The following is a 65,405-nucleotide window of genomic DNA, read 5'->3' on the forward strand; positions in this document are numbered from 1 at the left end:
TATTAGGTATGCATGATATAATTACTATATTAATATAATTACTACATAATTAAAACACATTGTCCTGAAGCCACAAATGATTTACATTTAATTCCACCACCTTATAGTATTTTATATGACAATGTTCCCATGAAGTAAATTTACCCTATAAAATGTGGTTGTTTATAAAAAGTCCTGTAAATAACATGAACCTGGTTTTATGGTATGTGCTTCATAGCCTATGTTTGTCTTGCTGAAGTTCTCATAATAATACTCTGTTTAGAAATTCTCAGCACACTAGAAACATTTGACCAAATCAAAAGAAAATATTAACAGTTATGAATAAAAAGAATTTATGAGATTATAAATTTTTCAGAAGACCTTGCAAAGTTTTTCATATCATGACAATCTGGAGGCAATCAATACAATCTCAAATGGAAGCTAATTTCACAGTTACTTTTTTCTCACTTTCTAGCTTAAAAACAACTCAAAGCACACTAAACCTGTTATCATTAAATTGAAATTGACTTTCTGTTGAATTGGCAGCATTCTTGACCATCTATCCAGATACTCACCATTTTCCCCAGTGTTTTTCACATCTACTATTTTGAGACCTTTATTATTTGGGAAGGAGGTAGGGGTGTTTTGTCTTGTCTTGTTCTGTTCTGTTTTGTTTGACTGTTTGGGGATGGATTTATGAAAGGCAAAGTAAATTAAATGGGGAAGGGGGAGGGGGAGAAGAGTCAATCAAACAATGTTCCCACAATTAAGTTTCTATTTCAATTGAATGAGCTATTTCCCAATGTTTTAATGTGACCTTTACTTAAATGATACCTTTTTCACTTATTTGATTAATGATAAAAAGCAAGCTCACTATTTTGATAGCAATAGCAATAATGGGACAACCACATTTAACATTTCCACTTTTCAATGATGATTTGCGTCTGTTTTTATTTTATTCAACTGACCCACTGCAAACTTTGTGCTAATAATATCATACATTGAGAAAACAGTTGCACCATAAGAAAAGGAATATATGTGGCAAACACTAACCCACTTTTTCTCTTGGTAGACAATGAGACAGTTGGGAAGTTTGCAGGGATTAAATATGCTTTCTCAGGTAACCTTATTTTCAAATATTTCTTATTGCAAGAATTAATGGTGGTGGTAGTAGAGACATTAATAGCAACACTGTAATTCATAAAATTGTTTGTGAATAGATATTCTCCTAAGTATGGAAAGAACAAATGAGTAATGGAGATAACCTAAAACAAAATAAGATCCTGAAATGGGATGGTAGCTAAAATAGTATTTAATTTTCTTGAGTAAGAAAAAAATCCTTTCTAGCACTTCAATTTTATTAAACAACCCAAAATATGAGGTTTTAAAAAGCTATATCACAAGTAAGTTTATGGAAATATTGTAATCTGTCTTAGGATAGAAAGTAAGTCTGTTGGAAGAGAGCATTTGCCTGTCCACATTAAATTCACTGATGTCACACTTACATTTGCTATCTCCACACATTCTATCAATTTTGTAGAAAATGAAAACCAAGTTTAAGCCACTACTGAAATATAAGCATGTTTTTTTTTCTCTCTCTCTCTCTTGCATGTCTTTAGTATTCAAGATATGGTTTTGGAAAGTCATTTAATTCTTTGTGGATGCATGGTCTCCTGCCACCACATTCTTCTTTCCCATGGATGAGACCAAGGGAACATGAAACTCAACAGGTAAGTTAATTGCATCAATGTGCTTGAAACTTCACTCTTAAAAATATTCCCCAATTTGCTTTCTCTAAGTTATCATATACTAGCTACAGACAGAAAATAATAATGAATAAAGTATTCATTCAAAGTATTAGCAAGTCAAAACCTATAATTGTTTTTAGTACTTAAGAAAAATTAAAATGAAGTGGTTCAAACTTTCAACTTATTTGTATATTTATTTCAAACAGGAAGATATGGCCTCCAAAATATAAGAGATCATAATGACATGAGCAATAACAAAAGATAAACTATCTTCAAGATGGAAGCAGGCTACATCTCATTTTAGTCAAGAGTCTCAAAATAATTATTCAAAGTCACATTTAAAATGATGCCAAAGTCCTGGTTAAAATATTATGAACCCTACAGTAATCAATAAATACATCAATCAGTTAACCATTATTTATTTGGTGCCTCATAAATGCATAAGCAAATTGTAGATTAGGAGTGAAAATGAAAACATTTAAGAATGGCTCTAAGGTACATGAAGTTTCAGATCTGATTGGGAGATAAGACAAGACAAAGTATTACAAGGTGCTAAATTATGAGGTACAAATAAAAACAGCCATAGGAGTTTTGAGATGGGCAGTAGCAGAAGAAGGATTGTGGTAAGACTTTCATGCCACTTTGAGGAGCTTGCAAATGATTCAAAAATAACAGGAGGCCATTCACCACAGTTAACTTCAAAAAGGAGCAAATGAACATAGTTGTTTTAATAGAAACCTTTGATTCCAGATGGTGTTCACAAGTAGCATTACTCACCAAGCCACACTTAGTAGACAATAAATAATGTTAATAATGACTGTTTCTCCACTTGATTGTTTCCAAAATGGACTCCATGATGCAGGAATTTGATTGGTATTTTACCTAATTATCACTACTCTCCTTTCATTAACTCAAAAAATATATCATTTATCAAGTGCACTTGTCAGGAACCATGTTAAATGTTAGGACTATAAAGGCAACGAAGACATATTACTGTCAGTTGACCATGGGCAAAGATATATAACAAATCATTGTAATCCAGTGAGAAAGCAGTACCTAGAGGCAGTTTTGGGAATTCAGAGGAGGAAACAACCATGCTACCAGGAAGTCCAATTGTTTTCCATATTCTTCAGCACAGATCGTCCCAAAGGAAGTAGAAGAGACAGTCACGCCCCAAATAACATTGACTTTACATAAATTGGTGTTTCCTACACAAACATAGCTTTAAGACAATCCCCCTGGACTCTCTTGCAAGTGGAAAGCTTCCCAAGCCCTTTTGTTTTAGAAATTCTAGGCACCACAGTTCAGTGAGCTATGGCTTCCTGACACTCCTTTCAAATTTCTCTGCAGTATGAATATTCTTTGCCTGTGCACCCCCCACCTCTCCCATCGCAGCCATCCCTGCAGCCTCAACAGCCAGGACACAAACCTTTCCTCCCGCCTACAATTGTAACCGCCATCCAGGACACAGCCCAGAAGGGAGGACCTCAGCCTCCAGTTTACCAGGGACAACCGCCCTTGCAGCAAGCAGAGGGGCCAATGCTCGAACAGAAGGTGGCACCATCAGACAAGCCACCGAAGGCAGAGGTAATTCCTTTCCCTTAAGTCAAATCAGAATTGCCCACTAATTCAATGAAAACTGATTTGCAGAGCACATTTAAATAATCAGAACTTTCTGGCATAATTTATGACAATACAAATATGTTTTTAAGCAGTTGACATAACTGTCCTTTACCATCAGAAACAAGGCATGGATTCTAAAAAGATCCTGTGCCTCTTCGTTTCTTAGTTGCAAAAGATGAAAGCCTTCAGGGGAAATGGGACAGCCCGGAGAAGTCCATGCTTCCTATCATCAGAATTTTTTTCAGTGTTAGAGGGACTGAGCAGAGTGATTGATCCCACAGCATTGCATGCAGTATTTTAGATTATTATTTCTCTAACTGGTGGAGAAAAAAAATCATGCAATAATGTAGAGACAAGAGCTGGAAAGAAAAGGAAGTTACCATGTAACTAGTATGTTGCATATTTAACATTCCCCCACGTCACCCTAATTAAAATACTGTAAAGATAGATATTATCATTCTTCTTTAAAAGAAGACAGACTTTGTGTCCTGCCCAACCATATGAAAGTGAAAATCAGGACATTCATTTTAGATTGTTTTTTTAATAGTTTATTGTAGATTGTTTATTATAGTCATAAATTGGATAAGAGTATGTCCAGTTCTATTTTCATAATTTAGTAATTTTAATATTTACCTATGATGCAGCTACCAGGAATGGATTTTGCTGATCCACAAGGTCCATCAGTAAGTACAGATCTCAATAAGATACTTTCCTAGGAAAAATATCTATACTTCAAGAAGGGAGAGGGGTACTTGGATGGCTTGGTTGGTTAAGTGTCTGACTTCGGCTCAAGTCATGATCTCGTGGTTTGTGAACTTGAGTCCCACGTCGGGCTCTGTGCTGACAGCTCAGAGCCTGGAGCCTGCTTTCAGTTTCTCTCTCTCTCTCTCTCTCTCTCTCTCTCTCTCTCTTTCTCTGCCTCTTCCCTTCTAGCACTCTGTCTCTCTCTCTCTTAAAACTAAACATTTAAAAAAAAATTATAAAGAAAGAAGAGTGAAAATGTTTAATTGCCCCATTCATCCATGAATATGAAGTATAATGAATTCCTTTGTTTTCTTAAATATTAAATACTTATTTGTTAGACTAATCCACCTGAATGTATTTCATATAACACTTAGAAATGGCTGTAATGGGAGGTTTGCCTGTGTTACAGCAAAAATGAATTACTAATTCTATTTTCTACCACTTAAAGGTGTTCCAAATAGCTCGTTTGATATCTCGGGGACCAATGCCACAAAATAAACCATCTCCAGTAAGCTTTTTAAAAAATTTGTCTCTGCTTATAATTTACTTGTAAGTTTTTCCTTGGAAAGTGCATTTTATGATGATTATTGTATTTATATTTAGCTTTACCCAGGAATATTTTACATGTCCTATGGAGCAAATCAATTGGTAAGTCTGTATCCTACAAAAAGTATTGTTTTAGATTAAGTATTATTTTAAAAGCTATAATTATAGAATATAGGCCTCACTCAAGATTTCATATTCTCTGAGTGCCTAATAACAACTGAAATGGCAAGGAGGCAGACTTTCTACTTGAATAACTCTAGCCACACACACACACACACACACACACACACACACACACCAGCATTAAGGAAAAATAAATTTTCTATCTGAATTATCCAAATTGGCTACATTTATTTAATAATGACTCACCTCTACACTTTGCCCTGCCTCTGGGCACAACATGAACATTAAGTAAACTTTTAACTTTGTCTTGAGTAGCTAATAAGATCATTGGAACCCACTGGCTAGTAATAAGATGCACCTTTTCTTTTTGAACAGAATGCTCCTGCCAGACTTGGCATCATGAGCTCAGAAGAAATGGCGGTGAGTAATGTCCTCAAACTGTTATTAAAATAGTGGTCAGGGGAGAACAGTCACACATGACTTGCCACAAGAGGCACTGGCCATAAATGTCACTGGATATACAGCACACAACCCAGATTGTTCCACTCAGAAACCAAAACCTTGATTCATAAGCAACATGCAAAGATTTCACCATGTTTCCATATAGTCATTTCTGAGTCACGACCATTCTTGAACATAAGATTTTGCCCTGTCTCCTGAATATGAGCAGACAAGAAACCTTTCTTGAAAGGCCATTATCATTGAACGGCATATGTTTCAAACCAAAAAAAGGCACACATGATTTGTACAGAGTTCCCATTGCTTCTCGGACCAAATTCAAAACAATAAATTCAACAGCTTTGCAAACAATTTAGACCTCAAAATTGAGAGATCAAACAGAAAAAGAAAACTAACAACTCTACGTCTTATGCTCACCACAAGTGTAGCCACCATCTGTCACCATACAACACGATTACAACTTTGTACACACGAACCTAATGTGACATGTGTGTCAACTATATTCAGATAAAAAAAGGAAACTACCCAAGTTTAAAAGGTGATTAGTATAAAATATAAAGTGCATAAATATGTTAATCTGAGCATATTCTTTTTCTACTATCCATGCATATGGCAAATTTAGAGGACCAGTAGACTTGCACAATTTCATATTTTCCCTCAGAAATTTCTACCTGCTACATCTGTTAGAGCACAAAACAAAAGAAAACAAATACCATACTAAATTAAATTGTTATCAGCTATAGATTCTATCAAATGAATAAATACTCTACGTTATCAATGAAAGAAAACTCATCCCAACATTCTTTCTTTTTTTCAATGTTTATTTATTTTTGAGAGACAGAGAGACAAAGAGAGAGAGAGTGAGAGCAAGGGAGGGGCAGAGAGAGGTAGACAGAATCCGAAGCAGGCTCCAGGCTCCAAGCTGTCTACACTGAGCCCAATGTGGGGCTCAAGTTCACAAACCGTGAGATCATGACCTGAGCCAAAGTTAGATGTTTAACTGACTGAGCCACCCACGTGCCACCTCATCCCAACATTCTTAGGTGTCTTCTGTGAACTAGATGCATAGAAAGACTACAGGCGCAAGATAAATTAGATAAGGTTTCTGTTCTCAAGGAGTTTACTGTCTAATCAATGGAAAAGTTAAATACAAGGGCAGATAGTGTCAAAATGATGTGATAAGGGGAACAGACCTATAAGAGAGGGAAAGGGAAGAGGTAGTTAGCCCAGCTCAGGAGTTCACAGCGCCATCTCTCAAGGAAATGATGTGAGAGCTGAGATGTAGAGAATGGAGAGCCAAGAAAAGGTAGAAGAAAAGAATGCGGTACCCACATACCACCAACACAACTGGCTGAAAATTCAAGTAAGGGTTAATTATCTTCTTATCATTTTGATTATTTATATTCTGCCTCATGCTTAAAAGATTTTGTTGTAGCTTATGAAAAACTCCTAATAAATGTCACCAAAAAATCGAAAATAGAATTTAAAATGAGTCAAAATTGTAAGCGATTAATTAATTAAATGAGATTACAAATATGCAAGTTACAAAGCCCTACACAATCATTGTACATAGCCCAAAACGGGAGGTTGGACATTTGGGGCAACAAAGGCAGAAAAAAAAAAGACAGGGTCAGTTCTATCATTCTAACTGTCCACAGGAAGAAAATATTCTAGTTCCTCCAGAGAAATCAAGCTTCTTTTTCAGACACATGTTCCAAAAATAAAAAGAAAGAAAGAGAAAAGGAAAATCTTATATGGGGCTTCACTCATTTGAGAAATGATGATGAAGCAGTTCTCTAAAACATCCATCAACAAACTCAACAATGGATCAGTGTTTGTTTGTTGTTCATTTGTTTTATGACAGGCACTACCTATTTTGGCTGCTTATTGTTTCCTTAACATTAAGTTCGACTGCAGTTTGCCTGTAGATTTGGTTCTGCCCTGCTTCCCCACCTCTCTCATTCCTGCTTTCATCCAGATATGGTAAAGGATCTCCACCTGTCTTTCACGCTTTCCAGAAAAGTCCAGAATTCTCTCCTTTATATTTCAAAGCCACTTTAGTGAGAAATGTGCTGACACAAAGCTATCGGCTCATTCCTTGTTCCCTATTTTTTTTTTCTGATTTCTAGGTGAATCTGACCAATTCTGATTGCATGGTGTACTTAATAGTGTGGGATAACGGTACCTTTGGTAAATGGTTTATTTCTAGGGAGGCAGAGGAGGCCCCATGGCCTACGGGGCCATGTTCCCAGGATTTGGTGGCATGAGACCTAACCTTGGAGGGATACCCCCCCATCCAGCCATGGGCGGGGACTTTACCCTGGAATTTGACACCCCCGGCGCTGGAACCAAAGGCCCAGAGAAGGGAGAAGGAGGTGCGCAAGGCTCCCCGGTGCCCGAAGGCAACCCGGCAGATCCGGAAAACCCAGCTCTCCTTCCAGAGGTAGCACATGGTGCCCTGGGAGGGCTTCTTGCTCACCCAAAGGGCAACGACCCCACCCTGGCAAGAGGCCCTGCAGGGCAGAGCGGGGGACCCCCTGGGGTCACCCCAGCGGACGCTGACCCACTGATGACCCCTGGATTAGCTGATATTTATGAGACCTACGGTGCCGATGTGACCACGCCCCTGGAAGAAACGCCCACGGATACCACAGTCATCCCAGACACTCAGCAAACTTCTATGCCAGAAATCAAGGCCCAGCAGCCCCAGATCATGCATGATGTGTGGCGTTTCCAAGAGCCCTGAGAGCTTTGAGATTATCAGCTACTTTCTGTATGCACAAGTTCCCCAACTCTGTCCCTATACGATATCTCTTTACTGAAACACTTACTACCCTGCGGCAGAAAAGGCATTAAAAATGCTGAGCATATATTAATAAATACAAGTGGCTAGAAATAGTGTAGGTCCCCTTCTTGCTTTCATTCTCTTCTTGAAATAAAATGTGTCGGCTTTCTCTGTGATTTAGAAATACTATTAACAACATCAGAGCAAGTTTAAGGGTCTCTGCAGTTGAAAATCACTGTTTCTTAGCTGTCTTGGGCACTATAGAATTTCTCTTTCCAGCATGACACCGTCATATCCAGGAAATGCGATGTTGCTTTGGAAACTTTTCTCCAAGCAAAGGCACATATTCTCAGAATTATGAGAGACATCATTCAAACATTATTAAACAGGGATGTGTGAACAGTCCCTGACTGGTATTACTGGGTTTGGTACTATTGGATTTAAAATTCTCATTGTAGAGTATTTTATTTAATCTAGTAAAAACACTTAGCCTATTTTAAATAAAGAATTGTTCTCGTTGAAAATTTCAGGAATTATATGTTTATTATTTACATATCTCCAAATGGTTAAGAAAGGCATGCTCATTCCCTACCTTTCCTATTCTTTAACCCCTTTTATTTAATTTGTTCATTCTTTCATGGAAAGTTTGTTGAGTATCTACCAATGTCCTAGGCACTGTGTAAGGCAACAGGGACACAGCCCCTTCCCTCACAGCTTCCACTGGGGATGACTGATAAGAAGGCAGACAGCCACAGTCTTTGTTCTTATGACAAAAACACCCACTCTGAACTAACTCAAGTACTTTACGTACGTTATCTCACAACAATACTGCAAAACCCACAACACGTGTGAAAAGTGCTACGAAAATGCCAAGCACGGGGTGCCCCTGAAGCCACAGAAGAGAAGGCCTTACCCAGCCAGAGAGGCATGGGAGGGGTGGGGAGGGATCCCACAAGTTTTCTCAGAGCCGTTTGCAGAACAAAGTCTCTGAGAGGAAGAAGCACAAGAAGAGTCACGCGGGTGCCATGTGAGAATTAGCTCACTCCTGTGAAATACACTGTGGTGAAAAAGGAAATCAGAAAATGATTGTTACTTGTCACCAAAGATAGGTATTCAGTCAGGGCTATTTGCCTAACCTGAGAGGTTCCGAGGCCAGGTCTTGTCACCCGTGAAAGCAGCCTCCTGTCCCATTCTGTCCACTCTTTCCCAAATGGCCCAGCCAGGTCTTAGACTCTATGGCGCTCAGACTCCCCTCCCACCCTTATGGAGATTCTGGGATGCAGCCCAGAAAAGGAGCTCTGATGCCTCCAGATACTTCAGGAGCCTCAGCAGGACCATGGAGCCACCCCTAATGTCTTTCCCTTTTCAGACAGAGCTCTGCTCACCTGCTCACCTCTACCCTGTAGCTAGAGCCAGAGGAGACCTATAGGAGATTAAAATCCAGTTTGTGTCCTGTAGCGGCTCTGTCAAAGGTGCCAGGGTAGGAAAATGAGCCCCACTGTAGGCGGCAGATGCCCACTGAGTCCCACCTTAGCAAGCCCACAGTCTCCTAAAAAGCAGGATGGTAAAAGACGTCCAGACAGACATCACATGTCATCATCTTTGAGACTTTGGAAATGAGACTCAATCTCTCTGATCCTGTTGTTTTCATGTCTATAATAGATGTACAAGCCAACTCGCCTCACATGGTTGTTGTGAGGACTGTGAGATAACACACAGATAAAATTGCTGAGTCATCAGTTTCCTCCGTTTCCTACTGATCCTTTCCATAAAGAGAATCCGCAAAACGTATGCAGTAAGAATAGAATGGAATTGTTCTCATTATCTGAATGTGTGCTTTTCCATTCACACTCCACACCTAGCCTTTCAACTTCTTTATGATTCAGAGCATGCACTTTCAACTTCTTTATAACTTAGAGCACGCATTTGGTTTTATTTTTTAATGTTTTAATTTTATTTTTGAAAGAGAGACAGAGAGAGACAGAGCATGAGTGGGGGAGGGGCAGAGAGAAAGAGGGAGACACAGAATCTGAAGGAGGATCCAGGCTCTGAGCTGTCAGCACAGAGCCTGACGCTGGGCTTGAACCCACGAACTGTGAGATCTTGACCTGAGCCGAAGTCAGGCCCTTAACCAACTGACTGAGCCACCCAGGTGTCCCCAGAGCATGCAGTTGTGACATCACTTATGCTGGCTTCCCTGGTGAATGTTATCATATCAAGGGCTCAAAGATGACCTCTTCATTAGTAGGCTGGGCAGTGAATAGCATTAATAGTTAGACCAATCTGACAAGGTTGGGGGGGTGGGTAGACACAGTGTTGTTGAGCCCTTGAATATCCTCTTTCCCTGCGACCATAGCCACTTGGAACACTGGTCCAGTGAGCAAACACCAAAGTGGCCAGGGAAAGAGTCTAAATGTCACAGGAAGAAACATCTTAATTATTGAGAATTTCCTCCACCGTGGCTTTTGCATTTACATGAGAAACAAGCATGTTCACATTATATCCCATCCTGAGGCTCCTATCCAAATAGCCAGCCATCCACCCTCCTATACTGTTGGTGGGAATATAAACTGGTACAGCCCCTCTGGAAAACAGTGTGGAGGTTTCTCAAANTAGCCAGCCATCTAGACCTCCTTAATACTAATTCTCCAATTTTATTCTCTTTAAGTACTTGATGACCTGACCAATCTGGTACTGAGTCGAGTCAGTGTAAATCTGTAACCCCTTCAGAACAAAATGACAATCAGACATACCTCTTAAAGGCCTGCCCACTGAGCTAGGTTGTGGTGCGCTTGACTGTGCACTTCCAGCTGATGCTAGAATATCGTACAGGAATGCACAAATTGGCACTATTCTTTCCTCTCCACTAATTGATCAAAGATGGTATGGTCAAAGAACTGCTTCTCCAAACTGGGACACTTTTGACAACAAAAAGTGGTGTCATGAATGATAAATGAATGTTCACAACAAGTATAAACCAGTACTATCTAGGGCAAACCTGGACATCTGGTTTTGGGTTGTTTTTTTTTATTTTGTTTTTGGCTTTTTTGGTCATATGGAACTCCCCATGAGGCTAACTGTGTGGAGTGAGGAAAGAAAGGCATCAAAGTCATAAAGAGAAAGTACATGAAGTCTGAACACTTGCTCATGCCATTTACTTGAGCCCTCCAGACCCACTGAAAGCTGGTGTCATAGATATCATTTCCACCTACAATGGAATGTTTCTGTTAATATTCAGTTTTATGGTTTCAATGGGTCCTTTACCACCTAGTTCAAGATAAGCAAACTCAGCATAACACTCGACATCCCATAACCAGGCACGCTGTCTCCACCAGGGTCCAGTAGCAAGGCAAGAACTTCTTTTCACAAAGAAAACCCTAAAGTTCTTGTTGTTGTTGTTCTACCAGGGCTTGCCAGAGGTTCCCAAAGCCACAGATACTTCCCGTACATTTGAGTCCCTGCATCTTAATGTGCAAGGGACAGGGAAGCTTCTGCTACTGCCTGGATGCCTTTCTTGCTCTAAGTTTCACTTAATGCTGGCAGCCATTCAAGTGATACAGTCTGTGCATATGTTATCTTCAAAACACAAAAAAGCCCGGCAAGCATTGTGTTTTTCTCTTCTTCTGGGGTGCTGGGAGCTGCCACAGTCTGCCTTTCACTGTGGCTATCCTGGCATGCCCTGGACTACCAGACGTCTAGAGATGTCTGCAGATCTGCAGTATTTATCTTCCCCCTTCCAGCTTGCTATTCCTGCTAATCAGAACCTGTTGCACTGTGTCTTCAGTGTAATGAACTGGCATGGTTTCCTATGAGGCATGAAGGTGACCCAGCAACCTTAGGACTGTACTATGACAGTAGGAAAAGTGACATAGCCCTGAGGTATGACAGTTGAAGTTTGCGTTGTCCCTGCCTTTTAAAAGCAAACTGCTTCTGGGGCGCCTGGGTGGCTTAGTCGGTTAAGCGTCTGACTTTCGCTTAGGTCATGATCTCGCGGTTCGTGGGTTCGAGCCCTGCGTCAGGCTGTGCTGACAGCCAGCTCAGAGCCTGGAGCCTGCTTCAGTCTGTGACTCCCTCTCTCTCTGACCCTCCCCTGCTCACGCTGTCTCTCTCTCTCTCTCTCTCCTAGAAATAAATGAAACATTAAAAAAAATTTAAAAAAAATAAAAGTAAACTGCTTCTGATTTCTCTTACTGATTAGAATAGGAAGAAAGCATCTGGTGGATCAATACATATGAGGTGCCAGGAGTTATGCTGAGTTGCTCCAGTAAAGGTGCCACATGTAGAACTATAGCTACAATTTGGCATCATCAGCTGATTGAGTTTGCAAAAATCTACCATGATTTCCCAGGACCCACGTAGCTTTTGCATCAGCCAAACAAGTGAGTTAAATGAGGACGTGGAAAGATACCTTCCCTGTATCCCTCAAGACTTCAGTGGTGGCACTAATCTCTGCAATTCCTCCTACAGGATTTACCGTCTTGTTGGGGGTGGGGAGGAGGTTGCGGGGGAAGAATTATAAAAAGAGTTACAGCTCCAGGAGCTTCCTTCCTACCATTACAGCTTGTATTCCCTTGGTGTAGGAGTCTATGTGGGATTCTGCCGGTTATTAGTTACATCTATTCTCACTACACACTCTGTGACTGGAAAACGAATTATAAGACCAATCCATTGGATCCATTGTCAGATGGCCATGGACCAAGATTCCATCTCTCATCTGACTTCTATAAACTCTAATTGGTCAACTGTGAAGCTTTGCATGTTCAGGACCACCACTAATAACCTGCTGGAAGTCTGGGTATTTCCCTTCCCCCACCCCCTCTCACATGCCCTAGAACACTGCTTCAGTTTCCTCTGGAGAAAGTTTAGGGAAACTTCCATGGCATACATAAGTAGTCTCTTCTCATGGGAACCTGATGTCCCCTCGGCTGGGGGGCTGTGGGTCTGGGAACTAGATAAGACACTGTGAATCCCACTAGGTGATTTGAGTTAGACTCAATGAACCTAGATTCTTTTTGTCTTTTCATATCAAGCTGCATCTTAACAGACTATCTATTTTTATCGAGAAACCCATGATCTAGTAGGCATCATCACAGATCCCTGCTGGTCGAAGCACTCTGATTACTATTCCCTCCTGTGACCTCTCGTGGTAATCACATTCGCTTTATCTGAGGGATAGACACCACCTTCTGGCCTCTCCTGTCACAGAATCCTATGTTTCCCACTGGGACCCAGAGCAGCATCCCCATCATCATATCTGCCTTACAGAGAATAAAACTACAGAGCTCTTCACTATGCCCTAGTGAAGAAAGTGTTTTCTAGGCCTTTCTGGAGAGAGAAGGTAGAGAGCTAAGCTGGAGCAGTAAACACAACAGAGCCATTATGCCCATATGTCTCAAGGGTGGCACACCTGCCACCAGTATAAAGACAATAATTTGAGGGCATCTGGATGGTTCAGTTGACTGAGCAGCTGAATCTTGATTTCAGCTTAAGTCGTGATCTCACAGTCCTGGAAGCGAGCCCCACATTGGACTCCACACTGGGCATGGAGCCTGCCTCAGATTCCTTCTCTCCCTTGGGGTACCTGGGTGGCTCAGCTGGTTGAGCATGTGACTTTGGTTCAGGTCATGAGCTCTTCGCTTGTGAGTTTGAGCCCTGCATCGGGCTGTCTGCTGTCAGTGAGAAGCCAGCTTTGGATCTTCTGTCCCCCCTCTCTCTCTACCCCTCCCCTGTTTGTGCTCCCTCTCTCTCTCAAAAATAAATAAAAACATTTATAAAAATTAAAAAAAAAGATTCTCTCCCTCTGCTTCTCACACACACACACACACACACACATGCACAATCACTCACTCTCTCTCAAAGAAATAAATAAATACAATAATGTATGTAGTACAGGAATAATTTTATTTTTACTTATATTGAGTGATTCTGGTTTCCCATTTACAGATACAAAAGTGAGGTTCCCTTTATTTATTTTTTTATCTTTTGATGTTTATTTTTGAGAGAAAGAGACACAGAGCATGAGTGGGGAAGGGACAGAGAAAGAGTTGGAGACACAGAATCTGAAGCGGGATCCAGGCTCTGAGCTACCAGCACAGAGCCTGTCACAGGGCTCAAACTCATGGGTCATGAGATCATGACCTGAGCCGAGGTTGAACACTTAACTGACTGAGCCACTCAAGCACCCCAGAGGTTCCTTTTATTTTTAAGTGTGTATTTGTTTTTGACACAGAGAGCGAGTCAGCACGAGCAGGGGAGAGACAGAGAGAGAGAGGGACAGAGGATCCAAAGTGGGCTCTGCACTGGCAGAGGCAGCTCCATGTGGAACTTGAACTCCTAAACCACAGGATCATGACCTGAGCCCAAGCTGGATGCTCAACAGACTGAACCACCCAGGTACCCCAAGGTTCCTTTTAAAATAAATATTTTTAGTGTTTAAATAAAAAATATCAAGTAAATAGTACAGGTTATAATAAGATTTAATAATAAATCATAAGATTTTATAATCACAGGGGGCAGGATATAAATGACTATGTATATGAATAAAGTTTGGAAAAACACTGATTTACTTCAATCTTCTCACTTATGGATGATTGTTCTTCAAGTTCTAGTTGCTGTTCGAAGCTGAAAAACCGAGGCCTTCAGATGCCCCACTCAGTGGTCCCTTCACAGAAGTTGAGCTTCCATTTGAGAATCTAACAAAAGCTTGAGTCATCTTTCCTTAAAAAAAAAAAAAAAAGGTAAATGGAGAAAATGCATAAAATTCTGCCAGAAGATTTCAGTGCTTACTCAGACAGCCTAAAGTCTAATCATTCAAATACCCACCAGTATATGGTAATGCATGAGCTGAAGCGAATATCCAAACTGACCCGAGTCACAGTCCGAATTTCATTAGGATGTGAATAGACTCTCTTCCGGAAAATAAGTCTAAGCACAGAAAGCTGTGACTCCCTCAGTGTGTTCCCGCTTCCATCCGATAGCTCTCAGCACTAAAGAGTTGACTCGATTAGACAGTATGTGGCGACCAGCCAAATGACATCAGCAGACAGACTGTGCTGCATTTTGCAGAGGAGACCAAACCAGAAGTTTAGACAATTCATTTCTTCCATAAACAGTAAGGACTGAAGGGAAAGGGGAGGCGCTGGCAAGCACACCGCACTGAAGGCAGACATTAGAAACAAAACCTCCAGCTCTGAGAAACTGTCATTATGAGGCTGTCGGTCATAACACCCTTGCTGATGCCTCCGGCGGCTTCTCCTGTACTTTCATCTTTCCGCAGGGGTCAGCAGCTTTCCACCCAGAGACCCGCCTAACAACCGGTTTGATAATGACTTAAAGATAAGCTGTGGTGAGCGCCGGGAAGGAAATGACTGTGGGTTTTCCAGAGTGGATGGGGATTTACATTCTAATTTATTCACAAACTAGAAGCGTGCAGGTGATATTTAAAGATGTGTTTGGAAAAACTGACATAAAAGAGGTCAACCCTAGAGTTAAGTGTCTAGCACACTTTGAACATCACTTCAATGTGACCATCTAGGACTATTCTATCTCTGCAAAGCAAGGAGAACTGAGTCTCAGATAGTAGAAGAGACAGCATTTCTACAGGCAACAACCTTGGCAGAAAAGAAAGAAAAGAAGAAAAAAAGAAGGAAGGAAGGAAGAGAGGGAGGGAGGGAGGAAGGAAGGAAGGAAGGAAGGAAGGAAGGAAGGAAGGAAGGAAGGAAGAAAGAAAGAAAGAAAGAAAGAAAGAAAAAGAAAGAGGGGTGCCTGGGTGGCTCAGTTGGTTAATCTTCAGACTTCAGCTCAGATCATGATCTCACGACCCATGAGTTCAAGCCCCATGTCAGACTCTGTGCTGACAGCTCACAGCCTGGAGCCTGCTTCAGATTCTTTGTCTCCCTCTCTCTTTGCCTCTCCACCACTCATGCTCTGTCTCTGAAGAAAGAGAGGGAGGGAGAAATAAAGAGGAAGGAAGGAAGGAAGGAAAGAAGGAAGGAAGGGTGAGAGAGAGAGAGAAAGAAAGAAAGAAAGAAAGAAAGAAAGAAAGAAAGAAAGAAAGAAAGAAAGGAAAGAAAGAAAGAAAGAAAGAAAGAAAGAAAGAAAGAAAGAAAAGAAAGAAAGAAAGAAAGAAAGAGAAAGAGAGAAAAGAAAAGAAAAGAAAAGAAAGAGGGGGGAAGGAAGGAAGGGAGGAAGGAAGGAATCCTGAGATCATCTCTCTGTCTTGGATTTCTAAGGCTTTCTTTCATATCCACCCAGTGCCCAAATATGCCAAGCAAGCTACTTTCAAGCCAAGTTTATGAAATGTAGTTTTTCCTTAAACAGCAGATTCTTAAAAACATATCATTTGTCTCTTTTTTTTTCTTTTTTTTCTTTTTTGCAGTTTTAGAAACGTTAGCACAATGCATACATTTTTGTGGAAAAGGCCATGCTGGTTCTCAGGACTGTCACCTAGCCCCGTCTCCTAGAAAACACATTTGTTCAACAAAGATTTGAGTGAACACCATGCATTAAGCCCTGTTCTGGGCATTAGGGAACCAGCAGTGAACAGAGCATCAAATCTGTGATACAAGGTCAAGTGATGATAAGCTCCGTGAAGAACACTAAAGAAGGGTGGGGGAAGAAAGAGAAAGAAGGAACTATGGGGTGGTCACGGAGGGCTCCCAGAGGAGGTGGCATTTGAATGTAATGATTTCAAAACTAAAAGGTCCTTAGAGATAAACTAGTCATACCCACACTTTTAAATTTTTTTAAAAAAGAACACTGAATGCTAAATAAGCATGAGTACATAACTTACTCAAGGTTACACAGAGACCCACAATTGGAAGCCAGCCTGGATGCAACATTTCTAGTCTGGTTTTCTCTGCCACCTTCTATCTATCACAGACTGAGGCATCTTCTTAGTTTTGGTGTTATATAGATGAAAGAAAACACATAAATTAACCCTGACTCCGTGCCTGGATTTCATTAGAACTTGAAAACATCATAATACATAAATACTGCACAGCAGGAGTGTCTGGGTGGCTCAATCGGTTGAGCATTAGACTTCATCTCAGGTTATGAACTCCCCGTTTGTGAGTTTGAGACCCACATCCGGCTCAGCTCGCTGCTATCAGCCTGTCAGTACAAAGCCCCCTTGGGATCCTCTATTCCCCCTCTTTCTGCCCCTCCCCCACTTGAACTCTCCCCTAAATACATACATACATACATACTACATGGCAGTATAACATAGTAATTTAAATCCCAGTTCTGCCCTTTCTGGCTGTGAGCCCATTACTTAACCCGTCTGTCCCACAACTTCCTTATCCAAAAATAAAATAAAACACTCAACATTAAGAGAAGTAATGACTTGCATATTAAGAACTCCATAAATGCTAGGTATTACTGTGCCTTTTAGAACTGCTAGTGTATATAATATCATCTATCATTACAACTATAGCAATTTTTTGTTTCCTATTTGTTTACGATCTGTCTCTCCCGCCAGCGCTCTGCTAGCTAAGCTCTCTGATGGCAGGAATATGTTTGTCTTGTTTACCTCAGTGCTCCCAGACCCTGGAACAGTTAACTGACTCAGAATGTGTGCTGTGTAATGTGTGCTTAGTAAGTATAAACCAAATAAATTCATGTATTTAAAATGCATAAGTACCTTAGTCGTTGGAAAGAAAGTAGAGCTGAGGAGATTTTTCCCAGTAAGTACTGCCCATGCCTACCTTGATTTAAGAAATCTTCAATCTAGAACTTGCTTTTTGTTGTCACAAGTGAGGGCTTTAAGTAAGCCAATACATGGCCTTACTTTATAGAAGCAGCTTCATCTATGTGGCCCCTACTTCATACTGCCTATAACCCCTTATCATAAGAGGCAAGATTAAGAGGACCTGAGTGGCTTAGTTGGTTAAGTGTCTGACTCTTGATTTTGGCTCAGGCCATGGTCTCATGATTCATGAGTTCAAGCCCCACACCGGGCTCAGTGCTGACAGCATAGAATCTGCCTGGGATTCTCTCTCTCTCTCTCTCTCTCTCTGTCAAAATAAATAAATAATCTTAAAAAAATAAAGCAAACTTAGTTAAGCTGCTGCAGTGCTCTTAATTCATTCAGCTAATGCATTTTGAGCACCTGCTAGGCTCTGGTACTGTGTTTAGCCCCTAGAACAGAACAGCACCAAGATGAACAGGTCACTCAGATGCTGTGGCAAATGCTCCTGTCTAGATAAGGACTCAAAGGACAGAAAAGCTGACTCTGCTGAGAAAGAAGAGGGAAGCTTCAGAGAGGAGGCGATTTTTTGAGCAGGCTTTGAAAAGGTAGAGTTTTCCAAGTGGAGGAAGCAAACGGAGAACTCTAGGCTCAGTAAGCCACACGTGCAGGTGGACAGACATGTGGGAAGATCTGGCAGATCCAGGGAGGGGAAATGGGACACTATGGCAAAAGTGTCATGATGTCAGGGGAAAAAAAAAAACACAGGAAAAGGCAGATGATGACCTGTATGCCAAGCTCAGGAGATCACATTTTGTTCTGCAGCTCCCGGAGAAGGGTGTTCTGTGACAAGAACGGCCTTGAGTGAAATTAACCCTGATAGCAGTGTGGTGGACTGGAGGGCATCCGTGGATGGGGAATGGCTGGAGGCATGAACCCAGTCAGGGCTGTCTCTGTCCTCTGAGTGTTTCTTCCTGTCTCTGTTCTGTCTTCCTAATGTGTGCACACATGTGTGTGTGCATGCATGTGTGTGCGTACAAACCCTGGGGTGTATACCTCTCTTCCTCTCTTTCTCTCTTTGGCTCTCTGTTTTCTCTCTATCTCTTTCCATCTCTCTCTTTGCCTTTCCCATTATCATTAATGTATTGAGTCTCAAACATGGAATGTAGTAACAGTTGCTAAGAATTGCTCAAAATGAAATATCATGTGGTGAAATGGACACTAAATTGAAAGTCAGTGCCCCCAACACTAAGCCTAATCAGCAAGGAAACCCTGGAAAAATCACCTAATCTCTCTAGGCCTTAGTTCCCTCATCGGGCCAATAAAGGGGATGAATTACTATATTTTGTTTAATTCCACAAGCATTTACTGAGTGCCCACTATGATCTAGGTACTAGGGATTTAGTAACAGAAAAACAGACAAAAGTCTCTGCCTTTACTATAAAGGAAAGATAGACAACAAAATTTAAGTTAGGAAAATATGCATAAATTGAGGAAAATATGCATAAATTGATAAGTACACTAGAAGAAAATAAAACAGAATGGGAATTAGAGAAGATGATGGGGTGACAATTTTCATCAGGTTAAGCATCACTGAGAAGGTAGCATTTGAGTAAAGACCTAAAGGAAGCAAAAGAGTGAGTTATGTCAACTCGGGGAAAAAGTATTCCAACCAAAGGGCACTGCCAGTGCAAAGGTCCTGAGGCCAAAGCACACGTGGTATCATGATAAAGTAAAAGACCAGTATGGCTGAAGCAGAGGAAGGATAGAAAGTAGGGAGAGATGAACATCAGAGAGGTGATATCAGATCACATAAGGTCTTGTGGCCACGTAAGGACTGTCTTTGATGCAAGCTGAGATGGAGCCATGATCAGACATATACATTTATATATATATATATATATATAAAATGTATTGCTCTGGCTGTTGATTTGAGAATAAACCGAAGAGGAGCAAGAAGCAGAAAGACCACTAAAGTGGTAAGATTGGACTACAGTGAATGGACTTGGTGCATAATGTCTGATTTTTTACCTGTTTTGAAGGTAGAACTGTCAGGATTTGTCCAGGAATTCTAGAAAGGTCCAGGGCGACCCCAAGAGTTTAGGTCTGTGGATCCAGGAGGACACAGACACATTCCTTTAAGTGCTTCTGAAGTACTTAGTGTAGTGAAGTGAAGTGAAGACACATCCCTTTAAGTGAAAATTATGATATCTCTTTTAAATTATTTTCTTTCCTCAGGAAGCTTTACAATAAAAAAAAAGAACTCGATGACAGAAACTTTCTTTAAAAAAATGAAAGAAAAATGTCCATTGTTTAAAACCCCAATCTTTTCCAGTTACTTACCTTTTGAACACAAAATTATCCTGAGTCCCTACATTTCTTGTAGATAAGGCAAGTATCAGATTGCTGCGGGGTCCAGAAAGATCTCCTCAAAAGAGGAAACCAAAAGAATCACGATGGGCTTAAGGCCAGAAACAGAAGGAAATTGCCTGCGGTCGACACTCTGACTTCCTAACTCTGATGGCCCCAGTCAAGCAGTGCCCCTCATACCACCGTCGGCCCAGCCCTGTGACGGCAGCATTGTGGCAAATGGAAAATGGACCTCTGTGCAAACCCGTGCTCTGTCTGTGTAGCCTCAGCCCATGTGTGTTGTTTAATCACTGCGAGTCTCAGCCCCCACGATCTGTCATTCAGAGTTTGAATACAATATATCTGAAACACATAACTGTATCCCTACATCCCATGCTAAACAAATGAGTAGCAACCCCTTGGAATCCAAGGAGTTGATCTAACATCTTGCAGATCTAACATCTAACTTCACAAACCCATCTTGCAGGTGGGCTTCTGAGATTCATTTACTATGAATAGATGGGTGGGTGTGGGTGGTGATGGCTGGGAAAGGGAACCCAGGTTATTACAAAAGCCATAAGCAGAAGGCTGCACCCCATGTATGTGAGCCTGTTTAGGGAGAGGAGTTTGAAATGTGTGCACCTTTTCAATGTAGTTGTGTCAGTGTAGATGCTAGCATTTCTGGAGAAAGTGATTAGATGATGTCTGGTAAGAAATGATGCGATAGACTCAACAAGCTTCAATGTACTCAATTACCTCGTCTGCTCTAACTGTTCATTTAAGAGCTGATTCATCTTGCCCAGCAGGCAATACACTCCAGTACCAACAGGAAGCCCTTGCTTTTAAGAGAAGGAAGATTTTTTTTTACTTTCCATGCAATTGAACTTTAAAAAACCATAATTTGTGTTTGTATTTGAAACTGAAACTTCACAAACCCATTTCATGTCAGTTCACATGCCACTTCATTTTTACAGAGAGGTCCTTTATAAAATCTTGGTCCTGGTATCTTGACACCACTGGTGAAAACATGCATACTATGTAAGTCTACACTACTTAGAGTGACATGGTTAACCACACACAGACCTAGGTTCAAATCCCCACTTAGCCTTGGGCAAGTTATTTAACTTCATTAAGATTTCATTTTTTCAGGGGCGGCTGGGTGGTTCTGTCGATTAAGCATCCAGCTTTTGGTTTCAGCTCAGGTCATGATCTATCTCAGTTCGTGGGTTAGAGCCCCATGTTGGGCTCTGCGCTGACAGTGCGGGGCCTGCTTGAAATTGTCTCTCTCTCTCTCTCTCTGCTCCTCCCTCATTCGCATGCTCTCTCTCTCTCTCTCTAAGTAAATAAATAAACTTTAAAAAGAAAAATTCCATTTTTTTTCAATGGTAAAATATTGGTGGGGGAGAACCCTAGTACCTACTTCATAGGGTTTTTGTGAATAATAGATAAATCATCAAAAACACTTAGGACAGTGCTCGGTATGTAGTAAGTAATGTTATTATTGTTATATATATTTCAAAGTGCTATTACTGCTATTACTATAAAACAACAGTAATAAGGCAGGATTTATGGTCACAATTTTATTTCATTAATTAAATTTTTATAGCTATCTCTTTTCAAAAGGTGATTTAGACAGCAGCAAGAAATAGTAGTAAGGTTAGTAAAATAAGAAGGTAGGCACAAACAGAAAAGAAAGTACAAACAGGCTCGATATAGGGTCAGAGATGATTCACCATCAAATTTATGAAGCACCAGGCTCTTCCACGCCTTAGAGGGAACCAGGTAATGTATTCACATGACCATCTGTTTTTATAAGATGTGTCCACAATTAGCTAAAAATGCTGTTTCTTTCAGCTCCAGTGGTTCCTCAATTATGTTTTGCCTAAAATCAATGGCACTGGAATAGCATGGACATTGGGGGAAGTTGCAATGGGGAGACATTTAGTTTGGGGTTAGTGCGACATATGTCTGTGACCCACAGTTAACTCTTGTACCTAGTTAAAATATTGCTAACCATCCCCATGTAGAGATGGCCTCTTGAAACGTTCCTGCTTCCGAGGCCCCTACCTGCCTACTCATCCTTCGTGTCATCCAAAGGTTCAGGACCAGAGAACATATTGTGGTAAGAATATGTCCCTGACAGCTGACATCAGAAATATGCAAGTAGAGAAGGAGAAGCAAGGCTTGAACTGTACAGATGCTATGACAGAGGTAGAAGTTAGGCAGTTAGTAAAAATATTGATTTTTTCCAGGGGCACATGGGTGGCTCAGTCAGTTCAGTGTCCAACTTCGGCTCAGGTCATGATCTCACTGCTTGTGGGTTCAAGCCCTGCGTCGGGCTCTGTGCTGACAGCCAACTCAGAGCCTGGAGGCTGCTTCAGATGCTGTGTTTCCCTCTCTCTCTGACCCTCCCCTGTTCACACTGTGTCTCTCTCTCTCAGAAATAAATAAAAGACATTTAAAAAATTTTTTTTAAATATTGATTTTTCCAGATTTTGTGATGTTTGTTCTATTTGTCACCTTTTTAAAATCTGAAATTTGTGGGCACCTGGGTGGCTCAGTCAGTTAAGCGTCCAACTTCAGTTCAGGTCATCATCTCACGATTTGTGGGTTCGAGCTCTGTGTCGGGCTCTGTGCTGACAGCTCAGACCCTGGTGCCTGCTTCAGATTCTGTCTCCCTCTCTCTCTGCCCCTCCCCAAGTCATGCTGTCTCTCTCTCTCTCAAAAATAAATAAAACACTTTTAAAAATCTGAAATTCATTGCAATTTCATTTCTTATCTAAACAAATGTTTACTTTCTTCCCTAAATTTTGTGGTCTTTTTCCTTAAAGAAATTTACTAGCTTAGGTCTCACAGAATCTGGGTCCTCCATTAACTAAGCACCAAATTCAGCTCCGATTTCCTAGTGACCAGAATGTTACATGCTTAGAATTATGGCAGGAGAGGAAATAAATTATCTTATCATTGCAAGAAAAGAGACCAATATTTCTCAAACAAGATACAGAATGGAAGCTTACCGGTCTGGATTCCCCCAGTAGCCAGGTGATTCCAGAAAAATAACATGTATCAAGGAAAGCAAGGTTTTTCATGAAATACGATTCTAGAAGGAATTTCCTCTGTAAAATTGTAGGGGATACATAAATGCATATTAAGTGAGGTGGTGCAGCTTTCAGCACTATCTTACCAAAAAGTCGTCTGCTAGGCTTGAGGTGTGTTTGACTAGCCCTGCTCACGTCTTGAGGCCTCATGTCCCACCACTCTCAGTCCTGGAGTTCTTTTCCAGCCATTCCAGACGTCTCTACATTCCTCAGATTCATCTTTCTCATTCTTCCTCCAGAGTTTACCAATGCTGTTCTCTGCCTTGTCTGCTTCACTATGCTTTTCCGGCTACCTCCAAATCAAGCATCAGGTTACAGCTTAGTTCCCACATCCTCTGAAATGCTTTCCGTAAAATTGCTCTTCTGTGCCCTGAACTTCTCCAGTTTTATTCCTTGTTACACAGGATTACAACCAGTATCGCAATGTCTGCATCTATTATTGTATAAATAGCTCCCTGAAGCCATGGACTCTATCTATGGTGTTCACCATTATAACACCACTCACGTGCACCATGCCCAGCACATATTGGATACTTAATAATGGCAAGTGTCCTATGTCTACCTTTCATTTGTGAACTTTAGTAAATGTAACTTAATGAGGGTGTCTTTTTTTAAATTTACTTATGTTGGGGGGGGGGGGGGGTTGGTTACAGCATGAACAGTGGAGGTGCTGAGAGATGNAATGAGGGTGTTTTTTTTTAAATTTACTTATGTTGGGGGGGGGTTGGTTACAGCATGAACAGTGGAGGTGCTGAGAGATGTAGAGAGAGAATCCCAAACAGGCTCCACATTGTCCGTATAGAGCCCCATGTGGGGTTCAAACTCACAAACCGTGGGATCATGACCTCAGACAAAATCAGGAGTTGGAGGCTTAACTGACTGAGGCGTCCAGGTACCCCGAAGGTGATTTTTTAAAGGAATTAAGCTAATCTAAAAGTATGGGCTACCGATAGTATGATTGGTACTAGGCACAGACCTCAGAGTTTCCAGGAGTGTGGTTCAATAGCTCTTTTTCCAAAACCACTTTTCTCAATCAGGCATTTCATCAGAACTGAACTGCAAATAGTTTAGGATTCTCTTAGACTGAAAGTCCGGTCCGCTAATATTCCACTCTACTGAGGAAAGACAATATCACACGCTTGGGAAAACAAATAGACAGGTTCTTGTTAAAGAAACACTGTGAAGTCTAATGACATTCCTGAAGTCATGAGGTTGATGAGTGATCAATCAAGAACCAGAAAGTAAATAGTCTGACTGCCTGTGATTTTTCTCCATGGTTAACATTGAGACACCTAAATAGGGACAATAGCAACCATTGCTATGAAAGGAAAAGCTCGATAAGCCTTGTCTTCACACCATTACTTCAATTTAGACAAAGGCAGCAAGGAGTAGGGGCCGAAATAGGGACTCTCACTTTAGCCACCTACTGGCCGCATAACCATGAACACACACGCTATTGAATCCTGCTCAATCGACTGAGCCACCCAGGCGCCCCTTTATAAAAAAATTTTTTTTTATAGTTTATTTATTTTTGAGACAGAGAGAGACAGAGCATGAGCAGGGGAGGGGCAGAGAGAGAGGGAGACACAGAATCTGAAGCAGGCTCCAGGCTCTGAGCTGCCAGCACAGAACCCGATGTGGGGCTTGAACCCACAAACTGTGAGATCATGACCTGAGCCGAAGTCAAGCTATTGAATCCTTCTTAATGTTTGTTTCCTTAGAGTAAAATGTGCATAATAACAAAACCTATCTCTTAAGGTTGTGGTGAGGAATAAATGAGTTAATCCATGAAAGGTGCTTAGAACAGCCCTCAATACACAGTAAATGGTGAATAAATACACTACTTCTACAATGAGACAAAAATCACAACCAATCTATATGAAGCATAGCAGTCAGAAAAACATCTAATCTGGGGCATCTGGATGGCTCAGTCGGCTAAGGGTCCAACTTCAGCTCATGTCATGGTCTTATGGTTCATGGGTTTGAGCCCCGTGTCGGGCTCTGTGCTGACAGCTAGCTCAGAACCTGGAGCCTGTCTTTGGATTCTGTGTCTCCCTTTCTTTCTGACCCTCCTCTGCTCATGCTGTCTCTATCTCTCTCTCAAAAATAAATAACAACATTTTTAAAAGTTTTAAAATAAAAAAAAGAAAAGAAAAGCATCGAATCCATATGAAGGACTTAATAGGAGTCAGGTATTATACTAAGCACAGTGTACACACTAGTCAGTGTTTTGAACCCCAAGGCCTGTGTTCTTAGCCACTAGGTTACATTTTCTTCTCAGTGTGAAGAGGGAAGAGGGAGAAGAAGATAGTCTTCCCTAGATTCTGTATCATTTTAAAAGTGATCTTGAGTACATACAAGAGAGTTATTGCTCAGAACTCCAAGAAATAAACACTACCTCTGAGGGTGGTCCAAATAAATAACCACCCACCAGCAGAAACTCACTGACATCACGGAATAACTTTTGTATTTGAAGACTAAAAGCTGGACTTAAACTGGATAAATCTGATAAAATGTATGACCCTCGGGGCACCTGGGTGGCTCATTCGGTTAAGCGTCCGACTTCGGCTCAGGTCATGATCTCAGTTTGTGGGTTCGAGCCCCGCATCAGGCTTTGTGCTGATGGCTCAGCCTGTTTCAGATTCTGTGTCTCCCTCTCTATCTGGCCCTTCCCCACTCATTCTCTGTCTCTCAAAACTGAATAAATGCTAAAAAAATTAAAAAAAATATATGACCCTCTTTCTTTTTTTCTATATTCTATTTACATATGTTTGGTTGCTCTTTGAGGTGGGTGGATGGAGGGTTTGTTTTCCTTTATTTATTTTTTGAAGTTTATTTATTTTGAGAGACAGAGAGAGCAAGTGGGGGAGGAGCACAGAGAGAGGGAGAGAGAGAACTTATATGAAGTATAAGAGATAATTATACTCTTAGAGTCCTGATCCGGGGCTCAAACTCATGAACCATGAGAGCATGACCAGAGCCAAAACCAAGAGTTGGGCACTTAACCAACTGAGCCACCCAGGCACCCTGTTTTCTGTATTTATTTTGTTTTGTTTTTTAATGAATAAGCACAATGATGTGAAATATTCCTTAAAAAGTATTTAGGGAATATGATAGCGGTCAGTATTAAAGCAGCTATTAAGCAAGCTCTAATCATAATCATGGATAACATTTATATATCTATTTTCTCATAAGATTTATTGAGCCATGTGCTATGAACTGTAAATGAATTATCTCATTAAATTCTCAACAAACCAACAAAGGAAATACTATTATTATCCTCCACTTTACAAATGAAGAAACTGAGGCTTAATCGCTAAAAGTGATTAATTCACTTGCCCAAGATTTTAAAATAAGTAAGTCATAGAAGTTGGAGTTCAAACCCCATGCTGAGTTCTGACTCAGAAAACTTCCTTCTCTAATATCTGGTGCAGGATGAGCAGGCACCTAAGCTGGGTCTTGGCATGAAGAGGCCACTCAGGAAATGTTTTTAGAATAAAACACTGTTAACCATTTAATCTGTGAGAGTTCAACACCACCTCCTCTTCTTCTATGAGAGAAGAGTGTCTCACATTTAGAGCTGCAGTTATGCTACGTGAACAGTTCCAAAGAGAAGTCAAGGTTATGAGTACTTAGAAACTATGTGGTCACCAGTGAGGAATTTCTAAGACACTAATTATCTCAAGTATTTCACTTATGAATCCTGCAGTATTAGAGTATTATACCAATAATAATCCATAGAACTTCAGCTCCACACTTGTGCTTAGATGAGGATCTATTTGCTCTGAGAGCTAGGACTGCCTTGATTCCATTTACAATTAGTAAATCATTACAAGGTGTAATGTTAACTCTAGTAGAAATAAAATAAATAAAAACAAAACAAATCATTACAAGGTGTAATGTGGAACCATTAGAGTACTTCATGTACTGATCAGTCACTGATCATCACTCAGTGCCTACTACATGCCAGGCCCTTTGCGTGCATTATTTAATCTACTTCTTATAAGAAACATACTACCCCCATTTTACTAAACAGAAAAGCAGTTGGATATTTGTGAAAGGTTTAAACTCAGGTCTGGCTACTCCAAAACCTGGCCTCTATCTACCATAGCTACAGTAAGAATCCAAAAACCTTTGCTGTTCCTAGCAGCTTCAAAACTAGGACAATGAGGGGTGCCTGAGTGGCTCAGTTGGGTAAGCGTCCAACTTTGGCTCAGGTCATGATCTCACGGTTGGTGGGTTTGAGCCCCGTGTCGCGCTCTGTGCTGACAGCTAGCTCAGGGCCTGGAGCCTGCTTCAGATTCTGTGTCTCCCTCTCTCTCTGACCATCCCCTGCTCATGCTGTCTCTCTCTCTCAGAAATAAATAAAACATTAAAAGAATTTTTTAAATAAAAAAACCTAGGACAATGAGAAAATCTTATTAAAATCAATTAAAATCTTATTTTATTAATCTTATTAAAATCTATTAAATCAATTATTTAATAATTGGAGAAAAAAGTGGGACCTTCAGGGGAAAAAAATGCATTTATACAAAAACACAGAAATTCATTTATACAAATTCTTATATTTATAGATCCCAGTTAAGAGATTAAGAAGACTTGCTCTATAAACAAGAAGAGAACACCGAGGAAAAAGTAAGGAGATACACTTAAAAATTTTTTTAAACCAAATCATTAACATGTTCACTAGTAATTGTAATTCTTTGGAGGGAAAAAGAATTTATAAAATCAGCAGAGATGATCACAGTAAAAGGAGAAGATCACAAAGGACTGGTTTCAAAGTATTTTGTCAAGTTAAGCACTTCTTCAGTGTTTTGAAAGAAAAAAGAAACTTGATTGTTTCCTAAACCCTATCCAACACTACTAAGAATTCACCCATTCAATAGCTCAGCTTGCTATTTAAGACATGAATTATTTCATGACCACTAACCAGCCTTGTGGCAGAGGTGAACAGGGGTAAATAAAGGAAGCGATCAAAAGAAGGGGCGCCCTGCTGGCTCAGTCAGTGGAGCATGTGACTCTTGATCTCTCATGCGTTCAAGCCCCATGTTGGGCTTAGAGCTTACTTTAGAAAAAAAAAAAAAAGCGGGGGGTGGGGGGAGGCTTAGTGGCAACTCAAACTAATCAGGTCAAAATCAGAACTCCAGCATCTACGTGAAGGGCACAGTCAGAGGCCAGTGTCACCCAACATCACGATTCTCATTTCACCTACAAGAAAACACTATCTCCTAGGTGTCACACCACTTGCATTTTCATCTCAAAGTGCACACAGCACCAGCAGTATTACAGCCGCCACCCAGTTTCTACAAAATCAAAGACAGGCAGGTACTTGCAGCAGAGCTCCCTGTGTGCATCCTGGATTCAGACAGTCTTAAAAGGTACTTAGAACTTAACAAGTCAAACATTCTGGTGCAGCGTTATTCTTTGTGGTTCTAAATTCAGGGAGACGGCAGTGGGGTGGAGGGGGAGGCTAAGAAACGCAGGATTATTTCGCCCGAGAGGAAGGAGGCTCTGGTATCTTGGAAGGACAGCACCCTTCAGAACCACTGCATGAACCGACCTGCACCATCCTACCAGCTAGGAACCAGTTTTTTGTCATTACGTTAAAATATTCTTAATTCTTAAATGCCAACACGAGACTAAGTAAGCGAAGATCACCGCTACGAATGTTTTCTCTTGTGGAGCCATAAGAGAACCAGAGAATCTCAGCTACAGCAAAGAGAGCTAACTTGCTCTTGTTAATGAAAAGCATAAATTTTCCATTTATTTGGTAGTGAAATTTTTATTATAAAAAGCCAGATATCAAAAAAAACCATTCATAACATAACCCCTTCAGTGAATTTCTGAACTCATATTTTCATGAGATTGTATTATCATGAATAGCTGAGAGTGCATTTATCATTTTGCCTATCTGATCTAAAACTGAAGCCCCAATGACTCAATTATATTTTACCTCGGCGAGAACACTATATCCTGGCAGCCTTATGTAATATAAATCAAATGACATCACTGAGCTGTCCATGGATATAACATCTCAGCTAATTTTAATGGTATGTTAAATAAATCCTAATTAACTATATTAAATTTTAAGTTTATATTTCTATAGCTATATCTATATATCTATATCTATATCTATAGAATTAGAGTTAGAGATACAGTGATAGAATGATAGAGATAGAAACACAGAGAAAAAGAGAGAAAGAGATGTATGTAGGCCTGCATTTTGATGATGGTCAATGATTTATCACAGTAGAATATAGTTAATATTCACTTTTGTTCTCTAAATATCTTTGCACAAACAAAGTTTCTAAACTTGAAAACCCCTAAATTCATCAAGGAAAGCATCTCCCAAATCTTACAGCTGTAAGCTCATTTTCCTGGACTGTTATTATACATAATAAGAGACTTGATTTGACAGCTCCTATAATGACACACTATAAATTTACACTGGATGTGTTTTTTTTACCTTAAACTCTTGTGATGGCAAAACAATTTTTCTCAAAGCTGATTGGTTGTACAGATCTACAACAGAGCTTAAATGTGACCTTGCAATCCCAAGCTTTCTTACAGGAGGAATCTTTTTATTTTAAGCCTTTTTGTTATACAACGTGACATCTTCATGAAGAATTTTTGTTTTATTACCAAGAAATAAATGTGTCTTGCTCCTTGAGATCTCCCTGGCTTCAGCAACTTGTAGTCATTTCCACTGTAGACCAGTAAGAATATATTTCAAAGACAGGCTAACAAAGTTCAAGTAAAAGTTATTGGTTATAGATTGGAGCTACTAACTGGCATTGGGTGAGTATTAGAGATTGTCAACATGAATGTTATAGTGCCAAAAAATGAACTTAATTCATAGATATTGGTTGACTTCCTTATTGCATTCTTTGATCTTGGTTGTATAGTCATTTTTGCATACTGATCTCCTGATAAAACTTTAAACTCTTTGGTTTATTTGGTAGATTTATTTTTCTTCTAACTTTCCTTCCGACCTACTTAGATCTCATTTAACACTATGCTTTCGTACATCTGCATATAGAGCAGTCAAATTTTGTCAGCATTGCATTAGAAGTACCTCAAAATATTGTTCCTGGCTCATTTTCTCTCTGATTTACCTTTCAGCCTTCCCTTAAAGCAATAGAAGACTCAGCTTGATTTTTAAATCCCTCTAATAGGGCTCTGATTGGATAAAATAACTAATACGACATGTGCTGCCATAGAGCTGAGGTCTTGCTATTCATTTCATTTATTTGTTTCATTTCTATATTTGAGTTTCCTCTTATACCAAACCTATATTTTTCAAATTTTGGGTGAAAAAATGTTGCTGCTCCAGCATGGCCATGGAGCCTCTATTCCTAAGCTAGATAACTTGGTGAGTATTTATATTCATTTTTTAGAACACGTACAGGTCACATATCAAACTAAAAGTTGTCAGAAGTACACTTGAGCGAGTAACACACTATTTAAATGTGTCAGAAGAAACAAAGAGCATCTGAATTCACAGATGGGACAAAGAAGTAAGAACTCGCATAGTCTTTGTACTCCGTAGCAACCATTATGAGTGTTATTTTCAATTAAAAATAAACCAATCATAGACTTTCGTTCAATCATGAACTTCTAGAGAGACAGGAAGCTATAAGTTGTCCAGCATAATATATTAATTTTACAAAAGAGAAAGTGAGTGGCATTTTGTATTGGCAAAATAGAAGGCCACATCTTCCTACTTAAGTGTGTAACATTATCAGGAGTCTCAGTGACAGCTACTATAGAGATTAAATGGATGATTAAGTAAGAGAGAAATTAAACAACCAACAACTTCCTCCAAATCTTGGGCCATGATCTTAGAAAGTAGATTTATAAAGGAAAGCATTTACCAATATCCTCTTTATTAGCTTCTTCATGTTTTTAGCCTGTACTGAAGACAATAGTTTCAGTTGTTATTTTTAATTTTCTACAATGTCATGATTCTGAAAATCTTTAATTAGCAGGAAGGGCATTTACATATTCCTGCTTCCTTTATTTAATTGAACTCTCTTGATTTCTCTGATATGTTAAAGGTAATTGATTGCACCTATAATTTAGGAAAATGCTGAAGTGTCCTTAAATTATATTGCTCCTATGGGAAGCAAACAGAAGGGTGAGCATTGGCTCAGAATACTTCCACATGCATTTCATGTCCAGGAAAAGGAAAGAGTAACAAAAAGACTGAGCAACTACTGGTGCCTACGTGCTGGTTACTATGCTGGGAATTGTGTTGTATCTTATGTATCATGAAATCAATCATTCTGATTAAAACCTTTATTTTCCTCTATTATACATGCAAACAGAGCAAAGTTTTCTTAAGAAATTACACAAGTAAATATTTCAGGAAAAAAAACTTTGTTCAGAGTTGTAACTACAAGTCTTAATTATACAAGGCTTGCATAATTAACTGGAGTGGGATAAATGAAACCCATGAAAACATTCTCAAACTTCACACATAAGTCCATAAATTCAATCTTTTCCTCTATATGTTTAATCAGTGTCTAACAAAGAGAAAAATATAGCTTTGCCTATATTTTTCTATTTCTCTGACCAGCTCTTGAGCAGAAGTGATGTTTTTAAAGATAAAATAATAAAAGAAACACCAGGAGAAAGAAGAAAAGAGTGAGATTCTGGAATATTCCAGCTTATTTAATTTGCCTTTATATCATGGAATGTTGTCTATGGCATCTTAGAAAGTAGGTAAAAGTACTGATTTGGGATTGCACCTTTGCTGAAACTGAGATTATTCTGAATGGTGATTATAATTAGACGTTACTATGCCATTCTAAGCCAGCATAGCAACAAGAACTCAAAATCAGCAATATTTATGTATTTCAGGTAAACTCTTAATTTCTAATCTCCATATTCCAGTGCTATAAACCATCTCCCATCTTCCCATCTTGAGGGATCAACCTCTCCCTCCCTCTCTCTATCATTTTTATCTTTCCTTTTTAATCAGACTCTTTTCACAGCCTAGAGTAGTACCAAGTAATAACTAGTAGTTTCTCAACATAAACTAAAAATGGCGGCAGAGGCCCCCATTATGGTCTGTTTCTACACTCTCCTTAACAGACAGCTAGGCAGAATGCCGCCAGTGAAATTATTTCACATTCCAAAAATAAAATCCAGTTTTGTATTTCAGGTACCAAGTGGAAAAATGAAGATTCTCCTGGTCTTTCTAGGTCTGCTTGGTAATTCTATTGCTATGCCAGTGAGTATTGAAATTTTTTTAGGACTTCCCTTTTTGTGTTCTATTGTTAAATAGCTTGGGGATAATTACAGGGTTTATTTCAACTTATGTTCTGAATTTGTCACCAATATTCTTTCATTTCCAGATGCAAATGCCCCGAATGCCTGGATTTAGCAGTAAAAGTGAGGAGGTATGTATACTCAGTCTCTGGGGAGAATATTTGTAAGCCCTGTCTTGAGAGTCCGTTAAAATAGGGAAAACCTTTTGAAATATAAAATTTCTTAAGAAAGAGATGGAGGGAGGGAAATTTGAAAGACTTAAACTCTCAAATCAAGGCAAAGTAGTAATTTCTTCAGCACCATACTACCTATGTACTTCAATATTCCTTTCCAAGGTAAATGTAAATTTGTGTTCAAGTATAGGTCGTGTTGGCTTCTCTGTTAAGTTTTCAAGCTAACAAAGGTAGATATTTGTACCAAGGTAGACACATAGGCATATAATATCTTCGACATGACTCATAGCCAAAATCATTAGCCAAATTCAACACACATCAGAAAGGAGAATCATCTTTTTCTTCTCTCTTTTTTAAAATTTTTAATGTTTTAGTTATTTTTGAGAGAGAGATAGAGACAGCATGAGCAGGGGAGGGTCAGAGAGAGAGGGAGACACAGAATTGGAAGACAGGCTCCAGGCTCTGAGCTACCTGTCAGCACAGAGCGCAACGCGGGGCTCGAACCCACGAACTGTGAGATCACGACCTGAGCCGAAGTCGGACGCTCAACCGACTGAGCCACCCAGGTGGCATCTTTTTCATAGAATTATCACATTTTCAATACTCGAATTTCCAAAGTTAATTAGAACATTCAAAAACTTCAAAGTAGACAAGATTTTTATTCTCTATTACTCTACATTGGTTCTTCTCAAAATAACATTCTGGCTTAAAAATTAAAGTGACATAGTTTTTTTAAATTGCATACTTATTTTAAATTCATGCATAACTAGTAAAAGATGTGACTGTTTTATGTTAAAATCAGACATTCAGTTTATTTCTGGTGATTTGTAGATTGATTAGATAATATGTTTTCACTTTATACCACATTAATGGATTCCTTTGGTCACAGATGATGCGATATGGTCAATTCAACTTTATGAACTCCCCACATGTAAGTTCTGCTTTGTATTATTTCTGATAATTTCTTGTTTATATATAGATAATTACATTATAAGGTTTTTCATAGCTAATAAAGATACCAACAGCTATCCACATGTTTTAATTACAATGTAGTCATTATAAGAGTTTCAAGGGGGACAAAATCATTTCACCTGTCTCATTACCCCGGATTTTCTTCTTATTTATTACTGTTATTCTCTCATGTAAATAAAATCACTTATTAATTACCAACATTCTTTACATCCAAGAGAAATTTGTTCTGGGAAAAGATCACACAACATATATTCACAAATAATAAGGACAAAAAATAGCGTAGTAAATACTCCAGGTGTGTGGGGAGGTCAATTTTATTTGGATTATCTTGAAAAATAACACTAAAATTATGAAATAAATTTTTATCTTATTTAAATAAATTTAGATTATACTTACCACTAGTGCTAATTGTTAGAACCAACTAATAATAAATCATGTATCAATTGTATCTTTTGGCATAAGTTTTCTGACAAAGTTGTATGAAAGTACTACCATACTGTATGTCACTCTTGACTTTTGTGATGATCATGAGAACCACTGGGAGGAAAAAGCAAGGACTTGATCAACTTTTCTTAATCCTTTATTCAAGTCATTCTCTTTGAAAGCTTCTCACCTATAATCATCATCGTTGTCAATTTTCTCTTCAACTATTGATTGGCACAACTCTTTTAAACTCTCACTCTTGGTTTTACTGTGTTTAACACTGGTGTTAAAACAAAGCAATGATGTTTGAATGAGAACTGACATTGTAGGAGGTCAATTCATAAATTAGTTTCTTCAGATTATGACTATGTTTGTTTCCCTTCCAACCTTGAAATTGTGGAGATTCTGATAATGAAAATGGAATTAATGAAAATTCACCAATAACCAAAAACCAGAGGCACCACATAAGGATGCTTACACCCAGAGAATTTTTATTCTCTCTCTCTCTCTCTCTTTCGTTGGTTTTTTTTCCTGCTTCTCATTTTTACTTCCTTTATCTCCTTTTTGCTTTTTCTCCTTTCCCAGCCAATAACAAGTCACAGTTTCAAATGTGACACCAAGTCCTCTGTAACCTGACTTTTTATGGGAGTCAGCGCTTCGGAGTTAGAAAATTATCAGCCAAATTCTTAAGCTGAAATTTCTCACCTAATTCTGTCTGTTGTTTTGTTTCTTTGGTTAGTTTTCTAGAAGACTGAAATTCATTTCTATAAGACAACATTTAAAGAACTACTAAAGATCTTGAGGCTTCCATTGTTGAATTAAGTTTCATAGAATTTTTAAGATTTTGGCTGTTTTAGAGACAGACATTACAGGCTGAGAAAAGCTGGAATGTCAGCTGTCCTACGGTTTGACTGTTATTTGCTACCCTCACAGATGGCGCAGCTGGGCCCCTTGTATGGAAATGGTATGCCTCAGCTCGTACCACAGTATCAGATGCCTATGTGGCCTCAACCACCACCAAACATGGGACGCCCACAGAAACCCTCCTCTCCCTCAGCACCCAAACGCCAAAAGAGCAAAACTGATCAAGTCCCAGAGACCCAGAAAACCAACCAGCCTCAACCGAAAAAGCCACCACCAAAGCGGCCTTTAAAGCAGCCATCACCTACCCCAGCACAGCCAGAAGAGGAAGGCCAGCCACCTCAGGTGAGGCTTGCCTAGCAAAACTCCAAGCCAGTGTCAATAAATGGGCTCGGAGGGATCTGGAAAGCCATACCACCCCCGCATACACACATTCTCCAATGTTCCTCAATACACATGCCGCTGTGTATGAAATAGAATCTTCAGTTTTGCCACTTTCTTCTAACACGATGCTGTACTGCCTATCCAAAGTTGCCTGGCAAGTTACCTCCAGCGTTTGTTTGATTACAAATTATCAGGAAAAAAACTACCAACAAGTGTTTTACATGTTTTTTTAAATTACCAAAACATCATTTCCTTAAAGAAGCTTTTTTTACAATGCAGAGACAGCATGAAATTGTGACATAAGCACTAACAGAAGAATCAAGGAACAGAGATCGAGTTCTAGCCCCAGCCCTTATTACTTGTATGATCTTGAGCAGTCACTTTACCTTTCTGAGCTTCAGGCTCCCCATGAGTAAAGAAATGATCTCTATGTCTCTTCCAGACCTATGTTTTGATGATCTAAAATAGTGCCTTGAAAGGTAATACTGCTTCCGGTACTTCTGGGTGGCATAAATAATTCCGACTTCAAGAAGATGTACAAATGGTTTCTCTAGATAACATCCAATGTGGAGCTTTCAAAATGCTGTCTCTTAGTCAATCAACAGACACTATTTATTTATTATCAGACACTATTACAGATGAGATAACACAAAATTAAATGAAAAGACACTCCTGGACCATTTACCAACTGAGAGATTTTGGGCAAATGACCTACCTTCTCTGAACCTCAAAATCTTCAGTGAAAAGGAAATAATGTCTTTAGCACACATCTTCTAGGTTTATGTGAGGATTAAATAAGTTTACCACTATAAAATTCTCAGTATAGTACCTAGAACATAAGTGTTCAATAATATTAATTGCTATTATTTATTACTATTATTATTATGATCTCAGCCCTAAAAATAGAAAATTGCAGTTTAATGCAAAGGGAGATGCAGACTCCCAAGTTTCAAACAATTGTGGGTTTTTTTTTTTAATATTTTTTTATTTATTTCTAGGAGAGAGAGAGAGAGTGAGCAGGGGAGAGTCAGAGAGAGAGGGGGTTACAGACTCTGAAATAGGCTCCAGGCTCTGAGCTGGCAGTCAGCACAGAGTCTGACGTGGGGCTCGAACCCATGAACCATGAGATCATGACCCAAGCGAAAGTCGGACGCCTAACCGACTAAGCTACCCAGGCGCCCCTCAAACAATTGTGTTTAACAGATTTGTTTCCTTTTCCATTTATCCTTCTCAGTTTCACATCACTATGGTTCTTTCTTTCCTTTTAGGCATTCCCACCATTTGGCAATGGGATGTTTCTCTATCAACAGCCACCATGGCAACTTCCACATGTGAGTTTTTTTCTTTATACTAGAAATGAAAAATAATATTAGCAGGTCATATCTCTAACTAATATGAGTTCATACTCTCTAAATGGAATGCTATGTGCCAGTTGGTACAGAGTATGGAAAAAAGTCATCATATCATTAATCATTCAGGAAAAAAATTTTTTAATGAATATTTTACTCAGACAAATTGGAGACATGAACAATCACCAAACAACTACTAATAATTTAATTAATGAATTAATTTTAAAAGATTGCGCTACTTTGCTACTATTCCCCCACTTCCCTAAGAGATTAGAAAACACAAAGATTATCTTCACTAAATGAGTAGGGAAATTGAGACAAAAGGGAGTTTGACAATCATAAGATAAGCTATGATTAGACTAAGGTCTTTTCACCATTTATTATTTCTAGCCACAGATATTTCAGTGTAAAGAATCTTGCAAAATAATATTTGCAAGAATCCTTTAAAGTTTAAAATCATTAAAATAAAACAATATTGAATCACAGGCATTAAAAATATAAATCACAAAATAAACTATTTGAACTAAAGAAAAGTTTAAAGGCCAGTTGCTGTTAAACTAACAGAAACAACAAACATTTGGTGGCTTTTTTTTCCAGCTATGGCATTGTTTTTTCTTCTCTATAATTCTATAACCAAGACACCTTCTTATCAATTAGGAACAATTCATTTCAAGGAATAAGAAATGTTCCTTACCTTTTTTTTTCCCTTACAAGAGTGTCTTCCTTTCACTGGCCATACTGAACTAAGAAAACTAAGGCAGTAGTAGTACCAGGTGAAGATTTAAAAAACAGAGAAGCATGATCCTCATGCTGAACTATTATGTCATCCACATGGGATTTCCTGAAGGTCTGTGGGAGTTGGACTGATTTCCAAGCATTCAGCCTCCAAGTTAGATTAGGAAAATAAACATTGATCAAATTAAAAAGTTAGCATAATAATCCAGGAGAATTGGCAGTTTGTCATCCTTAATGTGATATAGACTCTGAAGATAGCATCATTATTTAATCTCCATTGTTACATGTTCTAACATGGATGTTTAGATCCTAACAGCACTCAAGTCTCTCTCTCTCACTCTCTCTCTCTCTCTCATCCTCTCTCTCCGTGTGTGTATGTGTGTGTGTGTGTGTGTGTGTGTGTGTGTGTGTGTTGGAGGTAATGGGATGGGGTGACTGCTAGGAAATGCATCCATACATGGTATTTTGAGTAGGATAATTTAGAATTCAGCTGAAACCTTTATATTTACCAATATTCACTGGTGGATTATAATTATAATTAGTTATAATTATAATTTATAGTGGATTGTGAGAGCTAATGATTCAAAAGCTAAAAACTAATAATGCTAACACCCAGTCACTGACTTGAAATCTTTTAAGACACCTGAGTCTCACAAACAAATGGTAGCGTAGAATGTGGTTTTCTCTTGCATTCATTATGGTGTTCACCTTTCAGAGAGTACCACCAGGTTTTGGACGTCCACCAGTCAGCAATGAAGAAGGAGGGGTGAGTACAAGTAAAGCTGCCTTCCCCACATGAGTCTCTGATTTTTTATTCCAATCTATTAAAAAGGTTAAATTTCAACACATGCATTTGTAGCTCAAGTGCCCATGATATAAGAAAAACATCCAGTAACAAATATAAATGTGATACATTATTCCTCCTCTATGGGTACCAACCTCTGTCTCTCCCTCTCTTTGTCCCTTCCTCTTCCTCTCTCTTCTCCCTATTTCTCTCTTTTTATTTCTCTAAGAAGTCTGACCTAATAACCTTTGCTCCAGGTTGGTACTGGACTCTAGAACAGTGATGGGGCAACTAAGAGAAGGAAGTGAACACATCCTAGAAAGTTATCCCCAGAAGGGAATTAAGTAATCATCTAACTCCTTCATTATACAAATAAGTTGAAGCCTAAAGAGGATACATCACTATTCAATTTCACCCACTGAGTGGGTGGATACAGTGGCCCTATAGTAAGTCTTCTGACGTCCTATCCAATGGTTTCTTTACCACAGCACAGTAGAAGAGCCAAATGCATGTCACAGAGTGATGTACTATTAAAATAGTCTAGCTCAATGTCATCAAAAAAAAGTCATTATAGTGATTATGGCATGGAATTCTTCTCCAGGAGCTTACTTCGTATTTTCCTCTAAACAGTGATATGTTCTCAGTGAAATAGGGAGAACCTGACAGCTCTGAGAGATGAGGGGGTAAGGAAAGGAGCAAGGAGTTAAAATCATGACACTGAAAATTACTACATCAGCCAGGGCATAAGGTGTTTTTAAAAATATCCTTTTGAGGGGTGCCTGGCTGGCTCAGTTGGAAGAGCATGTGACTCTTGATCTTGAGGTCATGAGTTTGAGCCCCATGTTGGGTGTAAAGATTGCATACATATATACACTTTTTTAATCAAAAAGCTAAAAAATAAAATAAAAATATCCTTTTGAAATTGGAATTACCAGATAAAGTGATTCAGATCATTGTATGCAACCCAGAAACTGGCATTTCAAATTTTCAAAAAGATAGTATGAGAAAATAAGTCCGAATGGCCCAGGCAGTTAGCATATGCATTAAGAAGTTTATTTCCCTCCTCCCATGACTGGCTTATTTCACTTAGCATATTGTCCTCAAAGTTTATCCATGGTGTCATATATTGAAGTTTTCTTCTTTTTTAAGGCTGAATAGCTTTCCATTGTGTGGCTTTACCACATTTGCCTTTTCCATTCATCTGTAGAGAGACATTTAGATTCCATTGTGAATAGTGCTGCAGTAGTAGTTGTGATTTGCAACTGCACAAAGTATAAGGGGGAGGAAATGAAGCTGGATATAATTATGGGCCAGATGATTATAAAAAATTATTGGTGGTGGTGGTGTTATATAATGTATAACATTTGTTAGGTGCTTCCTAAGTGCCAGGCACTGAGCTGTACAATATGGTATCTCTTTTGACCCTCATGACAACTTATAAGATAGATATTATTTTATTATCTTGAGTTTACAAGTAACCAAAGTTATAATAAACTGAGGGTAGCCTAGGAGCATACTATTAATACTGATGGAACAGGGATTTTAACCCATATCTGTTTAGAGCTCCACTCTTTAGACCATGCTATGCTGTTTTAGATGTTATGCTATGGGATTTAGAGTTTATCCTGTAAGGTAGGGGCAACTTTAAATAATATTTAAAGAGAAAAGTGACATAGGGAGCCTGGGTGGCTCAGTCAGTTAAACATCTTACTTCAGCTCAAGTCCTGATCTCACAGTTTGCGAGTTCAAGCCCTGCCTGGGGGTCTGTGCTGACAGCACAGAGCTTGGAGCCTGCTTCAAGTTCTGTGTCTCTCTCTCTGCCCCTCCCCTGTTCTCTCTCTCTCTCACAAAAATAAACATTAAACTTTTTTTAAAAAAGGAAAGTGACAGGAGTTCCCCCCAGCCTCTACTGTTCTTGTTCTGATGGCCATGGACAGGAAAGATTAGAGGAAAGTACAATTATACTCAGAGTAACCAGTAAGAAACTATTGCAGTAGTTCAAGAATACTGGGGATAAAGGAAGAGGGGACAGGATGAGAGTTTAGATTTTATAGGACTTGGTTATTAATCAGCTGGGGGAAATACAAAGCAGAAACCTGGGAAACTGGGTCCATAGTGGTGAGTGTTGCTTAGATACAGAAAGTTGGAGAAGGAAGTTTGGGGACAGATAGGTCCGATTCTGGGTACATTCATTTGGAGGTGCCCATGAGATCTTTAGTGACCCAGTCTTCCTGCCTTAGCCTCAGGAGAGAGTGTCAAGGACCAGACTTATGGCTTTAGGAGTCACTGGTATATGTCTACATTGAAAAAAATTGGCCTGCAATAGATTGCTCAAGGCAGATGTATAAAATGAGAACAGCAGAATGAGAGGGACAGAAAATGGAATCTTTTAAAAACAAACAAACACCCCTCAGATTTAGGATCCAGGCCTAGGAAGAGAAAACTGAAAAGTGACAGTCAGAAAGTTAGAGTACCAGAAGAGAGAACTGGAAGGGAATTGGGTCATGGAAACCAAGGAGGAATTGACTTTCAAGAAAGGAAGTATAGCTAATAGTTTTAAAAGAAGCATGTGGCTGATTTCCCTATCACATTAAAAAAATTCCAAGCAACACCATGGTGGGAAACAAATAATAATTACCGATTTCCATCTTCTTCCTTACAGAATCCTTACTTTGGATATTTTGGATATCAGGGATTTGGGGGTCGTCCTCCTTATTATTCAGAAGAGATGTTTGAACAAGATTTTGAAAAACCCAAAGAAAAAGACCCTCCCAAAACAGAGAGTCCACCCACTGAACCCTCGGGTAATTCAACAGGTCCTGAGACTAATTCTACTCAACCAAATGCACCTGGAGGAAATCAGGGCAGAAATGACACCAGCCCAACAGGTAACAGTGGCCATGGCCCAAACACTGTGAGTAATCCTATGGCTCAAAATGGGGTTATCTCACCCCCTACAGTTAATGTTTCAGGCCAGGGAGTACAGAGAACTCAAATCTCGTGGGGACCAAGTCAGCCAAATATTTATGAAAACTATCCAAATCCTAACATCCGAAGTTTTCCTGCAGGAAGACAATGGCGTCCCACTGGTACTATCATGGGACGTAGACAAAATGGGCCTTTTTACAGAAATCAACAGGTTCAAAGGGGTCCTCGGTGGAACTCCTTTGCTTTGGAAGGCAAACAAGCAGTTCGTTCAGGAAATCCGATTTATCGCAAAGCTTATGCTTCTACTGCAAGAGGCAATTCCCCCACTCATACAGGAAATCCAGGAAACATCAGAAGAAAGCCTCAGGGACCAAATAAACATCCTATGGGAACAAATGTTGCTCCTCTGGGTCCCAAACATGATACTGTTGTCCGCAGTGAAAAAATCCAAAATCCAGCAGAGAAACCAGTAGGTCCAAAAGAAAGAATAGTCATTCCTACAAGGGATCCATCTGGCCCCTGGAGAAACTCTCAAGATTATGGAGTTAATAAATCAAACTATAAACTGCTTCATCCTGAGAGTAACATGCTAGTCCCAAATTTTAATTCTGTTAATCAACATGAAAACTCTTATTACCCAAGAGGAGAGTCCAAAAGAGCCCCAAATTCTGATGGACAAACCCAAAGCCAGAATTTGCCCAAAGGGATTATTTTGGAGCCAAGAAGAATCCCTTATGAATCAGAAATTAATCGACCAGAATTAAAGCACAGTACATATCAACGTGTATACCCTGAGGAAATCCCTTCTCCTGCAAGAGAACATTTTCCTGCTGGAAGAAATATTTGGAATCATCAAGGAATCTCTCCACCTATTAAGGAAGATCCCGGGATGCAGGAAGAACACTTACCTCATCCTTCCCGTGGCTCGAGGGGAGGTGTTTACTACCCTGACTATAACTCTTATAATCCCAGGGAAAACTCACCATACCTTAGAAGCAATACATGGGATGAGAGAGATGATTCCCCCAATACTATGGGGCAACCCAAAAATTCACTGTACCCCATGAATACTCCAGACCTGAAAGAAACAGTTCCTTATAATGAAGAGGACCCAATTGATCCAAATGGAGATGAATCTTTTCCAGGTCAAAGTAGATGGGGTATGGAGGAGCCGAGCTTTAAAGAAGGCCCAACAGTTAGACACTATGAAGGTGAGCAATATACCTCAAATCAACCAAAAGAATACCTTCCCTATTCCTTGGATAATCCATCAAAACCCAGGGAGGATTTCCCTTATGGTGAATTTTATCCCTGGAACCAAGATGAGAATTTTCCATCATATAATACAGCTCCTACTGTACCACCACCGGTGGAGAACAGGGGCTATTATGCTAATAATGCCGTTGGACAAGAAGAAAGCACTCTATTTCCTTCTTGGAACTCCTGGGACCATGGGATTCAAGCCCAAGGGCAGAAAGAAAGAAGGCCATATTTTAACAGAAACTTTTGGGATCGGCCGACAACTTTACACAAAGCTCCCCCTAGTCCACCACTCCAAAAAGAGAACCAGCCCTATCCTAGCAATACCCCAGCTGGGCTTCAGAAAAATCCAACATGGCATGAAAGTGACAATTTGAATTATGGCCTGCAAATTACTAGGTTAAATTCACCAGAGGGAGAACAGTTGGCTTTCCCAGACTTAATTCCTCCAAGTTACCCAGCAGGTCAAAAAGAAGCACATGTATTTCATCTAAGCCAGAGAGGCCCTTGCTGTGCTGGTGGCTCCACAGGACACAAGGATGATCCACTTGCTCTACAGGACTACACTCCGTCCTTCGGCCTTGCACCAGGGGAGAACCAAGACACCAGCCCTCTGTATACAGAAGACAGTCATACTGAACATGCAGGGAACGCCATCTCCCCTCCCAGCAACCTACCTGGCCAAAGAAACAGCTCAGAGAAAAGACTGCCTGGAGAAAGTCAAAACCCAAGTCCTTTCAGAGATGATGTATCCACTCTGAGGAGGAACACGCCATGTTCTATGAAGAATCAGCTGAGCCAAAGGGGAATTATGCCCTTTCCTGAAGCCAGTTCCCTTCAATCAAAGAATATGCCTTGCCTCAAAGGTGATCTTGGAGGAGATGGGAACAATGCTTTGGAACAAATATTTGAAGACAACCAGCTCAATGAAAGAACTGTTGACCTTACTCCTGAGCAGCTTGTTATGGGTACACCTGATGAAGGTCCCAATCCAGAAGGAATCCTAAGTGAAATACAAGGAAATGAGGGTGAAAGACAGCAACAAAGACCATCAAGCATCCTACAGTTACCATGCTTTGGCTCCAAATTAGCAAAGTATCATTCCTCCAGCCCTGGAACTACATCTGACATTGGAAGGCAAGGCCCATTTGATGAAGATCCAATTATGCCTACTGAAAGTCCTAACTCATTGTCTAGGTTAGCTACTGGGGCACAGTTTCAGAGTATAAATGTAGACCCACTTAATGCAGATGAACACACTTCATTTGATACTCTTCAAATAGAGACCAATCCACAGGACCATGTGCAAGACTGCTTACTACTTCAGGCCTAGGGATTATCCCAACCAAGCATTCTTTGGGGAAGGAAAATACCTGATATTCTATATCTGATATTCTACATCTGGTATTCTACAGTGGTTTCCCAACTTTTTCTCCTAACCTCTTGGTGATCCTTAAGTTCTTCCCCATTCTAGCAATAGAGGTAGTGGCCCAGGTGATGCTGGTAAGATTGGGCCCCTGGGGATTGCTAGATTCAGTACTATCACTAATTAGCACAGACCTTAAAAAGAAGCAGAAAGGCTATGACCTTCATCCTTGAAATGTGGAAGCCGCTTGTCTGGGTTAATTTCCTTTGTTTGGTAAATCTTCCCTTTTCTCTCAAAGTTCCATACTTGCAAAATTCTCTGGTTTTGCAAGATAGAAAGGCAGATGAAATTTCCATTTTATGTATGGAGATCTATACATCAGTATAATCCAAATGATTGTACACTTTTTTCTTGTGTTGGTCTTTCTCAGTTTTTTTCCCTAGTTAATATTCTTTTGACCCCTTTTTTCTTCCACTACTTTTCTCTTTTCTTTTTTCTTCCACTATCATTTCCTTTCTTCCTTCCGTCTTTTTTTCTGTCAACTGTTCTGTATTTTGCATCCTATTTTTGTCTTCCCTATCTGTCCCACTTTCTGTCATTTCTTACATACTAAGCAATCTTCAAACATTACTAGTCTTTATGTCTACCTACTTTGCTATGTCTTTGCCTCTTTCCACCTTTCTGTTCTGTCTCCTAATGGATCACTTGTCAACCAATCCTCTTCTTCTCTGACTTTTTTCTTTTCTATTTATCTTTTTTCCCTGCTACTCCATTTTCATATCTTAATACTACATATCTCTGCTCCTTTTTGTATCTACTCTCCAAATCCTACCCTACTCTTTTTGACCCAGCCTAACCATCATTGTAGAATATATTTCAGAAATAGGAGACACTGGTACCTACTCTTATTTTTAATTTTCTTATGGCCTTTACCAGGTAGACACAGCTTAGCCGGAGGAAGACATTCAAGAAGTGTGGGGAAGACAGGCTAGTTACCTAGAACTAGCGATCTGGAGACAAGGCTTAGGAACGTGGGGAGGGAAATACTGCCACTCTGGGACTGAGCACCCAGATAAAAAGTGGTGGCCTTGGGGTAGCTGGGTGTTTCAGTTGGTTAAGCATCCGACTCTTGATTTCTGCTCAGGTCAGATCTCATACTTCATGAGTTCAAGCCCCATGTCAGGCTTTGCACTCACTGAGTCTGCTTGGGATTCTCTCTCTCTCTCTCTCTGACCCTCCTCTTCCCTCTCTCTCTCTCTCTGTCTCTCTCTCTGTCTCTCTCTCTTTCTCTCAAAAGAAATCAATAAACTAAAACACAATGTAGGGCTTGCCACACCCCATCACCAATGCATACTCTGCAGGATTTGGAGAGTACATTTTGGGAAACATCATCCTAACCATATAAGAGAAACATCCAATGGCCAGTTTTCCTTAATAGCATAATAGAAATTATTCTACCAGTGTATGCTACTATCAACATAAAGACTTATTCTTCATGTCCTGGAAGAATTATTTGCAGACATATTTTCTTTGTATCCTGATTAAATGGTGTAAATTATTTTGTAAAGTAGATATCTCTGTATTACCTTGCTTAGAATATATATCTAGGTGTTTTGTTTTGTTTTTTAATAACAACATTTTGGCCTACTATCTGTCGATTCCTTCTTAGAGGGGGAGAATTCTTGGAATTATCTAGAAAGTTACTTCTAACTCTAAGGAGTTTCTTAGGAGAAAATTTCCTGGGAGAGATTTCATAAGAAGATCTCAGAAATTTGAGAATATACAATGTTGAAAAGTTTAAGAGGAAAGGAATCTTGTGCTTTGAGTCTTCTGAAGTTCTTGGCACAGTGTCTTGCATATAGTAGATAATCAATAAATATTAATTGACCAATTTTAAGGGCTTTTCAAGCTCCCATTAAAATCCTGTGGTGTGCTTTTCCTATGGGCAAACCATATGGGATACTGAATTAGCCATGTCATACTTTGTAGCTTTATATACTCAGCAACATAGAATCTCAGGATTAGAAGCGATCTTAGAGGTAGATTATGCAAGCCATCGACCAGTTGTTAAAATCCACCACCCACACTTTTATATTTTAATCACACACTGAAAAATCATTACCTTTTTCTATATAAAACTGTCTCTTAAGAATTATCCTTACTAAAATAAAACTACAGGTTTTGTTTCACTTTCTTTCCACATGATTTTTTAATCTAGATATGAATACTTTCACTGTAAAATATGCATTCACTTAAATATTTTATAAAACATATGAATCATTTGTTTTGGCAGATATCTTCATCCATGAGGCACCATGACTTAAATTATCATCTAAGATTTCCATAATGTAAAATGTAAAAGCACAGTGGGACAAAAATATCCATTGAATCTAAGAATATAGAGTGAAAAAAAAAAAAAACGGAGGTGGGGAGATGTCTCTATCGAACATCACTTTACCTCATCAGCTCAAGTATCCTTGTACCGGCTGAATACCAGGCCCGAGTTTCTCACAGTAAAGTGATTATTCTTTGTGCCATTGGTAAGTTATTAATGAGCTTTCAAAGTCAATTCTAAGGTTAAGGTGCACACACTCAATATGGAAGTCTCTGATAGTGATCCCCTTTTCCTCTAGCACCCACACCCTACCACCACAGCCCCTCATAGGGTGAGTTCCTATGTCTAGTGGCTGTCATCCAGTGGTTCTAAAATGACTGGCTATATCCTGGTGGTGTCTTTAGTCAATAAAGTAAAAAGAGAACAAGAAAATAATACCCAAGGGTAACCAACACAGAAGAGAATCCAGCAAAACTAACACACACTTGCTTTATAAGCTTTTTTGTCTCACAGCCTACAGTAGATTTGTCTAGATATTGGCCATATATCCAGTTGGCTGGGAAACCTTACATTTGTTCATGTAAAGTAGGAAGAAGAGCAGGATGATGAAATGTGGGGACAGGTACCTCTGAAAACTGAGCTTGGTAGGCATTATCATGGAGCTTCTTCCTCTGGTTTTCAGATCCCCTGAACAAATTTTACTTTAGTCACTCATGTTAGAGTCTTAACTTTATACATCTTTTAAAGAAAATTCACAAGAGATGACCTTTGGGTTACTTTTATTGCTTGCTTTGCCATCTCTCTGCCTTTGCTTACCCCACTCTCCTTCAGTCATGACCCGAAAGACCCTAAAGGAGATCCACCTTGCCCTCAGGAAACCAAACTTTGTTTCTAAAAACCAAAAGGGGAACTAGAAATGTGGGACTTAAAATCAACGGCTCCGTCCCTCCTTCACAAAACCTCAAAGATTTCACTGTGACTCAGGCCACTGCCCAATTAAAACTCAGACGAAAACTACACTTGATGGAAAATAGGTCATCACCATCTCACAACAGAATGTAGCTTTTAGTTTTGGCCACCTGTTTTTCCTTGCCTCTGTACCTCAGCTCCACCCCAGTAATATCGGCCACTGGACCTTTTCTCATACATTAAATTCATAGCCAGAAACGAGATTCAGCTAGCAACAAAATTCCATGCTGGTGGAGGAAAATTCTTAAACAGAGGAGGAGGCAATGAAGCTGTAATCCACACAGATAAAATTGTGGCATTGATGAAGCTGCCCTCAATGCCCCATCACCTCCTCAGGAAAGGTCCTCTGCTGTCCTATCGCCCCATTTTATCTGCCTCTATCTCTGTGCTTCATCAGAACTTGGACAGTCATTTCCTCTGAGCTTACCCAAATAACCATGCCTCATTCCTTTCTGCACTGCACAAGGCGGGTATTGGCCATGGTGAACTTGGCAAAAGATTCCTTCCCAAGTATTGACCAATATTCAGTCCTCCCAAATCATCAAGCAGGCCCTTACAGGGTGAATGTAATCCTTGCTAGTTACAGAAGGATAATAGGATAATGGCAGGAAATTTTGTTGGGGTAGGACCTTGTCCGTCCCTTAGCTACAAAACCATGCAGGCGGTTGTCTCCCCAACCTAGGATTCAGGTTCTTTCTGGCAACGTTGCAGGCTGTACCAGCACTGGTCAAGTTTTCATGCACACCTGAATCTTGTGGAAATGTAGATTTTTATTTCATCATCTGAAGTGCGACATGTGATTCTGTATTCTGAACACGCCCCCACGTGAAGATGAATCGGCCGGTTGGTAGACCAAAGTTGTAGCGGCGATGCGCTAGGCTATTTCCTGTAAATAAGGGACAACTGCACATTCACTAGGTAGGGACAGAAAGGTCTTAACCACTGAAAAAACTGAGTATCACCAACTTGAGGGAATGTGCATAAATGAAGCATGTAATTGGATTAGAGAACATAAAGAGAAAGAGGAGCAGGCCAGTCCTACATTTATATCACACTTTTTTCTCTCTCTCTGCATGAGTCATGTATTCTAGAAAGTTCTACTTCCATTCTATTTCATTATTGTATCCTTCAAGCCTACCCCCGGCTTAACAACCCCAACTTTCCTGAGGGCTCACAGCACATTATCTTTTATATTTAATCACACATTGTTTTGTATCATGTGTTTTTTCCTGTGTTAGTTCTGCCTATAGAAGGCGGAAAAAAAACTCCTAAGAAGAAAGGCCCAGTTCTTATCCTTGCGTATCCCTTATAACAACTGGCACTGTGCTGAGCACAGAATGGATGCTAAATAAGCATCACTTTTTCTTTAAATATATTTTATAAATGAATAGAAATCCAGAATTTCCTAAATTTTAATATAATTGATTAAAATAAAAATTAATAATGACTAATATTTTTCTAATTACAAGATACACACTCATTGTTGAATATTTGGCAAATAATGAAAAGTAAAAGGTAACAAATAAAAATAACACATAATCCTACCATCTAATGTTAGTATTTTGTCCTATTTTCTTTTAAGTGGGCATGGAGGGAGGGAGTCTTAAAATAATTCTTTTATGAAATATCCTCCACTTCCCTCTTCATGTTGTATTTTCAATTTCCACACAATTAAAAATACTTAAAGTTTCACTCTCATTGCCTGTGAAATATTCAGAAATATACTATCATTACCTTTGACACTAAAGTTACTTATAGATTTTCACTACCATTAATAATGTTGTGATAAATATCTTTATGCCTCTTTGTCCATATTTCTAATTATTTCCTCAGAAATAATTACTGAGGGAAATGTAATGAAAATGTATTTTAGACAGGATAACATACTGTGTGAGAGCATTGTCTTTGGAGTCTGAGATTCTTGGATCCATCTAAAGGTTATCCATATACTATTTGTAAAATATTAAGATTATTTCATCTCTTTGAATCTCAGTTTTGTCATTTGTAAAATAAAGATAGTATTTATTTCATAGGGCAGTTAACGAGCATTAAATGAAAAGTGTGTTAAAAATGAATACGCGTTGTATTTCATAAATCAACCACCAGGGGGCAATGGAAGATTAGAATGCTAAAGCTGTAGGGTCTTAATTTCCAAACAGCAGCTTCACCTGGGAATTTTTTGAGACTTGCTATTTCTCCTGATGCATCCCAGATCTACTCAATCAGAATCCCTTGGGGGTGGGGCCAGCAATCTGTTACCATGAGTCTTCCAGGTGAGTCTCATGCATGTCAAAGTTTGAGAATCACTGATCTGATACATATTTACATTTTTCTCTCATTTGTTGACTGAGCAGAGAGAAGAGCTGAAAAACAATTAACACACAAAACCAACTGCAGTCTACAGAAGGCCACAACAGCCGTACTAAGTGATATAAATACATTATGTATATTGGGGTTTTTTGCATTAAAAAAAACCCACTATAGGATAGTTCACTCCCATTTTTCAACCTTAGATTCAATGAACTTGCCCTTAGTGACCTGCCATTCACTAAGAATAGTCTGTATTTCAATCCAGGCCCTGGCTTTACCCACTATACTACACTGCCACCCCAAAGCCAAGACCTGGGCAGTGCATCAGAGGTTAATTTTCCTATCCAAGTGCTTCTAGGTTAGGGAGGCCATGTGTGTCTGGTTAAGAACGTGTAGGGGTGCCTGAGAGGCTCAGTTGGTTCAGTGTGTGTCTTTGGCTCAGGTCATGATCTCAGTACTCGTCGGTTGGAGCCCCGCGTTGGAGTCTGTGTCTCCGTCTTTGTCTGCCCCTCCCCCACTCACTCTCTCAAAAATGAAAAAATGTTTAAAAAATTTTTTAACAACAACAAAAAAGGACATGTATACAATGGTGTAGTTGTGACTGCAGACGTATAATTATGCTCCATTTTGAATATCAAGTTGTATAAAACAGTTAGAAATGACAATAGTCTTAAAGTGAAAACTGAGTACTTAGTTTGGGTATATTAGTTTCTAAGGGCTTCGTACACAGAAGCATTACTCTTACTGTTAATTAACGCAATATTTCTTTACTGGTGCTGAGTGCACTCACTTAGGCAACTGAGTGGCTAACTTGTCAAGAACTATACAGAAGGAAAACATTCTCACCAATAGTAACCACTTATGCCTGTCTTTTAAAAATATGCACTTAATTCAGGGGCACCTGGGTGGCTCAGTCAGTTAGGTGTACAACTTCGGCTGAGGGTGTAATCTCATAGTTCATGGGTTTGAGCCCTATGTCCGGCTCTGTGCTCTCCAGCTCAGAGCCTGGAGCCTGCTTTGGCTTCTGTGTCTCCCTCTCTCTCTGCCCCTTCCCTGCTTTTGCCCTGATTCTCTTTCTCAAAAATAAACACAAAAAATGTTTTAATAAAAATATCCACTTAATTCAAATTAAAAAGGAAGGACAAAAAGTTCCAAAATAATTGACTTCTGACAGATCAATGAATTGGGCACATTAACCTCAAAATGCTGCATGAGTTGTAAGAAAATGTTATCGTGGGCAATACATGACTGCAAAAGAGCCTCTATTAATATTTGTTAGGGCTACAGCAGTGATTCAGTTTTCATTGTCCTCTACTAGACGAGTGAACCAGTCAAATTGTTAATTACCCACTGAATTGTTTTTCTCACTTACCATATAAAAGAAACACCCAAAGAGTTACTGTGAGAATTAAATGAGAGGACATAAGGGAATCAGCCGGCATGTGAAAAATGCTCAGGATCACCATCCTTAAACCAGATACCAAATAATTGGCCACTATTTAACTTAGGCCTTGCAGAAGCAGAATCTAAGATGAGCTTAAAGGTGTAGGAGACTTATAAGGAGAAGTCCGTCTAAGAGAAAATGGGGTGGGAGCCCAAGAAGACTTGGAGACCTGACAGACCCCGATGCAGGTCTGAGGCACGTGGAGGAAAGAGGCTCGGAAGGAAGGTTGGGTAGGTAGTATCTAACGGTGGGCAGAGCCAAAAATGCTTAGTGCATTTGATGGGGAGTCCTCAAGTCAGTCGCCCATCGGAAGAGTCCTGTGTCTCCCAGGAATGAGCCCGTCTTAGAATCCTCGCCACACTCAGTCATTACCGGATGGAAGCGGCCCAGTGACCTCTCACACAAGCTAGAGCCATACATCAAATAAGCTTCCTGCAGAGCCAGGGGTCTTCTTTCACAGTTGCCTCATCTATGCTGATTCCTTAGTGTTTTCCTGCTAAATTGCCCACTGATAACAAGCAAACCTATGAATGAATTTTAATCTTTCTTCAACAACTCTCATTTAAGGGCCAGCAGATACACTGGATTTATATTGCATGAGTTAATGCTCAATAAAGCACTTTTTTTTTTTTGTAATTTTTTGGTGAATTTTTCTTTAGAGAGATAGAGAAAATATATACTTGTATTTTTTTAAATAGTTTATTGTCAAGTTGGTTTACATATAATACCCAGTGCTCATCCCAAAAAGTGCCCTCCTCCATGCCCATCTCCCCACTNGCTTGGGATTCTCTGTCTCCCTCTCCCTCTGCCCCTCCACCCACTCATTCACTCAGGCATACATGCTCTCTCTCTCTCTCTCAAAGTAAATAAATAATCTTTAAAAAAAAAAAAAAACAGAGAGAGAAAACAGAACAATGTCTCTTCAGGAAAATTTTACTAAGCGGCCTCCCATTATTTCAAATCCAAAGTTAGCATTTACTTTCCATAGAACCCTGGGATATATACGTCAACTGGCCTTGGCCTTCTGCCATAAGAAGTTTTATGTGCCGTGATCAACACTATGTTTGTCAAGAAGGACCTTGTCTTTTAATTTAAATCTAGGTTTAAATGACAAAGCTACTTCAAGTATGTACATGTATGAAATCAATGATTAATGCATAATTATATCATACTTACAAATTGTTCATCAGTAATGTTATATTTTAACTTACATACAACAAAGTTAACACAAGTTTTTTCAACAAATTATTTCACACGGGTATATGCTCATGAATCTATTTAATTATTCAAACTGTGCTAGAGAATACATATTTTGGAATACATATTTCATCAGATTGTGTTACAACGTACATGATTTCCAATGGGGAATTTCTTATATTATCCTGATTATAAAAAAAAAAAACAATCTGTGTCATTTGCCATGGAATCTATGTTATGTCAAAATATAGTTTTCAAAGATGCATTTAATTATGTCATGTTTGGCTCATTAGTTCCATAAATGGAGATCCCATTTTAAATTACTTTTACAAATATTTTCAAAGTATGTTTTCCAAATATTATTTTTCTAGTGAAGACATATAACTGACTTATGTTTACATATAAATTTTCTCTACACAGTGGTACTTTTTAAAAAGAGAATAATAGTGCAGAAGGTGCCAAAGCTCTGGCTCTCCAAGGCAACGCCAAAAAAAGAAAAAAAGAAAAAGGAAAAGAAAGTTGAAATGTAATTGTTTCTTCTGATGTTTACTCTTTGGGTTTTATTTTCTCCCCTTGTTTATTTTTAAATGCTAGAAATTATATTCCTAAGGGCATCCACCCCTTTGGGCAAGGATGATGAGAGATTTCAATACTCAGAGTAAGAATGTACAGTTGAAAAGTAATTTCAATAAAAATAATCATGCTACTATTTCAGTTTGGGGGTTAGTTTTACACGAAGGAAAAAAAAAGTCATTGTTTCAAATTCATTGGTGGTAAATATATGAAGTTTCTGCCTCAAAATGAAGAGCCTTTTAAGATAAGGGGCTATGCAGTCAGCAATGACTTCAATTAGTCAGGGTAGCAGGAATCCGGGGTCAAGGCTGTTTCCACCATCCTGGTCACACCACCATAGGTAAATGGGACCCGATTTGTATAGCACTTGTTTCTGTCGTAAGTGTAGCAGACCTCATTCTCTTCCTCACAGATGTTGCTCTGGGTGGCCATAACTATTTGATTTTCCAGCTCCACTTCGACAGGATCACATTTTTTACAGCTGAAAAATAAAAATGGTTATTAGACAATAGTCACCAAATGTTGTGTCAGAATCTGAGTGACTATTCATTTCTATCCACAATCAGCTGGCCCTTGAGGCTCTGACCTGACAACTGACAAAAGGTAACTCCTTTCAGACCTCAGCTGCTCTAAATTACAGAAGAGTTAACAGGATTTTTCAGCCTTTAGTATATATAAATTAGTTGAAAGTAAACAATATAATTAATGATATGATAATATTATGGTTTTGTCTATACTGTATATCACCTTGTAGTCTGTTAGGTTTGCTCCTAAATGTAAATGAGGATTAAACAGGTTATCTGTAGTGACAAAGAAGGAAGAAGTTTTTTTAAAGTTTATTTTGAGAGAGAGAATGCTTGTGCATGCAAGTGGGGAAGGAGCAGTGAGAAAGAGAGAGAGAGAGAGAGAGAGAAAGAGGTAGAGAATCCCATGCAGACTCCAGGATGTCAGTGCAGAGCTTGATGTAAGGTTCAGTCTCACGAATTGTGGGATCACAGCCTGAGCCCAAAGGAAGAGTTGGATGCTTAACCAACTGAGCCACACAGATGCCCCGGAAGGAAGAATATATTTAAGAAAAAGAAATTGTTTGATGTTGGATTCCATAGTTTGTAAAGAAACACCTACATGTTAATATGTGTGAAATCCAATTATTTAAGTATTAAGACAAATCGGCCCTTCCTGTACTAATGGCAATAATTTCTTATTTAGAATAAATTTATAGCTAACTTTTATCTGTGATAAAGCTTTATAAATGCATGGTATCTAATAATTAACACAGGAATTAATGTATGCAAAGTTCAAATTATATTAGTAAATGTTTGTTCCCCATATATTCAGAAACATCCTCACTAACAAATTTAAATAAAAGTTATGAAGTTCCATATCTATATTAGTATGAAGGAAAATCTCTTACATGTCAGACAAATGGTACACAAAGTTGGTTCTCACTGGAGAGGTGGGATCAGAGATATTCTCCCTGTTCATCAGAGGGACACTAAAAAAAGAAAGAAAAGAAATCAAAACAATGAAACTAAGAAATATTGCTAGGACAGTACTTAGTATCTCATCAGTAATTTAGTACATTTGCACTCTATAACACTATACAAACACAACACAGTAATACTGTTGCTCAGATTTCACAGTAATTGGCATATTTTAAACACTTCCCATCCAAAGTAAATCTCCCAGAAGCTTCTGTGTCGATGATTTTCGCTTAGTTGGGTAATCCCTGCTTTTCCTTTAAAACTCAGCTCAAGTTTTACCCTCTTTATGATGATCCATTCTTACCCCTGAACAAACTCCTTCCTCTGCTGTCTCCCTGATGTTCATGCATCTTTATTATAGCAAAGGCCATATCATAGTTGCTTGTCTACTGGGTAGTTGCTTCCCCAAATGGCACAAGTTCTTTGTGGCAAAAACATGTATGCTCTCTCAATGCCTTTCTAGATGTGTGGCATGTAGAATATGTTCAATATTTGTGGAATAAATGGACAGATATTATTATCCATATTTTTGGACTGCAGAAAATATGAACCGGAGAGCTCTGTGATCGACCCAAGTTCACACAACTACTAAGTAGAAAAGCTGTAACTGGAATCAAGATCCCTAGATTTGTTGATCCTCCGTGAAAATCACCCTTATCAACTAGATGAGGTGATTTCATTAATGTTCACATTTTTTCATCTATGTCATCATTCCTCTTCTTGTGTGCCCCTCCCTACCAAATGACACAGAGGAAAACATGCGGATGGATTTAGCAACACAATCTCCATAGATATCAAGCCAGAAGCTTAGACATTGTCTCTAAGTTCTCCCTCTCTGTGATGACTTACGCCTAATCCATCTAACAGTTCAACCGATTCTGATTCTTTGCAATCTGTGCACTTAGTTCAGGACACCACCATTTCTTTCCTAGATCGTAGCAATATATTAGCCACATTATTGCCCAATTGGCCTCTAAAATACTAGCTTAATTTTCTTCTCTGCCGAAAACCTACAGTGTCTTCACACAAATAACAGAGTACCCTTATGATGGCATAGAAGGCACTTCATGATATGCCTCCCCCTCACCAGCCCCATCTCTCACCATGCCACTCTCTTTACATGCCAGCTGTAAGCAGCTGCTTGCAATTCCACAAATTTACTAGGCTTTTCTCATCTCCAAGTCTTAACAATAACAAAAGCAGTAACAGTTCTGACATTAACTAAGTATTAACAGAGTGCCTGGGATTATCGGAAGCATGTTCTGTGATGATCTCATACAATTCCTTACAGCAACCATTTCCTTTCCCTGGAATGATCTGCCTCACCTACCAACCCTGCCGTTCCCCACACACATTTACTCAGCTAACTGCCACTTCCACCTACTTACTCCAAACACCCCTGTCTGACTCCCACCGCCACTTTCCCTTCACGCTCTAGGACTGGACTGGATGCCCCTCCTTAGATCTGAAATATCTTGAGCTTCTTCCTGTCATAGCATTTACAATACTGTCATTACCTTTTAAACTACTTAAAGTTCCCTAGTAGACTGTAGATTATTTGACAGCATGAACTGTGTTTTATATAAACTGTTGTATCCCCGGCTCCAATCCTCACCGGCATTTAGTAGCACTCAATAAATGTTTGCTGAATGAATGAATGAATGAATGAATGAATGAATGAATCTATTTCTTATTAGATTATAAGGCTCTAGTAACAACAGAAAGGCCTTAACTAATGAGGAAGATAAGGTAATAAACATGTATGAGGGTCTACTGTGGGTTAAACACTGTTCTAGGTGCTTTTGTCCATTAGCATATTTAACCCTCACATAAAGTCTGTGTGTCTACTGTTAAAAACAGTTTAGGAAATAGGTTCTTCTAAGTACTGCATGTCAAAAAGAAGAGTAGAGACCTAGGTATTACATTCAAACAATGGCTAATATCTGAAAGTATCTCTGCTTACAAGATGGAAAAAAAAGAGAAATTTAAAATGCCACGTACATAATTCTGATGTTTCTCTCCACAATGTCTTCATTAGGATCTTCAGCAGAAGGGATGATCCTGGAAGTAATCCGGACACACTTACATTTGTTGTCAGCGAGAACAGTCCTTTCATTTTCATCTTGGGCTTGAAAGATAAAATATGATTAAAGATGAAAGGGGGGAAGGTCTATTTATGTCATTTGACTGAGGTAATTTATCTTTTTCCTGTGGAAAAACTAAGTTTTATGGTTGATCAGTTTCATCTTTCTCCATTTGTTCTCTTTTCTATACCAACATGCTATGTGGATTCTCACAGCATCATGAAGGAAATCCAAATACACTCCAAACAATTTTTTTTCTTTTTCCCTTGGACCAGTCAAAGGGAACCTGGGCTGAAGTATTTCTGGTTTTCATCTAATACTTTTTTTTAAGTTTTTAATGTTTTATTTATTTCTGAGAGAGAGAGAGAGAGAGACAGCGTGAGCAGGGGAGGGTCAGAGATAGAGGGAGACATAGGATCTGAAACAGGCTCCAGGCTCTGAGCTGTCAGCACAGAGCCTGACAGGGGGCTCGAACCCACGAACTGTGAGATCATGACCTGAGCCGAAGTCGGACGCTACGTTGGACGCTAAGCCAGACGCTGAGCCACCCTGGTGCCCCCATCATCTAATATTTTAAATAGAGGCACAGCTCTCTAAATAATGCAGCCTTGTAAAAATCAGTGCCAAATGACATAATGATAGAGAAAACAAAAAATCTAGATGATATTTCTCTCAGACCAATTATTCAAAAGTGAACAAAAAGTAATGTTAGCTTTTACAGTCCCAGTTTGAAGTGTCACATCCTTCCTGAACTCCTATTTATACTTTTTTTTTCTCCTTATATTGCATTAGGGTTAAAAACAGGCACGTTTTCTCCAAGATAACCTTACTTGGTGAGACTTTTAAATATTCTTTACTATAATTTTCCTAAAAGTTAATTATATTCTTTTTCATAATAACAGTCAGGTTATCATGGCATAATGATTCACTCAAACAAAATAGTAAGTGCTATATTTGTTAATATTTCTGATAGGAAAAATTTAAAAGATACAGTATAGATAGATGTGCTATAAATTTGCAAAAACAATTTAGAAAATATTGTAAGGGACAAGCTTTATTTAATATGATATGCTGTTTACAGAAAAAATAATAAATGAATGGATACACAGATGACCACTAAACCCTTAACTCTAACTATCAATATTTATTGTCTAATCTGAATAGTGGACAAAGAGGTCTGGTAAGTGTGGCAAAGAATAAACAAAGAAAATATCTTATTATCAGGACTTGGATCAGTTAACAAGTATTTGAAGAGTTATAACAACTTTATTTAATAGTGCTAATTAAATAATAATAATGATATTTGATATATTTTTTGTTTTGTTTTATTCAATTTTTAATTTTTAGATCATTGTAAATTCACATGCAGTGATAATAAATACTAAAGAGAGAACCCATGTACATTTTACTCAGTTTATCCTAGTGGTAACATCTTATAAAACTATAGTATAATTTCCCAACCAGAATACTGAATTTGATAGAATTAATGAATTTTAGCTTTTACTCAATGTAGGGTACTTAAAAAAAACGTATAACCTACTATAATAAAATTGATCAGGATAGATATTATGTTAATTGGAAGTCTAATTATTTCAGAGGTGTCCCAGAACAGAGAGGACCTAATTGCAGTAGTTCAGTCTTAGTGATAACATTACAAACACATTTTAAGACCATTGTTTTGCACTGCAAATTGTTGGAAGTACTTTACAACGCATTATTATGGCATTATTCATAACTTCCTAATATGTCTTCTGATAAAAGTCTGTACAGTATTGCAGAAGAAACATTATTAATTCAATTCAACATAGTAATGTAACTTCTCTTAGCATTTTGAAAAGAATAAGATGACTTAAGTGGTGTCTTTTCCCTACTCCTATATTCAAGACTCTAAAATGTCTTTCTCAATAAAATACAAATGAGCATGTAATGCCCAACCAAAAATACAGATTGAGTCAAGTATGTGACTTGACTATTAAGTCTTAAGTAGAAAATGTCTTTATTTGATTTATAGCATATAATTGATTTTCTTATCAGAAACCTAGGAAAAAACTATTCCTGTTTATTATGACTTACTATTATTATACAAAAATATTAGGCAGCCTAATACATCTTCCAGGGAATGTACAAATATAGTCAATGCACCAAGGCTTAATATTCTCACTGACAGACAGCATTTTTCCTAATAAACCTGTTATTCCTAGAATGTGCCTTACTTTAGTCCAAGAGCACCTGAGAACGTAGCAGGTGCTCAATAAATATGTTAAATTTAATTCAGTTCAAACAAATAAGAAAATATACTTAACAACACATACTAGATATGAACATGAGTTTACTAAAAAGTGATTCTCCTATATAGGCAGAAGAGGCTATAGAAGTTAGGAGTGTGGTCTATAGGGTTAGATGGCCTGGGCTCTACCTACCACATTCTTGCTATGTGACTGTAGGTAAGTTATTTCACCTTTGTAAATCTCAAGGGACTCAACCATGTGTTAGAAATATTAATAGTGCCTATCCTCAAGTGATTACTGTGAGAACTAAATGGAATAAATAGTATATGTAAAGCAGTTAGCATAATGCTAACTTAATAAATGACGGATATTTTATATATGTATCTATATGTATTTCATATATGTTTATAGATACATAAGCATGTTCATAAACACTTATTTATGTATGTAGAGATATATTGTACATCTTTAATTCTACTATCTTTATGTTTAAATATCATTAGAAATTCATTGTTTCTAATGCTAAATTAGCAAAAAATATATTTAAAATGACTATGGTTAATTACAACATTCCCTGTTCTGAAATAAGAGAAATAAGCTCAGTAAGTATTAGAAATAGTCAGGCCAAATTATCACTTCTAACTCTTTGCCCTTCTACATGAAAATTGTTATATCTATATTCAGGGTGTATTCCATTTTCTACAGTACTTTGAAAGGTTAATAAACAAAACAACCACAGTTATGCCATCAAGTTATAGGCAACCTGTGTAACATTAAACAATGTTAAAGTGTCATAAGAAATCTGTAGGCTCAGATCCAGCAAAGTTGTTAGAACCAATATCAGTCTCTCTGGGTAAATAAAATCCCAAGTATTCTATATTGTAATTATTACAATTATAGTAATTATTATTTCATTTCTCCAGAGTATTCTCTTAAAGTACTCAAGGAGAGGGCTACTGATTTTCAAGATTCAATATGAATAGTTATATAACTATGAGCACTTATCCAGATATATATATTTTCTTATTCTCTAAGTTATACTAGGCAAACAGATAAGAGAAAAAAAGAATAAAAAGAATTACAATGAGTCTTATCTGCAGAAAGATCACTGCCCATAATAAAGATTAAGGCATGTTAGAAAAAAGTAGCCAGTTTGAAACTGAAGAGCAGATTTGTGTTATATTTTTCCTTTTATCTGGGTTAATTTTCAAAATACCACATACCTGTCACAAGAACAGCCTTAACAAAAATGGCTAGGACTCCCCAGAAAAGCAAATGGTTCTTCATCTTGGCTTCACTTCTTTAGAAAAACTGAAGCTAAACAGTCAGGGTTAAGGTGTGTGATCTATAAGGAGTGTGCAAATGATGGTGCTTCTGCTTTCTTAAAATAACACTCCAGGCAGCTAACAAACTAAAAACAATCACAACTGCGGTTGGAATCTGAAATTCAAATGCTGCACTAGACAGAAGTGTATGTCTCAGATTTCCGTATTTTCTTCCAAAGTCTCCCCCCTCAAAGCCATACTTTGATGCAATTACTCTTTATTTTACATTTACTTTATAAAGTTAAACCAGATTAATAATGATATCAAGTCGAGTACATTGAGAATGTTTAAATAGAGGTTCCCAGCTTTACTCCCTAGATAACAATGTTTTCAAATCAAATATGTGATATTTGTTGTGCCTAGAACAGTAAAGGAAGGGAAGAGAAGGAGGAGAAATTAATTAAAGCCTTTCATGGTTCAATTATGTCTTATGTTACCTTTTTCTCCTAGCCCTTAATTAACCAAGTTACCAAACTTAAATATACATATTATCCATGACAGATATAATGTATACATATTCTGATTGCTTTCAGTTATTTTGTAAACTCAAACATGAAATTGGAATTCAAAACAGATGGACACTAGATGTATCAGTTTAATTTGATAGCGTTAAGGCAGACCTTGTGTTTGATCACCCGGTAACAGCTTTCAGAATTATAAACCCATGAAATGATTTTCATTTGAGATGCCTCAGCAGAAAACTGAATCACTGCACTATTTCTTGTAAGTTTTAGTCATTAATCAGTGTCAACAAACAAACAAACACCTGAGCTTACCCTAGGAGCTTAGCCTGAGCCTACCTGTCTGCCCCAAATTGTTACAATTTCCTGACTCTTAGACTGGGTTGGTTCCACAAGCATGCAGGTTATGTATATATTCAACATCAAGTCTATGTTACTTTTGGTTCTCAGTTCTCTAATTTTTTAAGGATCTCCTAGAACTTTGAGAGGCATTAAAAAATGCTTCAGGATCATTAGTAGGCAAGCAGATTTCATAGCCAGCAGCAGAAGACAACAGGATGAAATGTTAATGTTAATGACTAGCACAGACTTGCATTCCTTCAATCATGTATTGAATGTCTACCAAGAACACAGTGGTGGACACTAGAACATAAAATATTACTATACTGTCAAACTTTACTTCCATTTTAATTTCTACTATCATAGGACTTAGAAAGATATTTGGGGTTAAGAAAAAATATATTGGATTCACAGGAACAATTGTATCTATTAGAAAAAAAAATCTGAAAGCACATTATTTTAATGTATGGTCAGGATGTCAAAACAAGCATCAACCACTTAAGAGCTCCTCATCTTTAACTATAGCTTCTAAATAACCAATTTATTCATTCACTCCAAAAGAGAGTAATTAGAAATAAGCTGGATACTTTTTGTTAAGTCATTTTTTTCCTTGAAAATAAACTCAAGGCTAGACTGCATCCCCACAATAGGTTGGATAAATCCATGGGGACAAAAAGCTTCTCCCAAAGCTCATTTTTTATAAAGACAGATATTATTTGATTCATAATCACTAAGCTAAAGAAAAGTTTTATATATGATGTTACTTTTCTTTCAATCTTACAATTTTGGACTTCTATTATGTAAACTATGCATCTAAAAGAAATAACCTCAATAAAAATAAGAGGTGGTGACCCAAGTGTCATTTTGCCACCAGAAGAGAGTTATCTATACCTGCAATACAAGATCAGGACCAGTGTTTTGCCAAGTGTGGTCCAGGGACTGTCCTCCCCAAAACATCTGGAGCACTCATCACAATATGAATTTCCTGGCTCCCTCCAATCAAAATTTCTGGAGAGGTCACCTTGGAAGAAATATTTTTAAAAAGGCTTCCAGTTGATTCTCATGTACAATAAAGTTTGAAAATTGGTAGACTAGAAGCATCTGGGGGGAGGAGGGAACAGTGAAAACTAGCAGTATTATCTATTTATAGAAGAGCAAGAGGTCAATAACGGTAATCTTTTTAACACATAGGCTTACATTGAAAACAACTTAGCTGAAGCATCTATTTATTTTTATATGTCTGTGCTATAGGTGAATTGTTTCATCACCTTTTAGCAATAACCAATTATATGTAGATAACAGGTCCTGGTTTAATTTTTAAACCATTTCATCTCCAGTTTTAGTTATGTTCTTCCCACAAAATATATGTAAAATGTGAATAATAGAACACTTTCCATGCAAGCTACTGAAAGCTTAGCCATATGTTCTAAATTCTTCACCAAAGATAGTTTCTTTTTCTACATTCATATAAAAGATTTTTATAGTAAGAGGCTCAGTGACAGACTAATCTGGATGAAAGAGAGCTTAAGGTAATTTAGTCTCATCTTTTTTCCTGCTCAAGGTTTGTTCCAATTTCCTATGCAGCAGACAGTACGAGTTCAGCATTTGTTTAAAAACCATCTGAAACAGGTCGGTGCTTCACTTCCTCTGGACACAGCTTTTTATATTTGGGATATTCAAATCATGACAAAGACTTTATTCTCTTGGGACACAGAGAAGACACTCTCCTTGTTTTGCTACTATCTCATTGGTGATTCATTCTCAGTCTCTTGCTGAATTTTCCTGTGAATATTGAGGTTTGACCCTCAGTCTTCTCTTTTCTCTCACCCTTGCCTTAATTTATTTTATCTGATCCCATGCCTTTGACTACAGGACATGTTGTGACTTTCAAATGTATAATCCTAGACTTTACCTTCCCTGTTGAGCTCCAAACTCCTATATCCAACTTTCTATTGATATCTCCACTTGTCTGTCTAACAAGTATCCCAGACTTAACAAAGCAAAACAGCACTCTTGATAATCAAGCCCTCACATTTCCACTCTGACCTTTTTCTGTCTCAAGTCTTCCTTAGCTCAGTAAATCAACCTGGTTATTCAAGCCAAAATCCTCTTCTTTGATTCCTTTCTTTTCATCTCCCCCATATTCAATTTACCACTATGTCCTATTGGTTTTATTTTGAGAATATATCCCAAATTTATTGATTCTCTCCATTTTCACTGCCACCATGGTCTAAGTCTCTATCCTCTATCCTAGACGACTACAATAGCCTCAGCCACAGTTATTTTTCCTTTGCCCCAGCATTGGCTACTAGGACTTAAAAGAATTTCTAAGTACCCCAAATAATAAAAAATAGAGTCAGACACTTCCTCCAAGGCTTACTAGGAGGCAACAGAACTCAACTTATGGCCATCATCCACAATCCCCCACTCCTGAGCTCCTCCTCTAGTCTTTAGAGGACTTTGGAGGGAAAGGGAAAATGGCATCATAGGAGTGGTTAGCTTTGTGGAAATAGTGGTGTTTTTGGTAAAAGAGACTTACCCCCTTCACTCTTGGGGGAAGGAAAGACAGGATGCTTTCGTCTCCCCCAAGTCAAGTGAGGGAGAGATTTAAGAAAAGAACTCAAAGAAATAAGGGAACCTACAAAAGGGGGAAATTGAGAAGCAACAGAATGTAATAGTTAAGAGAAAGGATTCTAAGTCTGACTGCTTGAGTTTATTTCCCAATTCATCACTCACTAGCCGTGAAACGAACAAATCTTAAAAGCTCATTCAATCTCTATCTGTAAGATGGGGATAATAACAATATAAATTCCATAGGAGTGTTGTGGAATTAACACACAAATGAGTTAGGAAAGACAAAGATTTTGGCATATGGTAAACACTCCATAAATAGTAGTGATTATTATCATCAGAACCATTATAATCATCATTATTTTGTTGGTCACTTCATGCTGAGTTTCAGAAAACACAAACCTAACCTGGAGCTTATCTACTGCAATGAAGTTTGAGGAAAGCATTCCTGGGAGAACGGGACACATGCTCATGCTGTATGATCTTCATAAGGTGTGAATAAAAATACTTAAAAGCTCTAGTAACCAAAAAAGAATGGTTCTGGCATAAAAAACAGCTACATATAAAAACGAACAAACAAATAAAGTAGATACACAGACCAATGGAACAGAATCTAGAACCCAGAAATAAATTTATACATATAGGGTCAACTATTATTTGACAAGAGAGACAAGAATATTCAATGGTGAAAGAAGCGTCTCTTCAATAAATGGTCTTGGAAAAACTGGAAATTCACATGCAAGAGAATGAAATTGGACCCCTATCTTCCACTATTCATAAAAAATTAACTCAAAATGGATTAAGAACTTAACCATAAGACCTGACTAACTCCTAGACGAAAGCATAGTGAAAAATTCCTTGACATTGGTTGTGGCAATGATTTTTGGATATGAGACCAAAAGCATAAACAACAAAAGCAAAAAACAACAGCTAAAACTACATCAAACTAAATCCTTCTGCACTGCAAAAGAAATAATCAACAAAATTAAAATGCAATTATGGAATGGGAGAAGATATTTGCAAACCACATATGTGATAAGAAATTAACATCTAGAATATTTAAGGACCTCCTACAACTACATAGCAAAGAAACCAAACAATCTGATTTTAAAATGGGGAGACAGCTTGTATAGACCTTTCTCCAAAGAAGGCATTCAAATGGTTAATACATACATGACTAATGACCAAGAAAACGCAAGGCAAAACCACAATAAGATATCACCTCACACCTATTAATATAGCTATTATAAAAAGACAGGAGAAAACAAATGCTGGTGAGGATGTGGAGAAAAGGTAACCCTGGTGCACTGTTGCTTAGAATAGAGATTGGTACAGTCACTGTGGAAAACAGTATGAATGTTCTTCAAAAAATTAAAAATAGAACTACCATGTGATCCAGTAATTCCACTTCTGGGTAATATCCAAAATATCCAAGGGAAATTAAACCGCTATTTCAAAGAGATATCTGCGCACCTGTCTTCATTGCAGCATTATTCACAATAGCCAAGACATGGAAACAACCTAAGTGTCTGTAAATACATGAATGAATAAAGAAAATGTGATATATATGATGGAACATTTTTCAGCCATAAAAAGGAGGGGAATTCTGCCATTTGTGACAGCATGGGTGGACCATAAGGACATTTTGCTAAGTGAAATAAGTTAGACAGACAAAAACACTTTCTGACCTCACTTATGTGGAATTTAAAAACACTGAACTCAAACAGAGAGCAGAATTAGTGGTTGCCAGGGGTTGAGGGATGGGAGAAATGGGAAGAGGTTGGTCAAAAGGTACAAATTTCCAGTTATAAGATGAATAAGCTCCGGGGATATGAGGTACAGCATGGTGACTATAGGTAATAATACTGTATTGTACACTTAAAAGTTGCTATAAGAGAACTTTAATGTTCTCACCATAACACAACAACAACGAAATGGTAATTATGTGAGGTGATGGATATGTTAACTAACTTTCCTGTGGTTACTATATGTATCAAATCATCACATTGTATACCTTAAACAGTTATATGCTAACTATTTCTCAATAAAGCGGGAAAAGAAAAAGAATATATCCAGAGTTTTTCTGATGTGAGGGAGGAAGACAACACTTGGAGGAATTGTTAGCTTTATTTGAAATAAACTAAAACCGGAAGCAACCTAAATATCCATAAACAAATTGGATGAACCAATTGTGGTATGTTATTCAGCAATAAAAGCAAATGAACTGTTAGCACACAACAATATGGATGAATCTCAGAATAATTGCTCTCAGTGAAAGAAGCCAAACAAAATATTTTAAAATAGTATATATGATTCCATTTATTATATATACATAATTTAAATACATATTACAGAAATATACAATCATACATTTTAAACATTATTTTAAAATTATATTTTGATATATTTCTATTAATTTTGTATTGTGTTAAATAAAT

At 38.5% G+C, this 65,405-nt stretch overlaps 3 protein-coding genes across 3 annotated transcripts in view; 2 read left to right on the forward strand and 1 right to left on the reverse strand.

The window, feature by feature from the left end:
* Positions 1–7,968, forward strand: part of AMBN (ameloblastin) — an 11,960-nt gene extending 3,992 nt beyond the window's left edge. The window contains exons 4-11 of the mRNA XM_077751090.1: positions 1,052–1,099; positions 1,599–1,709; positions 3,078–3,314; positions 3,995–4,033; positions 4,543–4,602; positions 4,698–4,742; positions 5,139–5,183; positions 7,432–7,968. Of these exons, the coding sequence (XP_077607216.1) occupies positions 1,052–1,099; positions 1,599–1,709; positions 3,078–3,314; positions 3,995–4,033; positions 4,543–4,602; positions 4,698–4,742; positions 5,139–5,183; positions 7,432–7,968 (1,122 nt within the window). The remainder of the gene's footprint in view (positions 1–1,051; positions 1,100–1,598; positions 1,710–3,077; positions 3,315–3,994; positions 4,034–4,542; positions 4,603–4,697; positions 4,743–5,138; positions 5,184–7,431) is intronic.
* A 22,489-nt stretch (positions 7,969–30,457) lies between these two features.
* ENAM (enamelin) lies at positions 30,458–43,614 on the forward strand. The gene is made up of 8 exons (XM_077751105.1): positions 30,458–30,511; positions 32,306–32,374; positions 32,499–32,543; positions 33,475–33,516; positions 34,914–35,186; positions 36,494–36,556; positions 38,025–38,075; positions 40,756–43,614. The coding sequence occupies exons 1-8, from the start codon at positions 30,458–30,460 to the stop codon at positions 43,612–43,614; spliced, it is 3,456 nt and encodes a 1,151-aa protein (XP_077607231.1).
* An 8,352-nt stretch (positions 43,615–51,966) lies between these two features.
* On the reverse strand, positions 51,967–59,653 carry JCHAIN (joining chain of multimeric IgA and IgM). Its single transcript, XM_077751116.1, has 4 exons — positions 59,495–59,653; positions 55,961–56,087; positions 53,890–53,970; positions 51,967–52,956 (listed from the first exon to the last, which is right to left on the reverse strand). The coding sequence occupies exons 1-4, from the start codon at positions 59,556–59,558 to the stop codon at positions 52,752–52,754; spliced, it is 477 nt and encodes a 158-aa protein (XP_077607242.1). The 5' UTR covers positions 59,559–59,653; the 3' UTR covers positions 51,967–52,751.
* Between the last annotated feature and the right edge of the window lie 5,752 nt (positions 59,654–65,405).

This window comes from Crocuta crocuta, unplaced genomic scaffold (genome assembly GCF_008692635.1).
Source record: "Crocuta crocuta isolate KB4526 unplaced genomic scaffold, BGI_CrCroc_1.0 scaffold1, whole genome shotgun sequence".
Lineage (NCBI taxonomy): Eukaryota > Metazoa > Chordata > Mammalia > Carnivora > Hyaenidae > Crocuta > Crocuta crocuta.

What these genes read in the sequence shown, in the direction of transcription:
- ENAM (XM_077751105.1), top strand. Translation starts at nt 30,458, where the DNA reads ATGTTGCTGCTCCAGCATGGCCATGGAGCCTCTATTCCTAAGCTAGAT. An exon ending in TTAGCAGTAAAAGTGAGGAG is followed by an intron (nt 32,544 to 33,474) that starts GTATGTATACTC and finishes CTTTGGTCACAG; the next exon opens with ATGATGCGATATGGTCAATT. An exon ending in AGGAAGGCCAGCCACCTCAG is followed by an intron (nt 35,187 to 36,493) that starts GTGAGGCTTGCC and finishes CTTTCCTTTTAG; the next exon opens with GCATTCCCACCATTTGGCAA.
- JCHAIN (XM_077751116.1), bottom strand. Translation starts at nt 59,558, where the DNA reads ATGAAGAACCATTTGCTTTTCTGGGGAGTCCTAGCCATTTTTGTTAAG. An exon ending in TAAGGCTGTTCTTGTGACAG is followed by an intron (nt 56,088 to 59,494) that starts GTATGTGGTATT and finishes TTATCTTTCAAG; the next exon opens with CCCAAGATGAAAATGAAAGG. An exon ending in GTGTACCATTTGTCTGACAT is followed by an intron (nt 52,957 to 53,889) that starts GTAAGAGATTTT and finishes TTTATTTTTCAG; the next exon opens with CTGTAAAAAATGTGATCCTG.